We start from the raw sequence: 72,089 nt of genomic DNA, 5'->3' as shown, positions 1-72,089 counted from the left end.
TCCTCCTTTAAAAACAGCATTAAAGGATCCATCTAGCTAGGCCCTACCCTGACGCTGTGAACATGCATCATCCCAGCTTTCACCACCGAGGGTCTGTGTAGATCTTCCACGAGTATAACTCGAGGTAGGCATTGCGCCGAGGAGGTGGCTAACGTGGCAAGAGAATTAGCATGAGTGTTTCCGTTCCTGGATACATGCATTAGGCTAAAAAAGTTAAAACGCGCCTGCAAGCGCTTAGCTTGGACTAGGTACTCTTGCATTCTTTCATCCCTTGCCTCCAATTCCCCATTTACTTGTCCTACAACAAGTCTTGAGTCCGAGAACACGTTTATAGATTTCCCGCTCAGTTTCTCGGCTATAGACATTCCTTCCAATAGGGCCTCATATTTTAACTCGTTATTCGTGGCCGAGAAACCCAGTCTTAGCGATTTTTCGATGGTAATCCTTTTGGGGGAAATCAGGACGAGCCCCACCCCGGAGCCCCTTTGATTGGCCGCGCCGTCAATGTATGCTTTCCAACAAGTGGGCTCTTGTTGAGAGACTGTACCGACCAGTTTTCCGTCTGTGCTCAGTGCCCCTTTCCTTTCTTCTGGTGAGGGTTTGGCAAACTCAGCTATCAGATTCGCGAGGACTTGGCCCTTCACAGCGATGCGGGGCATGTACCTAATTTCATAACCTGCTTTGATAGCCCCTACTTTCTTTAATTTCATCACCTCCTCCCTCACCGCATCCGCATGCTCTTTTGACGGTCTCCAAGGAGGTTGTTTCTTAGGTGTCACGGCCGAACTAACGTTAAGATGGTGGCAGATGAAATTCGGATCGACCCCCGAAGCCTCGTAGGCATTCCATGCAAACACGTCCACATTTTTTCTGAGAAAATCAATCAGCTTTTTCTTTTCTTGGGGCGGCAGTTCCGAGCCGACCTGAAAAAATCTTTCTAGATTGGAGCCCACAAGAACTTTTTCCAATTCTCACAACTCGCATCCTCGGCGGGTCCCCCCTACCCGAGGCCAGGGTCGGGGTTGTTAATTGCTATAAACCATTCTCTGCAGAGGTAGAGGGCTCAATACGCAGTCGTCGCGAGATGGCGGACATCATGCATTGCTGGGCCATGGCTTGGTCCCCTATCACTTCTTTGACCTGACCTTCCGACGGGTACTTCACTTTTTGGTGTAGGGTTGATGATTCAGTTCCTAGGGCATGAAGCCACGGTTTGGCTATAATGGCAATGTAGGGCGAATATGCGTCCACCACTATGAAGTCCACTTCCACTATGTCCGAGCCTGTTTGTATAGACAGCCTAATCTGGCCTTTCGGAGTAACAGTTTTCCCTTCGAAACTCACCAAAGGGGAGTCATATGCCGTCAGGTCTTCTAGTCGCAGCTTCAGCCCCTTATACAAGTCGGGGTACATTACCTCCACAGCACTGCCCTAGTCGACTAGCACCCTCTTCACGTCATATCCCCCAATCCTGAGTGTGACGATTAGAGCATCGTCGTAGGGTTGGATCGTTCCAACTTTGTCCTCATCCGAGAATCCGAGTATGGGCGAGGCCATCCCTTTGGCCCTCTTAGACTCCCGGTCGTCAGCTTCCATAGGGAGTCGGGCCACCGATATCACTCTGAAAGGATGGGAGTTGGTTTTTCTTGGACCGGCAAGAATGACATTTATCGTGCCAATGGGCGGTCTCAATGTGCTTTGCCTTGCCTCGATGCTTGTTTGCTCTTGCCGTCCAATAGAATGATGCAAGAGGTGTCTCAGCTTTCCCTCTCGGACCAGCCGGTCTAAGTGGTTTTTCAGATTTCTACAGTCATTGGTGGTGTGGCCCGGTTCTTGGTGATATTCGCAATATAGGTTCTGGTTGCGCTTTGCAGGGTCGCCTGCCATCCTACTTGGCCATTGAAAGAATGATTCGTCCTTGACCTTCTCTAAGATCTTATGTAATGGTTCTCGAAACACAGCATGGACTGCCTGTGCCTCGGTAGATCCAAATTGTTCCGAGTAATTCCTTCTCAGCCGATTACTGTTGTTAAATCGGTCCGACTTGAAGTCCCTCATCTCTTGAGGGACAACCTTCGCCTTGCCCTTTCCCGTCTGTTGGTCCTCTTCGACCCTCTTGTACTTGTTGATTCGGTCCATGAGTTGGCGCACGCTGGTGACTAGTTTCCCTGTCAAGGACTTTCTTAAACCGTGCTCTATCGACATGCCTCTCTTGAATGTGCTGATGGCAACGTCATCGTAATTTCCCTCTATCTCGTTATACATCTCCCAATACCTGTCCAAGTAAGCCTTCAGGGTCTCTCCTTCTCGCATGGACAAGGACATGAGGGAATCTAAAGGCTGAGGAACCTTGCTACTCGTTATGAAGTGAGCACCGAAATACTGTGTTAGTTGCTTAAAAGAATTGATGGAGTTTAGCTTGAGGCTGTCAAACCATCTCATCGCCATGGGTCCCAAATTGGACGGAAACACTTTGCACATCAATGCCTTGTCCTTTGAAATGGACAGCCATCCTCTGGTTAAATTGGCTTACGTGCTCTACGGGGTTTGTCTTACCATTATATATGGCAAAAGTGGGTTGGTGAAACCATCGAGGAAGCTCAGCCCCCTCTATCCTTCGCGTGAAGGGTGACTGAAAGATGCGATCTAGGGCCTTACTCATGGCGTCGTTTGCTAGGCCCTTGTAAGACGGGCTTTTGTGGCCACGTTTATGAGGTTGCTCTTCCTCATAAGAGAAGGTTTCACTTGGCGGGGTTCTCGATCTTCACCTGTACTCATTGTCCTCCTCATCGCTGGTGTCCGGACTAGGGGAAGGACACCTTCGCTACGCTCGGCGCAACTTCTTCTTCAAGTCGTCGATTTCTTATTGTAGAGCCCTATTATCATCTCGCTTTTGGGATGCATGACCTTTCCTTTTCTAGCGACTTCTGCTCGTGTGGGAGGTATTTACGCTACCTTCTCGTCGCTTGTCTTGATCTCTCTCCCGTTCGAGGTTCAAAAAGTTGTCCTGCTGTTGGGAGTCTGTGTGTCCCGTTTGACGCGGACCTAATCCTTTCATCTCTAACGGTCTCACTTGCTAAGGCACAAGTTCTCCCCATAGACGGCGCCAATTGTAGGGTCACAATTCAGGGCCCAAGCCCAACAGGTATGGGGTTCTGGCCCAAGGAACCCAAAACAATAAATTTATAGAGGGTGAGTTACAGAACTAGGCCTTAATGAAGTGTATACAAGCTAAAAGTGGGCCATACTTCAATTAAAAGTAAGACAATCCCCTTCATGTCCATTAGATATTTAGTCCGAGGAGATGTGGATGATGTATTTCGATCACTGCTCAAAGGCTACGGTTTTAACATTGTTCTTCTCTTCTAAGTTCCTTTTTTCTCTGTCACCCTCTTCATGGAACTCCATTCTCTTATATAGCCCTCTTGAAGTCATCAGGACCTTACATTTGTTGATCATCTGAACCTTCACTTAAGTGCCTGTCCCATCAGACATCCCCCCATCTTTCTGTGAGTTGTGGTAGCCAAGGCAACACTGTTCACAAGTCCTCTCCACATTAATGCGGCCAAAAAAGTAGCTGTCATGCATTTAATGTGGTAGTTGCAGCCTCACCCTTGGCATCCTACGCTTTCTTCCTTCTTATGGGCTTGTGAGACTCATCCTTGTTACTAATGCTTGTTGGGGTGGATCCTTCTAGTAGACAGAGTGCATGTTTGAGCCATATTTGGTACGTCCGAAGAGACATTTCTCCTCAGACCGCCCTTTAAACATCTTCAGGCCCACAAGAATTGGGCTGGGAGCCCTTTTGGCACCCATGCCTTCTCCTTGGACGTGGTCGAATTTTCCATATGAGACCCAAGGCCCATTGTATGATCTTGGGCCTCTGTCCCTACAGTAGCCAACTGACACCTTCTGGTGTTTTTAATGGATACGTCTAAGGTTCAAATTCCCAAAAGGTAAAAAGGAAATAGTACCAGTTAATTAAACACGTGAGATAAAAGTTAATGGAAGGAATAACAATGAACTCTTTATGGTTTAGAATTAAAAAAAGAGCCTAATTAACGTATACCCTTAGGACACACCTTAATCATTCAATGGTGATGGTTCATGCATAATGAAATTATGAATTTCTTTCCTTGAATAACATGTGATAAATTTCATAGGTTTGCAAAATATTTGAGCCCATCTCCACCAGAATGTGCAAGTGCTCAGCAATGCTTCCATCCAAAAATGCATCATCGGCTGCCAAAATTAGGCTGGAATAGATGAACTTGTTTATGTGTGCCTTTAGGTTTGGATTTCTGGTTAGTATAGTGTATTAAAATTGATATTCAGCACTAATACAACAACAACAACAGATACAAAAATTAGTTGCTTACATATTTATTAGCTGTGTTAGTGAGAAACAACTACAACATTGAGATACATAATATTAATTGCACACCAGCACAACAAATAGTTGCAACCACAGGAAGTTTGGGAAATAATTGAAAGATTTTGACCCAAACAAAAATGGGAATAAGATGGAAGAAATAGAAGAAACGTAAAGATATAATTACAGATTTGCATAGGATCACCACAATTTCAGCTCACAAAGACAAAATTCCAATTCAATTAGTTGGGTTCAGACACAGTTCAACAGCCTAGGTGAAAAGACTTGGTTATTTTTTTTTTTTGTTCAACAAGACTCCATAGTTCAATAACATGTATAAATGGTAATCATGTCAGAAGCACTTCAAGGGTACATCAATAGTAGTTTCTTACTGTATTAGCCTAAAACTCTGTGTCAAAACAAGCTACCATGACCTTTGAAACCATGGACCTCGCAAAGGGAATGTAGCTCAAGCTATACCTGTCAATCACATGACAGAATGGAAAAATAAATAAATAACATGGTGCAACAATGACAAAGATGAAAAGAGAAGTAGCACATCTCTGAAGGAGTACGAATGAACATAATAGCTTTCCATTTCTTTATGAGATCTGGCATATATAACCATGAAATAAGTAGGGAGTCAGCTGATTTAAGCTATTTTCTTATCTCAATTGAGCATTCAAAATTAAAGCCAACTCCCTTTTGACAACTTGAAACTTATTGGTTTAGGCCAATATGGGAATTCATTTGTTTGTTGGACACAAATAGTGAAATTGATGGAGTGGGCAAGGCGAACAGTATACAACTCCAGTATACAGAAAACCTTTGCACACATTCTACAGAGAAATCAACTATAATAGACTATCAATATCAACATGCTGCCAAGCACAAGATTCAGGTGATGGTGCAATCAAATGGTGTGAGCATGGCAAAAACCATACAAGCTCCAGAATACTAAAAAATTCAGCACACATTCTATAAAGAAAAATCAGCTATAGCAGAGCAAAAGATTCAGTTGTGATATCATTACACTGTAAACACTGAGTTCAAAACTTTTGTCACTTGTTAGACCCTCTAAAGGTTTTTTTCTTTTTTTTTTTTATAATAAACGACAACCTTACCCTGCACCCACACTTGTGAAGAAGGATATGCCACAATATCAATTTTGCAAGTCACCCAAATTGGTAATTTGCTTTTTGTAGCATGCCTACTAAGTTTATTTTCACTCAACAATCTATAGAGAAGATGCATTTCAAAACCTAAGAAATTGACCTCATTCTTGTATGAATTTTTATCATCATTTTGTTTTGCTAGTGATTCAATTTTGTTAATTAAATTTGTCCACCATACAATATGCCACATGAAATTTATGTTGATCTCAACTCCATACATAAGAATGAGATTGGATAGACGAGAGGCAAAATGAGAAAGAATGCAGCATCTTGACATACCAAATTAGCGCACCAAACTCTAAAATAATTGCCAAAAGGGTCAATAACTTGTTATGAACCTGTTTCAATACCCAAGAAAATAAAAAAACACCTTTAGAATGACTCTAAAAAGAGGGGAAGGGGCCGCGGGGGGGGGGGGGGGGGGGGGGAGGGGATTAGAAACAACAAAACTAACAAAATGGCCACTCTGCAACTTACATAGAGAGCACAAAACAAGGCAATTATCATACTTGCAAGGAATAAGGCTGTGGCATATATACGAACAGGGTCAAGCATCATTGTCACTTGTCTCTTAGGGCCAATGAGAAATGCTGTGCTGCCAAACAAACGAGTCCAGCTTAGCATCCAAAGAACACAAAATAGCCATAGAGAGTAAGTATGAAAAGAAAAGAAAAGAAATAGCTACATGCCTAATTTATTTCAGAAGGCTGAATTAAAAAAATTGACACAAGTAACAATACAATTATCTGAATATATAACAGGATGCCAGCACTACGTAGCAAATTCGGGAACAAAAGAAGAACAAGAAGAAGAGGAAGAAGAAGAAATTCATCTCTTAAAAAAGACTGCCTACATTCAGTGGAAAAATAACTAAAGCTCTCATATCAATTTGGACAAAGAAAAATGCTCTGGAACCGTGAGATTACATTTAAACCAGGAATGAAATCACAACATTTCAAATCTGAAACACAGGTGAATAGAAAAACCTAAATTTAAGACCATGCATGAAATGACCAATAGCCTTTCTCTACTCCTTTATTTTCTATACCATTTATTTAAAGACAAGCATTTGAAGTTGTATAAGCTCAAAAGATTCATCTGATACTTTAATGGAATTGGAAGATATCAGGTTTGGACCATCCGTAGAGCCAAAATAAATGAAAAAACCAAAACAATTCACATGATCTCATCCACATTAAGTACAAATACCATATTCAATCCCACCACCCTCAGGCAGAAATAATAAAATAAAATAAAGAAAGAAAGAAACATGCATGGCCACCAAATTATTTAATTTGAAAATAGCAAAATGGGGCATACAACTTACAAATCTAGAAACACACCTTCCAAGTGAAAGAAGATTGCCCATTGTGAATGTCATTCCAAACTTGATTGGGTTGAAGAATACAAGCATTGACTGTTGCATGGAAAGGGGGAAAAAACTGTTAAGGCTCCAGTACAATACATTACTGCAGTATTCTTTGCACAGTGAATACTGGTACAGAGTTGGTTATAGTTGGTTAAGACATGTATTAGAAGCTTGTACTTGGTTAGTTGAGTGAATAAGCTGTAATTTGTTGTACTCTTGCTAGTCTGTAGAGTATAAGACTAAACTGATTGTATTGTGTAATTCATTGAAGAATAATACAGTGATTTGTTCTCTTTGAGATACTATTGGAGGTTGATTCCCTCAAAGAATATGTGCATTAAACTCGGTCCTATCCTCATGAAAGTATTAAGATTTTTCTTATTTCTAACTCATGCAAAAGTAGCTCTTGCTCAGTGACTAAACCTCAAGTTCTAGCAAAACTGTGAAACAACATACCTTTTCCAATTGTGAGTAATCCATTATAAAATTTTTCAGAGCTACCCCACTAAAAAGCATACATGAAGTGAGACATGGTGTATTAGATATGATTCAAGGACTACCATGTTACTTATGCCAACTAAATTTTCTAATCTGATCAAGTGAATGCAGCTATGAATCTATTTGAAAGAGTAATACCTTTTTCTTTCTTTGCTAAGTGAAAAAGTAATAAGTTAAAGTTGCACATGATGTCTGTAAGTTATACACCCAATGGGTTTTGAACCTAAGTCCCCACCCTCCACCCATTCTTAAGAGAGGAGAAAGTGTGATGCAGACATGGAAGATTAACTAATTACTGCTCTGCAAATTTGTCTATTCAAGATTTATTTTATTTGGTCCACATGTGAAGTCCAATTGAAGTATACATCGAGTGGTTCTAAAGCCCTAGTTACAAAAATTTAAGTTCTGTATTCAGGGTCAAAACAGTAATTTCAGTAACTCCAGAAATATAAGGGTATTTTGGTAATTTAGTTGGGTATAGAAATTTCTAGGAGATCCTAAGTATCTTAGATGCATTTTCTTTGAGTCCAAGCTATTCATTTATTACCTAATTAGGTTTTAGTTTACTAGTCTAATTAGGATTTGCTTTAGTTTTATTAGATAGTTAATCCATATAAGTAATAAGTTTTATTAGAAATAAGGAAACACTATACAGGATGTATACTAGATGTACATCACAACCAAGCGCTAAGTGTACAATGATCAAGAAACTCTAATAAGCTGGAGAAAGAAAGACTGCCTGATGCCAACAACTAAACAAAGTTATCAGAAAATGCAATTTCAGATCTAGACTTGTCCGCTCATACCCTTCAAAGTTTTCTCAGAAAAAAGTTAAGATCTAGAGTCTATATAAGTGTGTTATTGTACTAAAATAAGAGGAAGTTGTTTTATAAAAAATATATTTAGTTTTTTGAGTATTGAGGCATGTAGGCTTCTATTTCCTCTTTTCTCCCTCACTTTTCTTCTTTGTCTCAGGGTGTCATTTATAGATACTATTCATACAGCCCCTAACAACATAAATTTCTCTTTTTTCTTTCTCCCTTACAGCCCCAAATCAAGACCTTCCTCTTACCTATCAAAATCAAATAGGCCCACATAGTTTCTCTACTAAATAGTCATCAAATAACTCATCAAAACCATTCTTTAATTATGAACACAAGTGCTGTCCATAATTTTCTAGCAAATTGTTTTCTTCAATAAAGAGTATTCTTGTCCTTTTTACCCATCTTATCAAAATCAAGTCAACTTTGAGCCCTAACCCATTCTTCTACTTCTCTAAACTCTAGATCCAAAAATTCTCCTAACCCTCAACCCACAACATGCACACATGGATAAATTTCCCCAATGTACTATGTCAAAGTGCCATTTGAGTTAGAGATCATTAGCACACTTGAAATTTTGACTCGTAGTCATATGTATCTCAGCGCCAAGTGGAAAGGTTTATGATCATTCTGGTTCATTGAAGCATAGGAAGGTTAAAGTAATGATTAGTATCCTAATGTATTTATCATACATTTTTTACTTCTGTGACAATCTCTGAATTGAAAATTGGTAGCTCTGCTAAGCCAATTTATATTAAAAGGTAAGAGATATCTAACAAAGGGCTGGCCCTAGAAAGCAAGCCCAACAGTAAAATTTAAGCTTGCAAACAAGAAATGGTACAATGACCACACATGTCGGCAGAAAATGAGTGCTTTTGGTACAGTAAAAATTACCCAACCACTTTCAAAAGAGGCTGCTCAAGATAAAGGCAATAACCAATAAACGACATTTATACTTACTACAATTGAGATGTGTAAAAATCTAAGAAAATGAGACATGGAGGAATCCTTACTTATCAATAGAAAAATAAATAAAAATACAAGCAACAGCAGAATCTTCAATGAAATCCTTGACAGAGAGAACCAGTTAGCAAACAAAGCATGGTTGAGCATGCTTTTTAAGATAAATTAGTCATGACTATGAGCTCATTCTAATTGAGAGATCCATTTTCCTTTCATGCAATTTATAATGATTTTTTTTTTTAAGTCTCTTGATGCATAAAGTTTCTAAAGTATAGACTCTAGTTATGTGAAGGCATGAAACTAAGTTTATTTATTAAACAATGAGCTCTTGAGATGCTACAGCCCTACTTTTCTTGACTTTCTCCCGAGAAAATCCTAATTAAGATTTCAACCCATTGCCAAGATGCTTCAGCCTATATAAAGGCAAACCAAAGGAAGAAATAAATAAATAAAATAAATTTTTGGAGCACTAAATTTAGTTTTTACGAACAAAAGTGTCACATATTTGGGGAATTGGAGCAACTGGGATAGATGGAAAGGAAATTACCCTTTTCTGCAAAATCTGGTTCATCCAAATGTATCTAACTAGAAAAACTTCATAGATTCAATAGTCTGCCAATAATTGCCTTTTTTTTTTTTTTTTATAGGTTATAATTCCTTCATTCAATATACATTTACCAGTTGTCAAGGTTCTAAGGAGAGATACACATCTTAACAAACACCTAATAAACCACCTTTCTATTTATCCAAATGAAGTCACCTCCATTAACTTTCCACTCAAAGCACATATATAATTCAAAATAATCAGTAGTAACTAACCAGAAAGAAATCTAAACTGAAATAACTAAATGTTCAAAACTTACCAAGAGTGTACAAGTCAAACCAGCAACAAAGCATATGGCAAAACCATAAAGCCTCTGTTTAATCCAAGAGAAGAGTGAGTGAGATCAATAAATTCAAAAGAATCTTATCAACGAATAGAAAATGTTCAAAGGTCAATCAGCAAAACATGGAATACTCTAAAAATAAAAGCTTGTCGATACTAAACTGAAACTATATAGCTGAAAACAAAACATACAAACATACCCATGAAAAATTCCCAAAATAAAGGATACAAAAAACACAGATCTAACCAATCATAACTTGTATTGAACACCCACTTCACATGGAAAATCAACCATAGAAATGCCCCATGAGTGAAGGAACCAGCTATTTTCCTGCAAGGGGAGGACACCCCCCCCCCCCCCCCCCCCCCCAAATTGTGCAATTCTTTTGAATTTCAAATAGTCTTTAAGATCATCTACTTTCGATATAACCTAACCCTATTCCAGTCAGTCCTGGACCTCCAGGTATGTAATGAACTTAAATCATCAAATCGACTCGATTGTCATACAACTTTTGGTAATTCACGCTTCATTATCAATACAAGACACCAATTGGTTGTTGGTGTCTATAAGGTTTGAATCCCAAATCTCTTACTTAACCAAAAGAGACTTTACCAACCAAAAGAGACTTTACCAGTTAAGCTAGCTAGATCTCACAAGTAAGCATGCATGTTCCTCTCAAATCAAAAGGCAAATCCTGAATCCTCTAATTATTCTCATACATTGTTCCTTCCCTTAGCAAACAATATAAGGGTTAATTTTTTAACAGAAGAAGTTTCTGCCACACTAGGTCGTACTAGTCTAAAATGCAAATTAAATTTCAGATTCATCTCATAACCAAAATAAATAAAATTACTTGCAATTTGACACAATGTTTTTAGCTTGAATTTTTTCTCTTCACAATTCACATAATTTGGTTTAGTCTTTATAATTGTTTAGAGCTTTAGACTTCAAAAAAAAAAAAAAAAAAAAAAAAAAAAAGGGATGGAACCTGTTTGGTGGACAAGGTGCAGTTGCGATTGAAGTCATCCATGAAAGCGAAGGAGCTGCTACTCTCTTCTTCTTGCTGTTCTTCGTCCACTTCCATTCCCACTATCATCTTCATCTTCTCCAACGCCTGGTTCATTTTCTCCATTTCTTTTTTTCTTCACTTTGATTTTGTTTTTGTTTTCTCACTCTTTCTTTCTCGAGAAAAAATAAGAATGTAGTTGTTGGATCTGTGATTATGAGAATCCAACGGAAAGGAGTGAGAAACGTTTGCTTCAATTCTCAGGAAAAAACAAAATGTTCTGAAAGAGACAATAGCGTTGGCTTGATTAATTTGATAATATAACAACTGTTTTTGGGCCCTCTGGACTAAAAGATATTTTGTTGGGTCAGGATTAAGGAGTCAATGCCTTTGCTTAATACTCGAGAGGGGACAAAGTAATAGTTTATGACTCAAAAGTAAGAGTCTTGAAACAATAATTTCTTAAAATAATTATTGATGGGTGTAATACTTTGCTATTTGTGTCAAATAATTGTTTTATATGCTAGAAATCTAGTGAATTCCACAAATTTCTTAATATTGTGAGTAGTAAACGAAGTTATTTTTTCAAAAATAAATCCAAATGCTTAAGCAGATAAAAGTTTCAACTAAACAAAAATTATCTCATAACATGTGAATAATATTAAAAATATACCATTGATACTATATAAATATGCAGTTTTAATTTAATTTTTATATAAAACTTATAGATATTTCAATTATTCAATATATATATATATATATATTTAAAAATTAAATTAAATTAAGAATTTCTCTATAATTGTAGTTGTAGTTTAGTATCTATAATAAAATATAAAAAATTTCACTCACATTTTCAAACCAAAAAAAAAAATTGTATAGATAACTTAAGTTTTATAGAATTTCATTTTGGTCTTAGAGGCCAACCCCCTAAAAATATGTTTTGGCACCTACCTATTCTATTATGTTAGGAACCCACTTGGTTTCTAATGGGGAGGACTAGGAATTATAGGGGAATTGACTTAATTCGAGGTAGTTATCCTCCATAGAAAAAGAAAGAAATTAAGAGAGAGAAAGAGAGATAACGTACTAATAATTGGTTTATTCTTCAATGATGGAAATGTGATTACAAATAGGTATTTATAAAACCATAAAACTATTCTATTGGCCCACATGGCCTTATCCTAATGGTCTTATTATTCCCCATGTTTATTAATAATTCCAACATGTGTTAAATGTGTTTAACATGTTTGGAATTGTAACTAACTAACCAACTAACTAACTAAATACAATATTACAACAATTATTATTTATATACCTATAGGAGTTCCTAACATTTCCCTCCCCTTCAAAACACTTTGCCCCAAGGTGTTGTTGTGCATCTTAATGAAAGTTTGGTCTCTTACCACGACCCGCATGGTTGCTAGAGCTATTTTATGCCACTCTTGGACACCTTGTTGTTACTTTGCAAAGTCCCATTGTTGTCCACTTGTAGTCTTCAATTAAAGCCACTTTAGAATCACTTTGGGCCTTACTTGGCAATGCCATGCAAATAAAGAGATGACCTATTAAACAGTAACAACAACAACACTAAGAAATGGCATGCAAATGTGATCCTATTAAAAAATCAGCTTTCTTGGACCACGAATAAACTTGCAAGAGTTTGATTCCAAGTCAACTCCCTTAAGTCAGTGCCAATAATCTCCGTGTAATTTCTTTCCTTTCCACGTTCCCCATAATAACCTTTAGAGACTGACTGAAAAGATATTTATTAGAGGACACATGATTTTCATGTAATTTCCTTTCTTTCCGCGCTCCTCATAATAACCTTTACACTGTGTTTGGTTGGATGGATTTTAGGAGGGGTGGAAAATATAGGAAGGAAAATGGGGTAGAAAAATAGGTTTTCTTCTGTTTGGCAATGGGAGGAAAACAGGAGAGGTGGAAAAACCGAGAGAAAAATTTTTCTCCCGGGCCCACAAATTTTTTCCTCCCAAATCGGGAGGAAAAGCAAGGGGAGAAAACTGCCTCAGTGCAGTTTTACCGTAATACCCCGTTCTGGAATCAAGAAAAAAAAAAGAACAGAGAGAGAGCGCTGGAGTAAAAAAAAAAAAGGAAAGAATGAGAGCAGAGTCAAGTTAAAAAGAGAGAGAGAGAGAGTACTGAAGAAAAAAAAAAAGAGAGAGAATGAGAGCACTAGAGCCAAGTAAAAAAAAAAAAAAGAACTGAGAGAGAGCACTGGAGAAAAAAGAGAGAATGAGAGCTTACTACTTCATCTAAATGAGGAAGAAAGATAAAAAAGAAAGGGGACAGGGATAAGATAAAAGAAGGGGGATAGGGATAAGGAAGGACAACGTGTGGAGGAGAAAAAGAAAAAAGAAAAGAAAAAAAGAAAAAAAAAAGAAGAAAAACGTATGGATGATATGAAGGTTGGAAAAAGGGGAAATAATATAATGAATAAAGAATTCTAATTGAGAAATATTACCACAATATTTTCACAATAAATTTTAAATAACGGATTGTTATTAGTTAATATTGGTGAGTAAAAAAATAATTTCAGTGCTGGGTTCAAATTAAAACTAGTAACAACTTTTCACATAAATTTTGTTGTGAAAATGTTGCGAAAAATGTTATGGATGTAACACTTCTCATTGAAAAATATAATTGTTGGTAAATTTTATATTATTTAATAAGTCCAAATAAATCTATTTCTTACCTATTATATAACAAGGGTATAATAGTCAATTTATATAAACTACATTTTCTATCCTCTCACTTTTCTTTTCAACCAAACAAAAGAGTTTTCCACCCTCCCACTTTTCCACCCCTCCAACCAAATACACACACGAGGGAAAACTAAATATTTTCTATCCTCCCACTTTTCCATTCTCTCACTAATTTTCCATCCTCTTACTTTTCCACTCCTCTAACCAAACAGACCCTTAGCGACTGACCAAAAGGGAACTAAAGAACATGCCACTGTTGCAAATTGGTTAGCTAAAGAACATGCCGCTGTAAGAGCATCTCCAATAAATACTTTATATCTATTTTTTGGAGCAAAAACACTATTGTTCACTCTCCAACATATTCTCCATCTCCATTTTTTAGATTAGATTTGCTACAGTGCTTCTCTACAAATAGAGAACACTGTAACTTTTACTATTCATACTTCAAATGTTTTTTTCTATTATAATAATCAGGTATTGAATAAAAAAATGTTGAAAGAAGTGTAGTTGTTAAAAAAAGAATAAAGAATGAACGAAGAAATAATATTTAAATGAGATTGAGAAAAGGATAGAGAATCTATTGGAAAATGTATTTGAAAAAGTAGGTAGGTAAAAACTAAATGTCATTGTTCATTGTCCAAATAGTTCAAAAATTTGGCTAATTTGTTGGAGATGCTCTAAGCTCTACTTTCTTGGCTTGTGGAATATAAGAGCTATCTATAGGGAAGATCTTTGTGGGTGCAAAATCCATATGCTTTGACCCAATGGAGCCAATTCCAAAATTAAAACTACCAACAGAAAGTCCTCTTGACAAATTATCCATTTCTTTCTCCGCAAACTCTATTCTTGCATTAGCATATTTGCAATGTTCATTTGTTGGTTCTTGAAAGATCATCATCACCTTCTTTGTTGGTTCTTTGGACTGAACTTCAAGAGCAATGTGTACATGTATATCATCATCCACTTTGACACAAAAATCAACATCCTAGCTTGCAACAACAGCAGTAGATTCTTGGAAGTTGATTTGTTCTTCGAGTTCCATTGAATTAAGAGATTGTAACTCCTCTTTTGTTATGTTCTTGAGACTCTCTTGCAACCTTGAGAGCTCTTCATTCATGGCCTTGTTAGATTCAGCCAAAGCCTTGACCTTCTCTAAAACAGCATTGTGAGATTCATACAAAACCTTGACATCCTCTAAAACTTTGTTCACCATTTGTCGTAGTTCTTTCCAAAGTTCTATTCGGTTACATTCATCCGTCTCAAGATTGACGGCTCTGATACCACTTATTAGGAACCTAGTGGTTCCTAATAGGGACAAGTAGGAATTGTAGGGGAATTGACTTAATTCGAGGTAGTCACCCTCCATAGAGAGAGAGAGAGAGAGAGAGATGTACACACTAAGTAATTGGTTTATTCTTCAATGATGGAAATGTGATTACAAGTAGGTATTTATAAAACCATAAAACTATTCTATTGGCCCATATGACCTTATCCTAATGGTCCTGTTATTCCCCATGTGTATTAATAATTCCAATATGTGTTAAATGTGATTAACATACTTGGACTTGTAACTAACTAACCAACTAACTAACTAAATGCAACATTACAACAGTTATTATCTATATACCTATGGGAGTTCCTAACATATTATCAAAGTTGATTATCACATAGACACAAGATCAATTAAAACAAATTAGAATTCCCAAGTGTAAATCAATCACATTTATCACCACAAGTATATTTTTAAGAATTCATTAACCAAGTGAAAAGCTTTTGAAAATTTTTTGAAAAATTTCTTCATAGCCACTTAAAAGGGTAACCTACCTCAATGTACTATAATAAAAAGTTGTTATAAAGTCTACTTACAAAACATTTGTGTCTAGACTCTATGTAACCAATAAAATTACTTGTACTATACTGGGGTTAGGAATTAAAAAGAAAGAATAGCGGGGAATTTGTAGGTAAAGCTATAAAAGTTAAAGTTTTTTAATTTGGGTGAAACCACTTAAGCAACTAAAGATTTCCTTTCACACACACACACACACAAAAGATTTACTAGGCTATGCAATTATTAACCCAAGCCATGTCAAAATTCATTTTTTGGGGAAGAGCCCAACAAATTCTCATAGCCCATATTATAAAAAATTGAGAAATTATGCCCCCCAACCAACATTGTGCATCTACCCCTGAAGTTAGCGTATACCCATGATACATGGTGATAATATTTATGGTTTCAAACTATCAATTGAATTTAGGTTCTTAAATATGATTTATTGATATAGGATCAAGGACAACAATTTTTTTTTTTGGTCGCATAAGAGCAATAGCATTAGGGGGGAGGGGGGTAAAACCTCCCATATGGCTATTTTACACTCTATGTGGCCCAAAACATGTAACACCCGGGGTTGTATATCTTAAAAATTATACAACCTAGTTACAGTAAGTTGCTAGATTTACAACCTACTATTCACCCAGTTGTAAACTTAAAATCAATTATTTTATTTACTCATCTCTCTCTCTCTCTCTCTTCCCTTCCGTGTTTCTTCTTCTTCTCTCTCTCTCTCTCTCCAAATCACCACTACCCTCATTGTCACCCTCTCTCTCTAGTAGATAGCAGCGTGTTTGCCGTTATGGGTTGCTTTAGTTCAGATTTGTTGTGTTTTGGGTTTGAAGTTGTGGCTTTCAATAGATGTTAAATTGGTGATTGTGGGTTTGAATTACTGGTGGTCTAGCTTGATTTTGGTGGTGCTAGGTTATTTTTTGTGGTTGGGGCTTGCTTGAATTGGTGGAAAGTTGGTTTGAATCGGTGTGGTTTGGCTTGATTTCAGTGGTGATGGGTTAGTTTCGGTGGTTGGGGCTTATTTGAATCGGTTTGGGTTGGGTTGTTTCGGTGGTGCTATGTTGTTTTGGAGGTTGGGCTTCTTTGAATCAATGTGGGTTGGTTGTTTCGGTGGTATTGGGGTGTTTTGGTGTCTAAAGCTTGTTTGAATCGGTGTGGGTTGGGTTGTTTCAGTGGCTGGGGCTTGCGTTTGAATCAATGGTGCTGAATAAAGAAAAGGGACAGAGAGGTAGAGAGAGGAGAGATTTATAATATTTTATGGTGTAGTAATATTATTTTATTATGTTGTATGGAAAAAAATAAACTGGGATGTTGGGTGTATTATAAAGTGAGATAGTATAATAGATAAAGTAACTTTTTAGATTGTAAAATAGCAACTTTTAAACAACCCCGGATGCGAATGCTCTAAGGGAAAGCACTTGGATCTACTTTGTATCATGTTGAAAATCATGCCTCCAAGGGCATTTAAATGTAGAGTAAAATAAACTTCTTTTTTTGGCCCTAAATCCACCTTTATAGAATGTCATTTCAATTAGATTTTGCACAACTCTATTTGATTTAAGCCATTTTTCTCATGATCTCGGAACCAAAACTTCATCTATTAGAAATTTCTAGATTTGAGAAAGGAAAGTCTAGAAATTTACATCCTCCACCTAGCCAACCCATTCTCTAACTACTCTTCGAGCAAGTGGTTGATGAGTGATGACATGAATACATACCGGTGCGATTTCGATCTAGTGTTTGTGCCAACCCACTAACCCCAGGGGATTGGGCTTTCACCCATTGTCCTTTAAGTCCCCCTTACTCATCCAAATTGGGATAGATGAGGTTGCTTGACGTCAAAGATAAGTTGGCGGGGTTACCTCAATGTTAAGATTTGTCTTAACCTTCCTTGGCTTAGTGTTGTAGCTCAAGAGTCTTCAAGACTTGTGATTGAAATGAACATTGAGACCCACGGTCTCAAAGATGGAGTAGAAGGGCTAACTTGAGAGATAGGCAAGTCAAGAACGAGTGGAAACTTACAATTCGAAGACTAAATCATAGACTATTATGGGAGTCATAGACTATTGGACATGCTATAAAGTGATTCTCAACAAGAATGTTGAGACTTTTCAAAAAAAAAAAAAAAAAAAATTGGCTTAATCCACCTTGTATGGGAAGAGAGGGGGGGGGGGGGGGTGTGCAAAGTGGAGGCTCTAGAGGTATGGTGGTTTGTGCTGTGCCGTCATTTCGGATTCATGACTGACACTGGAATAGATTTCTGATGCAATTTCCATAAAGTGAATGGACAGCTGCTCTTTCCCATTCTCACAATGTTCCCAAACTTCCTTTGCTCGTCATTGATCGAATGAACTAAAGGTCAATCATTGTCCCACCCAATCTTGTTTGTTTATAAGTATAAAATATGGATTCTTTCATCCCCAGTCCTATCGTCCTGGAAGGAACAAGCAAGAGACAATGCTAACTAGATGAACTCCTCATATCTAAGGCAACTTACCACAAGTACCCCCTACAACTAGTTGGGGGACTGTTCATACATTCTCCACTTTCTGACCTCAAAAAGAGAGAACATGCTTTCCTCTAAGTTTCTCTCTCATTCGCTTTGTGAAGAAATCGGGCTTTGCCCCGGCTACCACTATCCTTGGGAAAGCAACAAAGCTACCACCATCGCCCATATGCTAGAGATTATGTTGAGTTCGTCCCCTCACTACGACCTTGCTTTGGGGCCTTTCCTTCTTTTAATAACACGACCATGGCTCTCTCTCATGGACAATACTCTCTTTGTTGTTGTGTTCTATTTTTTTGACCTTGATGGATCAATGATGACAATGTTCTATGTAAATATAGCATATTTACTTTTTTTTTCTTATAATTTTGCTCTATTTATACCCAAAAAATAGAGATATATTTAACTTTCACACAAGTTCCAAGTGGTGGGAGATGAAAATTCTTGGTTTTTAAGTGAGATATTAAAATTTCATGAGTCATGGGATTCACACCCATTTTAGACCGTTGATTCTCATCAAATCTAACGGTTAGCAAAAGATTACCTCTCACATCATTAATATGTAATTATTTTTTATCATGCCTAACTCATTTAAATTAAATTCCCCACATTCACCACCTCACTATTAATCATCATTTTCCTATTCATCAAGTAAATCACCTAGGTTGAGGATTGGCAGGCTGTATTTATATCAAATGCAGCCAACGGTTTCAACTTTCAAGAGGTTCATTGAACAAGTAAATTTAGGCAAAACACCTCAATAATGATCTTAAAATTATGTACATTCAGGCAATATAATCTGATTCTATTGACCACCAATAGTCCAATATAATGTGAATTTCAGCAATATATTCACTACCAATAGTCCAATATTAAATTTACACCAAAGAAGGAGGAAGTAAAAAGAACTATTGACGAGATGTTTACAAACATCTTCTATTAATTTCAAGGTCGTATATTATTTTCTATTTGAATAGAATTAGAAGTGGGAGGGGAGAATAAGTTTTTTTTTTTTTTTTTTCCAATAAATGGAAGATAATTATTAAGGAGAGAGAGGTGGTGGATGTGGGGAATTTAATTAAAATGAGTTGACTTGTCAAATAATAATTATATATTAATGATGTGAGAACTAGTCTTTTGCTGGCTGCTAGATTTAATGAAAATGAATGGTCTAAAATGGGTGTAACTATAGTCAAGTTATATCAGGTATAACTTGAACTCATCTTATTTATATATATATATATATATATATATATATATATAAACCTCAATAATCCACTCAATTCCAAAAAAAGGAATGACAAAATCTTTAAATTTATATTCATTTATTTTTCTACACAAAAATCGACAGGTACAAAATTCCAGTAAACTAAAACACTGGCTGCCAAGGACGAGCAATTGTTTCAATCTACAGGAACACAAAGCACACTTAGGTAAGGGCCATTATCACACATTTATCTATTAACAGAACTTTCCACTCATACAGCCTAAAGAAAAAGAAAAATGCTTGTCCGTTCGGTATATCGTTGCTTTTTTGTAGTTTATTTGTCAAATTATATGAGGCAAAAACCATAAAAATTAACTTATGTTTTAAAAAAGAAGAAGCTAGTTTTGGAGTTTTTTTTTTTAAAAAAAAATTTGAAAACTATTTTGCCAAACAAACTAAAGTCTTGATGGAAAACTTTAGTATCAATTAATTTTATAGCAATCTTGTCGTACTTCGCCTTGTGAACCTTGTTTAACATTAAGCATACTCATTTTCACCATTGCCCGTTTAAAATCAGAGAAGAACATGACTTTGTTGGATGCATAGCTATCCACGATTCCTTTAGTTTCTGCGGACGCATATAAGGTTTGATCGGAATCGAGCACTCCGGATTTACATTGCAATGCACGATAGTAAAGATTATCGAAAGTATTTCTTGTTTCATCAAAGGGTTGCTCTGCAGTATCACTAGCGCTGCATGTTGTGAATAATGTCTTTGCAAAGTCTGCATTTAAATTTGCATCCAAGCCCCCCACTAATCGGTTTTTAAATGATGAGCACCTTGCCACTCCTAGTGTATGTGCGCCTGCAAGCCAAGATCACAAAAATTAGATTACAAGCAGCTTTCAAATGAGTGTGCACAAAAATTTTGTCTGCAGGAACAAGCAACTTGTAAGTTGTAACATGTTCCTAATAATAATTACACTAATCTTGGCGTGAGGGAGAAGAAATGTGTAACATAATCATAAAAATTAATCATTCATTCAAGTCATGAGTTTTATAACTAAATTGACATATCTTAATATTTCATATGAAGATATCTAGGGTTTAAAGTTACCTTTTGTCAATGTAACTATTGAATTTATCAAATATATATATTCAAAACTTGTAACATATTTACCCGAAAGAGCCACCATTTCTTGGGCACTAAAACCATGCTGCCCAAACAAGTTAATGAGCTGAGAGGCATTGAAGGTTGGTGCAGGAAGGTTGATTGTGTCTTCTATTTTAGACCTCGTACCATCCATTCTTCCCTTAGGTATGTCATAAAGAGGACCCCCAGCCTTTAAAATTAATCAATAACACCATTACAATTTTGATCTCAATCATTACAATGAAGATGACAAAATATATATATATTCACTTTTAAATTAACATTTGGTTATTTGGTTACCTTGCATACTGCATCTCTGGCAGCCATTGCAAGAATATCAGCACATGAGACTATGCCAGGGCATTGTTTTTCAAGTTCCTCTTTTATTTCATCAATAAGTTCAAATCCCCGCAAGCTCAAATTTGCTGGGGAGTCTCTCTCTGCTTTGTTTTGCTTTGTTGAATTAAGGAGAACCGACCCGTCACATCCCTACTTAATTGAACAAATTAAAAATTCGTCGATCAAGAAAGTATAAACAAATTAATCTTTTTATTAATTTAAAAAGAAAATAACCAAGCCTAAAAAGACAATCTTTTGAGAGAGAGAGAGAGAGAGAGCACCTCTATGAAACAATCATGGAAATGCAATCTAACAAGGCTGGCTGCTAGGGTAGGATCAGCTTGCAAAGCTTTGATAACTTTAATTTTCACAATTAGTTCAGCTAATGGGCACCTGAGCAGATAATATTCCATGCTCAAACCATCTACTACTCCAAATCTGAAACCATTTACTACATCAAATCTAAAACCATCTACTACTTCAAATCTAAAACCATGCACAATCATCTCCATTAGTAAAATTAAACCAAGAATTTTGCCAATAACCATCTTTACTAAACTTAAAGATCTGATTAGAATACTTTTAAAGCGTAATAATAAGGTAGCTAAAACGAAAGAAGTATGGAAAATGAGGCTGAGAGAAAAAGGAAAATCTTAATATATAGTGGAGTTTGTAGTATATGAAGGGTGGTGAGCAAGAAATTCTATATATAATTAAAAATGATTGGAAGGAGTTTCCCCCAAAAAATTGTATGGAAAAGAAAAGGTTGAAGATAATCTGTGGTTTCTCGTTCATCATGTTCTCCTCCAAATGGTCAATCTAATTATAGCTAGTATTGCATGTGTAGTTCGACACGTAACAAATTAATTCACGATTAGTGATTATATTAATCCTGTATGAGCCAAATCATCCATTAAATTCATGCATGTTTTTGCAACACTAAATATTTGGAAATGTTTACAAGAGGAATATTATTAGGCAATTTTAAAGAAAATAACACTTTTGGCTACGTAAGATTTTAAGGTAAGGGTGTTCTCTCTTATGAGTTATGACCACATTTTATAAAGAATTATATTTGAACGCAAAATATTTCCAACAATAAGGGGGAATTTCAACCATCTCATGAAAAGAGATCAAAAGTAAGATAATAGGGTGCACCTACGAGCATAGAAATTTTCTTGCATTGCCTAAATTTAGGGTTTGACTTATCTCCAGTACTTTTTTAATTGGAATTTCTTTTTATTTTAATGAGAAACTGTCACATCACCCACTAACTAAATAAAAAGTGGTGATTAAAACTCACCACTACTTATCATTGTATATTTAAAACAACAAGAAATGTACAGTTAAAAAATTACTGAAGGTAAGCCAAACCTCTAAATTTATTAGTAACTTAATTAATACTCCTACAAGCCTAAATCTTTCATCTACTTTTTTTTTTAATAGAATTTTTTTTTTTTAATTTAAATTTTTATCTATGGTTAGAACTTAGAACTTTACATAATCTACATTCTACCCCACCCCCTTCCCCCGGGCTACTACTCGAAATCGGGAGCCCCATTATCCCCAAAGCCTAATAGACAAGTGTGTTAGATTTTATTAAGGGGAAATTGCAATTTACCCACCTATGATTTGACTCGTTTTAACAATGCCTACCTGTGGTTTAAAAGTTGTCATTTAACCTACCTAAGGTGGGCTCCGTTAGACCCTCGTTACCCACCTCTGTCATTTTCATTAGAAAATCTCATTTACTATATAAGCCAAAATTAGAACACAATTAGAACCCTAAAAAAGAACCCTCTACCCTTTCCCCCTCTCTACCTTCGAACCTTCAAAAATCCCCAAACCTATAATCCCTTTCTCTCTTTACTTTGATTGCCAAAGCTTAATCCCCGAACACTTGCAAGCAAGGAGGAGGTGTGCTGAAGCTTGGGTTTTCCTCTATATCAGGTATGAAATGAGTTTCTAGGGTTTACCATTGTTGTGTTTATTCTTTTTCAATGTGTAACGATTGATGAAGGTAATTCGGATTAAAATTTTTCTGTCATAAAATTAGTGGTTTACCATTGTTGGGTTTTTTTCTTTTATAGTTGACATTGATGACTATGGTCCCTAGGAATATTTTGGTTAGATGCATCTTTAGGTTGTTTGTGGTCCCATGGACATAAATCGTTTAGTTGGTTGTGTTTCTTGTCTCTGACCCCATGTTACTTGGTGTTTGTTGTGCAACTGAAATTATTTTGCTTTTGTCATTGTTGCTCTCTATGCGTGTGTTGGTTATGTATTTAATTACTGTTGTTTGTGCATGTGTTTTAACTCCTGCAGATGGCTGCTGAAATTTGTTTTGATTTTACCATTCACCATAGTAGGAATTTTGAGTGGAACCCTAGTTTAGAGTATGTAGGTGGTGAGGTATACAATGGCTAATGTTGATCTAGATCTACTAAGTCATTTTGAGATACAAGACATTTGTGCTGAGGCTGGGGGACCCATTAACAGTAAGATTTATTATTTAATACCTGGTGGTGACTTAGAGCAAGGGTTAAGGTTAATTAATTCAGATGATGATGTGACCTACATGTGTGAACTACATGCTGAATGGCCAACAAATGAAATCACACTTTATGTAGAACCTGAAGTTGAACCAATTGCTATTGAAGAACCTATAGTTGAACGAGATCAACCAGTTGCAGTAGACTAGTCATAGGAAATGAATGATGAAGATGATGATACTGATTGTGAGGAGGTGACCAATACTGTTAGATCATCTGTGGTTGACCAAAATGATGTTAGTGCAAAACCTGTTGAGGGTTTAAGGGATGGCAGTTGTGGTGGAGCTGTGCATGTGGATGACCATGCTACCCATGGACAAATTGTTGGTAGTGATCAAGCTATTCATGTGGATGAACCTGATTGGCTAGATGAAGGGTATGAAGGACCAGATTATCCTGATGACATATTTGGTGCTCAGAACAATGAGGTGCCCAATATGAGAGAGCATGAAAAAGATACTGAAAATGTAAACGAGGGAGATGGTGTGAGAGAGCCAGTTATAGATAATGGGGAGAGATCAGAAGCTGCTGCCAGTAATCAAGCTGCTGCAAGTGATCAAGCTGCTGCAAGTGATCAAGCTGGTGATAATATTGATTGGGCTGAAAAAGCTCTTGATGATGATGATACTAGGAGCATAAATAGTTCAGAGGATAAGGATGAAAGTGTGAGATGTCCAGAGTTTAATGAGAAGACTGGCATGAGTAACCCAGAGTTATGCAAGGGTATGAAGTTCCCAAATGGGAAGGTGTTTAGGGTGCCCTAAGGGAATATGCAGTGAGGAAGCCTGTGGGCATTAAGTTCAAGCTTAATGAGAAGACCAAAGTTTCTGTCCACTGCAAGTATGAATGTGGTTAGAGGGTATATGCATCACAGATTGCAGGGGAGTTAACCTTCCAGATAAAGACCATGGTTCCAACTTGTACATGTGGAAGGACATTCAAGCATAGCTCGGTCACTTCTACATATGTGGTTAGGAAATACTTGGATGATTTCAATAAAAACCCTAATTGGGCAGTTTCTGGTGTGAAGCATCGAGTTATACAGGATGTGTATGTGGACTTGAGCATAAATCAAGCATACAGAGCTAAGAGGAAAGCTAGAGAGTTTATACTAGGTGATGAGAGGTTGCAGTATGGGAAGCTTAGGGACTATGTAGAGATGATAAGATGTAGGGAGTAAGGTGATTTTGCAAACTGAGATTACTGAGCCTAACACACAACCCAAGTTCAAGAGGATGTATGTGAGATACAATGCACAAAAAGTTGGATTCTTGAGGGGGTGTAGACCACTTGTAGGATTAGATGGTTGCCACTTGAAGGGCAAGTTTGGTGGATATATATTATCAGCAACTGCAAGGGATGAGAATAACAATATTTTCCCTGTTGCATTAGGTGTAGTTAAGCAAGAAAACAAGGATTCTTGGTGTGTTTTTTACAGACATTTGCAGATGATATTGGGAGGCTAGATGAGCTAAATCTGGTGTTCATTTCAGATAGGCAGAAGGTAATACAATAATTCACTTGTTTTTTGATACTGCTGTTTGTTCTTAATCATTACATTTATGCTTTTTGAAAGTTTTGTTTTTTTTTCTTAGGCAGATGGTGTTCATTTTTGTTCTTTGGATGTTTTTTTTATTGTATTTATGATAATCAGGGGTTGATATCTGCTGTGGAGATGCTGTTTCCAACAGTTGAACATAGATTTTGTGTGAAGCATATTTACAACAACTTTAAGTTAAGCTTCAAGGGTTTAGAATTGAAGGCTGTATTATGGAGGTGTGCTGCAGCAACAACAGTTAGGGAGTTTGAGAAGAGAATACAAGATATGAAAGAATTGGACAAAGAAGCATGGGAGTATCTAGCAGACATCCAACCAACCCAATGAACCAAGTCACATTTCACTCCAAGGGCCATCTCTGATTGTTATGTGAACAATCTTAGTGAGTCATTTAATTCTATGATACTAGAAGCTAGGGATAAGCCTATCATTGCCATGCTAGAGTAGATTAGGGTTAGGTTGATGACTAGAATGTACAGTAAGAGGTTTGGGATTGAAAAATTCACTAGTGACATATGTCCAAACATAGTGCAGAAGCTTGAGCAGTTGAAAGTTGATTCTAAGTTATTTTATGTTATTCCATCAAGATGCTATATATATGAGGTTGATAATGAGTATGAGAGGCATGTGCTTACAAGAAAGTGTTGTACTTGTAGAGTTTGGGATTTGACAAGAATCCCATGTAAGCATGGTGTTACAGCAATCTATAAGAACCTGGAGAGGCCTGAGGATTATGGGCATGCATGCTTTAGAAAGGATGCCTATGTGGCTGCATATAAGGAGATGATTACCCCACTGCCTGGCTAAGATGAATGGGTTGAAACCAACCTTCCTGCCCTTATTGCTCCAATTGTGTACAAGCCTGAAGGCTGGCCACCAATGAAAAGGAAGAAAGATGTAGATGAGCCAAACAACCCATACAAAGTTTCTAGGTCATATAGACCTATAAAATGTGGGTTTTGACATCAGGAGGAGCATAATTCAAGGAGGTGTAAGGCTGGAATAACTAGTGAGACACCATGGCAAAGGAGGTAGAGACTTAAGAGGCAAAAAAAAATTTGTAAGTAAAGCAAGAATTTGTTCACTATGACAATTATATTACAAATCTATTTCTGATGCAAGACAATTCTATTTGTAGGGACAAGGAATAAGCAATCATCCAACCAACTAGCCAGCTAGCCAACTAGCTAGCCAGTCAGCCACCTAGGCAACCACCAAGGAGGTTTGCAAGGCAACCACCCTAATTTGCCAACCAGGCAGGCAGGCAGGCAGCCAACCAGCCAGCCAGCCACCTAGGTAACCACCAATGAGGTTTGTAAAGCAGCCAACCACTCAGGCAGCTAACCAGGCAACCAATGAGCAAGCAAGGCAATCAGCAAAATTAGCAAACAAGAAGGCCAACCAGGCAACCACCATTCAAGCAAGGTAGCCACCTAGATCTACAAACAAGGCAGCTAACCAGCAAGCAAGGCACCCACCTGGACCAGTAAACAAGAAGGTCAAGCAGACAACCAGTCAACCAACAAGTGGGGTAACTAGTCATTCAATAAGAAAGCCAACCACCCATCAAGCAAGTCAACAAGTCAACCAGTCACAAAAGTAGTCACTGAGGCAGCCAACTGAAACATCTGCTTCAGCTTCAAGCAGACTGCCACCATCTGTAGCAGATTCAAGGAGACCACCAGCAAGTAAAGCACCCATAACTCAATGGTTCCAGCCCATCTCTTGTACTCCTAAGGAAACATGGGACACAAGAAAACCTCTATCTCAGGTATATATACAAACATAAACACCACCCTTTATACTTACATAAAACACTAGATTAGATCTTGATATGGAGTTTCTATATATTTTACAGCCTCGAAGGGGGTTGGTACCACCAAGGTAGTTGGGAGTAGTCATCTGTTCTCATATGGGAGAGGAGGTGGAATAAGAGTTGAGACGTCTGGTGCAATGTTCTCAACAGGCAGGGGCAAAGGCAAGGACAAGGTCTTTGGGAAATGAAGATTGGAGAATGTGGAAGCAGAAACTTTACTTTACTTTTTTTTGTTATTGTGCTTGTTTGATAGTGATATGTCACCACTTTTTTTGTTTTTTTGCTATTGTGCAGAACTTTATACTGTAAAGTTATTTTGTTATTGTCTTAGTGGAGATAGAACCACCTATTATGTAGAATTAATTTGGCAGTGTTTAGCTATTAATGTTAGGTGAAGTCCACTTGTTTTTTAACAATGCTTATTATATATAGTATTGAATGGTACTCTTGGTTAGATGAAATTTGTCAGTGTTTAGCCATTAATGTTAGATGAAATTTGGCAGTTTTTGAACAATGCTTATTAATATATATGTATGGAATTGTCTTACTTGAAAACATACTTCTTTATGCTTCTTCAATTAATGTAAACAGAATCTTGTAGGGTGCATGTCCTTGCCTACCTAATTGATGTACAACATACACAATCTTTATAAAGAATAGGTTGCATACCCTATTCAAATTACAATAACACATTACATAAATAACACATTACAGGGCATCATTATAGGGCAACATGCTCTATTCAAATTACAAGAACACATTATAGGGCAGCATGCTCTATTCAAATTACAAGATCACATTACATAAAGAACACATTATAAGGCAGCATTATACATTACATAAACAAGGCAGCATGCTTTATTCAAATTACAAGATCACATTACATAAAGAACACATTACATAAACAAAGTAGCATTACATAAACAAGAACAAATTGCATACTCTATTCAAATAAACAACAACATTACATAGTGCCAAATACATGGAATACACTTGTCAAAAGTGGTAGTACCCAAAACTATACAATAACTACAACAACTTGCCTTCAAGGCAGACACAATGCCTTTGTTTCAAATTCTCCCATCCTACCAGAAAACACATAAAAAATAGCAAAAAATCCCCATAACACAACAAGTGCAAATTTATACTTTTGTAACTTCTCTTTAGCTATCCTCTCTCTCACCCTAGCTTTTTCTTCCCTTAGCTTGACTTTGTTTTCCCTCTCAATAGCTGATGTTTCCCTATCAATAGCCTCCTTCTCCTTTTCCTTTACAACTCTTGCTTGATTCTTGTATATGCTGAATCTTGCAAGGACAATGGGTGTAACTTCGGATCCACGCTTACATGTTTTGCCATCCAACCACCTAAAGTATTTACAAGTAGGTTCATCATCCTACAAAAAAAAATCAAATTAAAGTTATTCATAAAGCCAACAAAACCAGAAAATCAACAAAAACAGAAAATAAAAAATAAAATAAAAACTAAAAAAGGAAAAAAAAATGAAAACCAACTATTACTCACCACATCATGGTAGCTGCATCCATAAAACCTTCTCCTAAAATTGTTCAAGGTCAAAGCAGTTCATAGCCGGCAACTGTTAGCAGAGCATGAATGGTGACTGGAACCCGAGTAATAACTTGAAGAAGACATGTTCGGGGATTAAGCTTAGGCAATCGGAGTACATAGGGAAATGGGTTTGGGGTTTTTTAGGGATCTTGATATAGTGGAAATGGGTTTGGGGATTTTTGAGGGTTCGAAGGTAGAGAGAGGGAGAGAGCTCAGTCCTTTTTTAGGGTTCTTATTGTACTCTAATTTTGGCTTATATAGTAAATGAGATTTTCTAACGGAAAGGGCAGAGGTGGGTAACGAGGTCTAACGGAGCCCACCTCAGTTGGGTTAAGTGACAACTTTTAAACCACAGGTAGGCATTATTAAAACAGGTCAAACCACAGATGGTTAAATTGCAATTTCCCCTTTTATTAATTAATACTTGGGTTTAAAAAAAAAAGTTTATTGATTAATATTTGCAATTTTTTTTTACCAATACTTGGGACTTTCTCCCATTTAGGGTTTGAGGCCATGGCCTAGGTGGTTGAGACAACCCTGGTTTCATGTTCAAATCTTTATTTGCGAGACTTTATGAGTTTCAAGATTTATCTATTTTCTACCAAAAAAATAAGAAATAAAAAAAAAATTGTAGGAAAGTATATATTTTCTATATTATATATTGAAAACCAAATCAAAGTTAGAGGCGGAGGGAGAGGGGGAAGGCCACATCCTTCCTATTTTTTATAAAAATAAATAAAATTTTAAATATAAAATTAACTAATGGGCCCCTAGATTTAAAAAATAAATTGGTTAAATAGCACATACATCATTTTTTTTCCAACTTATTACTCTTATATATCATGATGATGCCAAAAATCGTTAATAAGCCACACGATACCCACACGTTCGTAGCAATGCTTGTAAAACAACAATAGAGAAAACCTTAAGCGAGTACTAGTATGGAACCAGCCAAAGACCATCCGAAGATTAAGTCTAAAAACCTTTCTACAACTCTAGAGTGCCAGAGCTGGGGTGAATTATGCGTACCTTATGTTTTGAGAGTTTTTGGGTTTTTATAGTAGTGTAGAACCGACCTTCCTTTCTTGCGTGGAAAGGCTTTCCTTATGGAGAAGATCATTATTGATGGGTGTATATTGCGGGATTCTTCCCATATTAGGATTCTATTCATATTGGGACTCTATTGACTAAGGTCAATTGTAGAATGAAAGTTATTTCCATCTAGGGCTGCTTGGCGGTTACTTAAACCATGCCACGTGGCCTTGAGATCCATCCACATAGAGATCCGTCCATAATGAGCTCCGTCCATAATGAGATCCGTCTATAATGAGATCCGTCCACCTCTCATCTGTTGATCATGGACTCTTCCACTACTGGACCACTGATCTAACATCGTCAGGTTTATTTAAACGGGCCTGTCGACTACTATTTTACCCTCTTCATATCATATGTAGCTCGTTAAATCAAAGTATGTTCAAGATATGTGTTTCTATAAATTTATAAATAAATATCATTAGTGTAATCCTTCATTATTTTTTAAAATAATTTTTTTATTATTATTTTATATTTGGAGAATTAGAAATATGCATACAATTTTTATTTATTTTTTAAACAAAAGACAACTGCAGATTTTATGGTAAAAGAGTTATAGATCCTTTTTGTATTTGTTATCTATAAAAATAAGGTTTTTATTCAATTTTTATTATTGTTATATTTCCTTATATTGATTTCTATATATTTGTAAAGCAACGTTTATTAGTTAAAATGTGTAAATTTGATTAATTTTTTAATATGTTTTATTAATTTTAAAACTATTAGTATACTCTACATTGATGCCCATTTTTGACAAAGGGTCCAATAGTAAAAGAAGCCCAACAATACAGAAGATGAGAGAAGAAAACGATGGGCAAAACGGTAAAGAGATAAGGTAACAAGCCTAGTGGGCAGACGTGGCAGGATTGATAGCCAGTAGGCCCATGAAAGTAACAAGAGGTAAATGGGCCGAGAAAACCCAAGGAATGAAGTGGTAAGCCCATGAGAATAATGAGAGGTAAAGAAGAAGTAAATAGGCCGGGGAAGCCCAAATGAATAAAGTGGTAAACTCAATGGGCTGACATGGTAGGAATTATGGCCAATAAGCCCATAAGAGTATAAGAGGTAAAGATATAGTAAAAGGGCCGTGGAAGCCCAAGGAATTAAGCAATAAACCCATGAGAGTAAAAATAGGTAAAGAAGAAGTAAATGGGCCGAGGAAGCCCAAAGAATAAAGTGGTAAATTAAATGAGATGACATGACAAGAATGATGGCCAATAAGCCTATAAGAATGATAAGAGGTAAATATGGCAAACACAATGAAGTAGTATTGCAAGATTAATGGCTAAAAAGCCCACGGCCATAAAGGAGAGAGACAAAAGCATGGGCTCAGCAGGCTATGGAGATAAAGGGTTTCGCTTGGACAATACCTGACCCAGGATGGGATAAAAGAAAGAAAACATCAGCCTAAAAGCCCATGCATCCTTCACGCCACAAAGGACAAACACAAACTAGCATGCACAACAGAACCAAACAATGCAAGAGCAATAGAAATGGTGTGAAGGCCAGAAAGAAACAAACACAGATGAAAGTGGAGTGTGCATAAAGGACCAAGGCACCACCTACTTGTACCCAGCCAATACATGGGAGATGGGCCATGGATCAAGGTATTCAGAGGGTGTGGTTTGGTGTTGAGGAGAAAGGGGGGTCTATTCTAAGGTTCTCGCCTAAGCTTCTTTGGGGGAATGTCTTGCTAGAATGACATTTCACCTAAAAGAGGTAAGTGTGGGCTGGAACGACTTGATGCATACCATAAAGGTAGGTTGTGAGATAGTTCAATCCTTATCCCTTAAGATGAAACAAAAACACAGAGAGATAAGAAACAAGACAAGTAAGTTTGTCTAGAAATGAAGAGTAGTGTAACCAACACACTCTGGGCAAAGGTAATGGCTGGACAACCAGTAGATTAGTGGGCAATCCTAAAGAGATGCCCACAACAAGCCAAAAATGGTTGAGGGGCAAAAGGGGTAAATCCTACAATGGCAAACAGTATTAAAGAGGGTAGCCATGAATAGTAAAAATGAGAGAACAAAAAAGGGAGGTAGAAAAGAAAGAGAACGAAAGGGTGGTAGAAAAGAAAGAAAATAGAAAAGAGAAAACATGGAGAGACAAAAGAAAAGAAAGAGAGATTAAAAGAAAACCAGAGAGAAAGTAAAGCAGTAGGAATAAAGGCATGCATCAATAGACCACATTTTCTCTCCCTCTTGATAGACCCACTCTCTAAAGATTGTAAATCGAAGCTCAAACCACTTAGGCCCTTTCCCTAAAGCGAGTAACTTCTATGGTAGGAGCCTTTTGTTGAGGTTACCTGCTTTGGAGAATGGCTCCCTTCTTAGGTTCGCTTTTGCTAAAAAGCTCAGCACATAATCCAGCAAATAAGCTGTTTCATTGGTTATGTCCATTGGATGATTTACCCATTGTTTGGCTAGCAATTACTAAGTTATTTACCTTTTTCTACTGTAGTATTATTCCACTCGCTGTGTTATTTTGCCATAACTCTGTTAACTTTATTCACGATGTTAGCTTTACTTAATACGTTTTATTATCATAGTTATTTTGCTGTAGTGTATTCTTACTGTAATACTTGTAACAGTTATTCCTGCTGTGACCACACCTTATGTTTAGCCCACAACACTCATGTCAAGATGTGTCTACATTGGGTGAGCTTGACTTGTGCACAAGTTGGCCTGAAGCACAATCCCAGCAAGGCCAATCCCAACTCTCTTACCTCAAACTAACAGGCCATAGTACAGCAGAAGGAGTCAAGGCCCAACAGTACGAAAAGGCACCCACAGTCTATTATTGGTATAATCATCTCTAAATTATTTAACATCTTGATCTAAAATTTTATAGAATATTTAATTATGATCGATATGATTTAAAAAATCACAATTTACAACTTGATTGGAAGGAAAAAAAATAGTTTTGTAACGACTTACCTTGTGTAAAAATATTGCGTTATACATGAGAAAATAACACATGTTAATGAAGTTAAGACTTATCAACAAGTAATGTTATTTATAAAATAATTTCAAAAGTTATGGCTAATAAATTGAAGCTAATTTTGCCCTAGTTGATTTTTCCTACCCAAAGTGCTTTTGTTCCAGGTCGCCTTATCACTGACAATGTACTTGTGGCTTATGAGACCTTTCATGCTATGCATTGCAAAAAGAAAGGTAAAAATGGTGTTTTGGCATTGAAGTTGGATGTTAGCAAAACTTATGATTGGGTAGAGTGGACCTTTCTTAGAGGCATGATGAACAACTTAGGTTTTCCTAAAGTGTGGACTGATCATATTATGAGTTGTGTCACCACTGTCTCTTCTCTGTCTGTATTAATGGGAAAGCATATCGTAATATTCTGCCATCTAGAGGGCTCTATCATGCATGGTTTTAAAAACCGAACCAGTTAAAAAATCGAAAAAGGTAGCGGTTCTCGGTTTTATGGTTGGACTGTGGTTGGACCAATGGTCGAATCGGTAAGGTCATAATTAATTAATTAATAATTTTAAATTATAATGTATAAATAATAAAATATGTAATAAGTCTAAAACTAAGAATATTTAGTTTTAAATACATATATTTTTTATTTAAAAAAATGTGAGTTTAATTATCACATCTTATATTTAGAAAATTAAAATAACAAATCCACAACTTATATAGTATTAAAAATATTTAGTATGAAATTAACATTTCATAATAAATTAGTAATTCTTTAAAAAAAGAAAAAGAAAAATTGTACTATTATTTATTATTAAATTTATATGGATTATTATTATGCATTTTTTATATATATTATGCTTTGGCTACATTTATTATATATTATTATTATTTATTTATATGATCAAAATTGGCAATTGGCAAGTAACATGTTACTTAGCTCTTTTCCTCCATTGAAATAGGCTAATAGCCCAAAGGTTGCCAAAAGCCCAAAAGCAAGAAACACACCCTCCAAAAGAACGACACTACATACACTACAAGACAACATTGAAAAAAGAAAAAAAGAAAAAACTCTAATAATTAACCATTTAATATCCCTACCCCACTTTCCAACCTACCCCACTTGTTTCTCTCGTTATTTTCGCTAGATACCTTTGGGTCATCCCCACTTCTTTTATTAAAGTTTATTTCTCCATTCTCTCTCAACTTAGATCTGCCTCTTCTCTTTTCTTTTAGACTTGTTTAAGTTGTCTTGGTTGACATTCTTGTGTGTGCTCAGATAGTCAAATGGTGCCTCCATTGAAGAATCCCTCCTCTCCTCAACTACTTCTTCTTTTCTTTTTTTTTTTCAATGGCAAAGGATGGTCATGGTTGATTGCTTTGTTTTTCAGATCTTTACTATCTAGTCAAAATTGTTGCATTTTGGTTTTTTAAGCAAACCGGCCAATAACTAGTTCAACCATACTAGTTTTCAGTTTTTACAATTGAACCAGCAGGTTTCCAGTTATTTTTGGTTTTTGGATGATTTTTGGTTTTTAGTCATAACTGGATCGGATTGGAGGCTGGTTCCCGATTGAACCGGTTGAACCGGCCGGTCCGGTTTTTAAAACTATGCTATCAAGGATACCCTCTATCCCTTTATCTGTTTTTGTAGCACCTAGCATATCAAATATACTATATGTAGATAAATCACTCTTGTTTTGCCAAGCAAAGCAAGATGAAGTACATGCCATCATTGACATCCTCTAATTGTATGCCACGGTTTCTGGGCAACGTATCAATCTGAAGAAATCCTCTATTTTCTTTAGTGGCAATACTATAGGTGCACAATGGGATTGGATAAAAAATTCTTTGGGAGTCCAAGAAGTGGACAAATTTCAATCTTACTTGGGTTTGCCCATGCTGATTGGCAAGTCCAAATATCAAGCCTTTTCTTTTCTTAAGGAAAGGGTTTGGAAAAAAAATACAGGGGTGGAAAGGGAGATTGCTATCTAGAGCTGGGAATGAGGTATTGATAAAGGTAGTGGCTCAATCAATTCCCACATACACAATGGGAGTATTCCAATTGTCAATGAAGCTTTGTAATGAGCTTAATGCTATGTGAACGTTCAAATAGTATGTAAAACACCTTAAACATTTAGACCCCCAAATTACAAATTACCAATTCAATCTTATTATCAAATAATGTATGTGCGAAATATGAAAATAAGCTAAACCAGAATTGATAAAACAATCTAAACCAAATAAAATCACAACCACAACAGAAATTAAATGGCAAAGATTAAAGGAAGAGAGATGCAAACACAAAGACAATATAGCGATGTGTTATTGAAGAGGAAACCGAAGTCCTTGGCGTATAACCTTTCTGTCGCCCTCCAAGCGACCAATAATCCACTAGAGAATGAAGTTAGGATACATGAACAGCAAAAGACACTCCAAGCATAATCTACCCAGTGTACCTAAGCCCTCCAAGCTTCTTGCTCCAACGAGGTTACGCCGAACCTTTGTCTTCTCTAGCTTACCGGATCCTGCTATAGACCATAGCATCAACCAATATCAATTGGTCCCTTCCTAACTGCTTCCCAAGTACCAAATAGCCTCCTTATAGATATAGGTATGGGAGAAAAGGTTTTTGGCTAATGTACCTTTCAAGGATGTAACAATGGAAAGGGTGAAAGTAGACGAATTTGGAGAATCAAAGAATGAAGATTGTGGATGAGTCAATCTTGTTTTTCTCTAGGGTTTCTCTCTCAAAATTCTCTTTAGATGCTATATACAATACGTGGGTATAAGGGTTATTTATATTGATGTGTGTTTGGAATGCTAAAGGTCAGTTTTTCCTAAATAGAATGGTCTGACGACTTGACTGTTGGGAAATTTAGACCCCGGTTGATAGAATTAACAAGTTTTAAACCTAAGTAGTTAATCAAATTTATTATGAATAAAACTTGTTAAAACAAACAAACATCAATATCATGTCAAAATCATACAGAGGAAAAATAAATAAGATAAGATATGATAACCCAGGAAAACCAATGAAACAAACTAGTTTCATAGTAAAAAACCTGGGGGGAAACCTTCCCGAAAAGCAATCCACTATAGAAAAGAGAAGTTTCAGATATAGTATAAAACTTTTGTCCCTAGATTCTACAATCCTCGTAGATGAACTTATAGTAGAAATCTTCTACCGCTTCAGAACTTTTGAACTCTTCAATATATGAACACCACCCTTTGATGCACGAATCCCAGTACGTGACTAACTTCTTTGCACGAATCCCAATACGTGACTCACTCACCAACTTGAGGAAGAAGAATGTTGGCTGCAAAGTTCTTCACTTCATCAACAATGAAGATCAAGAAGCACTTGGTTACAAAACTCTAAGGTGCAAAGACGCAGTAGTTTCTTTAAGAGAGAATAAGGTCTCGGTCACCTTTTGCATATGTTCTCCTTATATTCTCTTATGTGACGGTCTCTAAAATAAGCCTTATATAGGTCTAGGGTTGTGAGAAAAGAAATCCTAAACAAATATATAAACATGGGCTGAAAATCAGATCAGAAAAACTAAATTTCGTAAAGCGCGACAGATAAGGTGTCAAGTAGGTGTCGAGGATCATCTCAATCGATCCACTAGGTGTCGAGAAGCTATCGAGGAGACAGAAGATTTCTTGATTGATCGACCAGCTATTGAGAAGGTGTCGAGATTGCGATAAGAAACACCTTAAGAGGCTCGATAGATAGCCTAGTTGTTGAGAGGTATCGAGAAGCTATCGAACTTTAAAAACTCAGCACTTCTTCACTTGTTTCTTGGACAGACTTGATGACTTCAACACTTGATATTGAAACCTTGTTTCTTGAAGTATTAAATCTCATCCTAGATCTACCCAAATACAAGTAAAATGCATTTTGTCAAAGGATTAGCCAATAACATAAAATCATGACATATGTTCTTAACATGTGAACCACATATGTCCTAACAATCTCCCCCTTTGGCAATCCGTGACAAAACTATAACAAACAAATGAACATATGAGAAAAGTCATAAATCACTCAACTCATATTCACTTGTTGAATACAATAAAATCTATCCTAACACAAACTCTTGAAAAACTTTGCAAGAAGAGAGTTTATGGTACAACCTGTATTTCTGAAACACTTTAAATAAAACTCATCAAGGCATCTTTGTGTGAAACAGAAATAATAGATTGCATACAAGTAATATGAAGCATATGTCTAAAGGGAGAAAAGAAACAACACATGAAAGGGTAAGTGAAAAAAGAACATACATCAACATAAATAAGGAGATAAGTACAATGTATGTCTATAAATGGTCACAAGACCGGTGTACAAGAAGAAGGAAGTAAGCACTCCCCCTTAACAAGATGAAATACATCTCCCCCTTACAGAGGCATGCATTTTTCCCCCTAACATGTAAAATCTTAAAAAGAAACCACATATTCTTCACAAATTCTCCCCCTTTTTGTCATGATTGACAAAGGGCACAAGAAACTAGAAGGCTTCACCCGAGAGACATAAAGATGATTAAGGATGATCAAAGGGGCTCAAGAAATCCATATAAATGTGTGAATGTAATGAAACAAGATGCTACGGATGACAAGATAATAGAAAGATGCAAAATATGTGAAAAATAAATCTCTTAACCAGAAAAAAGTTATGCACATAGATCTCAAACACACACACACACTAAATAAGTCTAACCAATTTTATCTTTCAAAAACAAGTTAAGACAGTTTAGTGAGCATACATTAACACATGTAAAACCTTGTGATGGCCAAATCACATTGTACCTGTATATGTATCAAGAATAGCAAAGAATATTGCGTGTTGTGTGTGAAAAATATCGCAAGATTGCATAAGTGTATACATGTTATGACGATTTGAGATATGAGAAAATCACTTTAACTCACACACAGTCATAACTGCTTGATAGGGATTATCACCTTTGAGGTACATCCTATAACTCCTACATCTCCCACATCTCTTAAAATACACACTTGTAATAATTTTTAAAGCAGTTTTTATCTTTTTGCTTTTGATTTTTCTTTGCATATTTTTCTTTTAAGCATATCATACATGGGCATATAAGAGAGAGAAAAGAAATACCTAATGATATTTGGCATTCCAATTTTACTATGCCGAAGCACACAAATGTCATTGACACTGTACTTTTACTATGTCGAAACATACAGGTGTCATATTATGATTGGCATGTAACAGTGGTGAGATGGTTATTTATGCCTTTCTCTTAGGATTTTCTAGTCCTTCTCGTTAAAAAGAGTGATATGAGTGTTAAGTACAAGAGAAAACTTAATCTTACTCATTACAAATAAGAGCCACAAAGCTCACTTGCTTAGTTGTGCATAGAGATGCTCATCTAAACTACAAGAGATACAAAGTTTAGAAAACTTTATTTTAATGGCCATCTAAGGTACACACGTACCAATGTACACAAAATACACACTATTTTTGTATTTTTCTAATTTTTCCTTTTTCTTTTTTATTTTGAAAACAAAACAAAATAAAAATTAAACAACCAAACAAAAACAGACAAACAACATGAAAGCATGAAAGAAAGATGCATATGCATGAAGGCATGATAGAAAAGTGTAGATGCATGAAAGCATGATTCCAAAAGCAGATAAAAAATCAAGCAAAGAGAGTCCTACTTTAGATAGAAGGAATTAAAGCAGAGGACAAACAAAAAAGACAATTAAGTCTTAGGCTCCTTTCTCACCCACACAGCACGAGTCTTTGGCCATGAAGATGTAAAGGCACGTGTCCTAGTATGTCTACTAAAAGACATAGAAGAATTAGAATTCTTCTGAAATTGAGTTAAAAAGCTTAAAGTTTTTAATTACTCTCCAAACAAAGGTGTAGGTCCTTGAGAGGAAACCTGTGACCGTTTGGTCAATTGCTTATAAGGATACAACTTAAAGCAATTAGGACGAATGCGTCCAGAAACACCACAATGGTGACAAACATGAGGTCTAACAAAGGATTTAGAATTAGACAAATCAGTTTTGAATTTCATACCTTTATCACCTTTCTTAGATTGGGGCACAAAGACAATCCTTAATCAAGAAGCCGTGGAAGAGGAGGGGCTGGAGGAAATAGAATATCCTAAGCCAGTCTTATCAGAATTAGGCTTTTGAGTACTCAAGACCTCATCAAGCTTTGCACTAGGCATCCTCTCTATTTGAGTTCTAGTTTGACTAAGCTCAACTTTAAGATTCTTGACCTTCTCTTCTAATGAGGTGTTCTCCACAACAAGAGTCTCAACTAACCTTGTAGTCTCATCTAGTTTAACTAACAAATCAGCTTTTTCAGTCTTTACCTCATTAAGCTCTTTTCTACAAAGATGAGAAGTCTTTTCAGATTTTATGAATTCAGTGCATAGCTTATCATAGGCTTCCTGAAGGGGCATTTTCTTGGATACTTCATTATCAGAAGAATCCTCACTGTCACTAGCATTCTCCACAATCACCTTATCGGTTGAGGTAGCAAAGGCTATAACGTGACGACATTCATCCACATACTCATCAAAAGAGTCATTCTCAGTATCACTCCAAGTCGCAACCAACCCTTTATCTTTTGACTCCTTGATCTTTTCCTTCATGAGGTAGTTTGGACACTCTATCCTCATATGACCAAAACCTTTGCACTCATGGCATTGGATGAGGGGTTTCTCATTCTTGCTCTTCCTAAAGGATTTAGATTTCCTAGGATGTTTGCCCTTATCCTTTTTCCTAAACTGAAGAAGCTTGATAATCTCATCAGTTATGAAAGTTAGATCCTCATCCTCATCCTCATCTTCATCTTCATCTTCATCTTCATCTTCACTTTCATCTTCATCTTCAAAGTCCTCAATCTCTTCCTCTATATCCTTAAGAGCCAAGTTTTTACTCTTTTCACCTTTTCCCATTGAGCCTAATCCCATCTCATAGGTTTGAAGGTTCCCTACAAGCTCAGTCAAAGGAATTTGATCAATGTCCTTTGCTTCGTCAATGACAGTGATCTTGGCATGGAATTTTTCAGGTAAGGACCTAAGGATTTTCCTAACAATTTTGGATTCTGCAATACATTCTCCAAGGTTGAAGGCAGAATTCACAATATCCTTAAGTTTAGCATAGAACTCATCAAAGGTCTCATCCTCCTCCATCCTTATTTCTTCAAAATTACTAGTGAGTCTTTGAAGCTTCACAGTCTTTACTGCCTTGGTACCTTCATAAGTGGTCTCAAGAATGGTCCATGCTTCCTTGGCAACTTCTGTGGATGATATTTTCTTGAATTCTTCATTGGTCACCCCACAAAATAAAGCATTCAAGGCTCTACTGATGAAATTTACCGCTATGATTGTTGCATCATCCCAATCCACCAGCGTTTCCTTTGGCTTAATCCAGCCAACTTCAACAGCTTTCCATACCTGTTCACCTAGAGCCTGCAAAAAGACTTTCATACGAACTTTTTAGTACGTATAATTAGTGCCATCAAAATAAAGGAGGAATCAAAAGAGATTGTCCATGATCCATGACAACAGGGGTCAAGGATCACACTCAGGAAATTAATCCAATCAGAGTGTACCTGCTCTGATACAACTTATTGGGAAATTTAGACCCCGGTTGATAGAATTAACAAGTTTTAAACTCAAGTTGCTATTTAGATTTATTATGAATAAAACTTGTTAAAACAAACAAACATCAATATCATGTCAAAATCATGCAGCGGAAAAATAAATAAGACAAGATATGATAACCTAGGAAAACCAATGAAACAAACTAGTTTCACAGTAAAAAACCTAGGGGGAAACCTTCCCGAAAAGCAATTCACTATAGAAAAGAGAAGTTTCAGATTTAGTACAAAACCTTTGTCCCTAGACTCTACAATCCCTGTAGGTAAACTTACAACAAAAACCTTCTACCGCTTCAGAACCTCTGAACTTTTCAATATATGAACACCACCCTTTGATGCACGAATCCCAGTAAGTGACTAACTCCTTTACACAAATCCCAGTACGTGACTCACTCAATAACTTGAGGAAGAAGAATATTGGCTACAAAGTTCTTCACTTCATCAACAATGAAAATCAAGAAGCACTTGGTTACAAAACCCTAAGGCGTAAAGATGCAGTAACTTTTTTCAGAGAGAATAAGGTCTTGGTCACCTTTTGCATATGTTCTCTTATGTTCTCTTATATTCTCTTATGTGACGGCCTTTAAAATAAGCCTTATATAGGTCTAGGGTTGTGAGAAAAGAAATCCTAAACAAATACATAAGCATGAGCCGAAAATCAGATCTGAAAAACTAAATTCGTAAAGCTCGACAGATAAGGTGTCGAGCAGGTGTCGAGGAACATCTCGATCGATCCACCAAGTGTCGAGAAGCTATCGAGGAGACAGAAGATTTCTCGATCAATCGACCAGCTATTGAGAAGGTGTCGAGATTGCGATAAGAAACACCTTAAGATGCTCGATAGATAGCCTAGCTGTCGATAGGTGTCGAGAAGCTATCGAGCTTTAAAAACTCAACACTTCTTCACTTGTTTCTTGGATAGACTTGATGACTTCAACATTTGATCTTGAAACCTTTTTTCTTGTAGTATTAAACCTCATCCTAGATCTACCCAAATACAATTAAAGTCCATTTTGTCAAAGGATTAGCCAATAACATAAAATCATGACATATGTTCTGAACATGTGAACCACATATGTCCTAACATTGACCTCGCGACTTGACTGAGTCGCAAGTTTGAGTCGTGAGCTAACTGCCTTGTTAGACTAGAAGTTTTGTCCTGTAGTGCTCCAGCTGGCGTGACTCTTCAGCTCTTCTGCATGCTTCACACGTGTGCCAGCTTTGGCGACTTGCCAGCCGTGAGCCAGTCATGAGATCTAGTCGCAAGGCCCTGCTGAGTGCACACTCTTGAGCTTTTTCTTCACACTCTCTCACACACTACCCTTATATGATTCCCACCTAAATACAGGGTTTCTAAATGCTGAATTACAAGCAAATTTGGTACGGAATAAAGCCAACAAGGTGGTTGATTAAATTCAACCTTACACTATGTGTGCCAGGTTTTGGTGGGATGTGGAGACAAAAAGAAGATTCATTGGAAGAGTGGGATTCTTTGATTTTGCCCAAGAAGGAAGGAGGGATGGGTTTTAGGGATATAAGGAGTTTCGTTCTGGCTATGTTGGCTAAACAAGGATGGAGATTATTGCAGGACCAAGGATCACTTCTCTACAAGTGCTTTAAAGCAAAGTACTTCCCAAGATGTAGCATTCTGGAAGCATTTGACAACCCAAACAGCTCGTATGTCTAGAAAAGCTTAATTCCAGGTCAACAAATTCTAAAGAAGGGATGTTGCTGGAGAGTAGGAAATGGTTCTTCCATACGGGTGATACACGATAAGTGGATTCCAAACCATCCTTCAAATAAGGTGCTTATACCACTAAATGAAGTGGAGTGGGAATGAAGAGTCTCGGACTTAATTGATTGGAGTAATTACCAGTGGGATAAGGAGTTGGTAGCCACGGTTTTCCACAGGTTTGATGTAGATGCCATTTTGAGAATTCCACAAAGTCACAGGTATGTTTCAGATGTGTTGCTGTGGCTGCATAATAAGAACGGAAGGTACTCTGTTAAGTCGGGTTACCATATTACAAGATTACTATTGAAGGAAGCGGGCTGTAAGGGTGAGAGCTCAACTTCAGTGTCAAATAGCCACGTCTGGGATAAGATATGGAAGCTATAGGTGCAAAAAAAAAATAAAGGTCTTCGGATGGCGAGCTTGTCAGAATATATTGCCAACTCGTGCAAATCTGGCTCGGCGTAGAATTATCGAGGATGATAGCTGTCCTATACGTCTGAGGCATTCGGAGTCTGTGATTCATGCACTGTGGGAGTGTGGAATGGCTCAAGATGTGTTGGGCTGGGTGTTCAATCCAATTACAAAAAAGCTTGAGTGGCCAACATGACATTATGCAGCTATTTGCGGACTTGATGCACAAGCTCTTCGTGGATGATCTTGAATTTTTCTAGGTCCAATGTTGGCTGATATGGAATCAACGAAATTCCTCTTGCATGGTAGTAATTTAAAGGAACCTTCTCGGCTTAATGCAAGAGCTAGGGACTACATTGAAGAAGTTAATGCAGCACAATCCCACTTGGCAGTCCCAGAGCCAATGACGATTGGGTTGATGAATTCATGGTAGGCCTCTAATGGTTTGATTTACAAGCTCAACTCTGATGGCGCAGTCTTTGCAGACATGGCAGCCTTCAGATTTAGGTTGGTGAATCGGAATGATAAAGGTCAGGTCATGGTAGCGCTTTTGTCTAAGGGTCCTACAATAACAGACAGCGAGGAGGCGGAGGTATTGGCGAGCAGGAAAGCTTTAGAGTTTGCAATTGAAGCTGGTTTCTCTGACTTGGTGATTGCAGGTGATAGCACAACAGTAATGAAGGCCATCCACTCGCCACAATGTAATATGTCTCGCCTAGGTAATGTTTATAAGGATATTCAGTGGTTGTTAAGGGGACTGGGGCATGGGGAGATAAGCTATGTTCGCCGGAATGCGAATTTAGTTGCACACTCTTTGGCCCGTTATGCTAGGCAGGTAGATGAGGATATTGTATGGTTGTAAGAGTCATCTCCTCCAGCATTGGAGGCACTGTATTTGAATTCTCTTTCTATTCATGAATGAATGAAGTTTGAGTTTGTTTTTTTTTTTAAAAAAAGTATTCTTTGGCTTTAAAATGTTTGGATATATTTAGCTTGGTTCTTCTAAGAAACTACTTTTGCTTTGCTATTCACCAAGACATTGATTATTAGATAAAATCATGGGATTGAAATAAATCAAGAAATTGATTGTTAGATGAAATTATGGTATTGAAGTAATCAATTCAACATTACGATTAATATGTGTATGTAATTTTGAATGCTCGAAAATGTGTGAAAACACAAGAGCTATTTAGACCCCCAAATTAAAGTTACGGCTCAATTGATTTTACTCTAACTTAATACTAAGTGCGGAATAGAGTAAATGTGAGCGGATAAACAAACAAGCTACTCTAACCCATAAACATTATAACACAGTAGTAAAATGAAAGGTAAAAGAGTAGGGAAGAATAATGCAAACACAAGATAACACGTCGATGTGTTATCGAAGAGGAAATCGAAGAACTCGGCGAAAAACCTCTATGTCGCTCTCCAAGCAGTAATCGATTCATTAGACAATCAGTTGGGATATATGGGTTAGTAAGAGACCCTCCAAGCCTAATCTACTCGATGTACTCTCTCCAAGCTCCTACTCTAACAAGACTTCTCGAAACCGTGTCTTGTCTAACTTTCCGGATCTCACAACAAGCACCATGTTGCATCTGCCGTCCTTGGCTTTTTCCAATACTTCCTAGCAGCACCAAAACCCCACTTGATACTCTGAAAGGGTGTGGTAAGTTTTTGGGCTATCAACCTCTCAATGATATGGAAATGGAGAGGTAGGAGTTGAGGAAAATCCACAAGCAATTGTGTAGAGGATTGTGGGTATAACAATCTTTAACTCTCAAGGTTTGTGGTTAGGGTTTTCTCTCTGAAGTACTCAACTTTTGTGGGTAAGATGGGTAAATATAGTGTGGGTATAGAAAGTGTGTATTAGATAGCACAGTCTGGCAAAACAGAATGTTTCGTGAATGTCTCGCGGGAAGGCCTTACTCGCGAGCTACTCGCGAAATACAACTGTCTCCATCTGTCCTGACTCTTCGCATTCCAGTCATGTGCAGGGCACATGCATTATTTAGCGGGATGCTTAGTTGCGAGCTACTCATGAAAACTTTTTTGTCTTCAATTGCTTGTGTCTTCACACTCTCTCTCTTTATCACACGACCCTTATAATTAAATCCCACAATAAATACAGGGTATAAAAGATTGAATAAAATTACAATCAAATTTGGTACGGAATAAAAGCCAACAAAACACATAGTTGTAAATTACAACTTTACAAATTTCATTTATAAAAATGGTGGTGGTATCATTTATATGTCTGTGGAGGAAGATCATACTTCCAACTCCACAAGTGCCAGTGGTAGCGGATAGTGGTACATACCAAGTTTCGTCTTTCATCTTTGCTTTAGTTTTGTTGGGGGTACGGGTCAAAATTCCAGTAAACTATAACAGTAAAACATGAGGTGCCAAGGATGAGCAATTAATTGATAGTTAATTACAATCTAAAGAAACACAAATTAAACTAAGTTAAGGACCTTTATCACGCATTTATCTGTTAAGAAACAGAAATTTCCAGTCTTACAACACCTTACTTAACTTAGATTTTTTTTTTTAATGGGACTAACTAATTAGTTGATAGAAAGCTTTAACATCAATTAATTTTATGGCAATTTCGTCTTACTTCGCCTTTTGAACCTTCTTTAACATCAAGCTTACTCAATTTTCACCATTGCCTGTTGGAAATCAAAGAAGAACCCGGCTTGGTTGAATGCATAGCCATTCACATATCTTTTAGTTTCTGCAGATGCATACAGTGTTTGATCTGTAGAAAGCACCCCGGCTTTCCTTTGCAATGCATTATAGTAAAGATTATCGAAAGTATTTCTTGTTGGGTCAAAGGGTTGCTCTGCAGTATCACCACCACTGCATGTTTTGAACAATGTCTTTGCAAAGCCTGAATCTAAATCTGGATCAGTGCCATGCATCAATCGTTTCTTATATGATGCGCACCTTGCCATTCCCAGCGTATGTGCCCCTGCATACCAAGATCACAAAATTTTGATAGCACGCACATTTCAAATGAGTTTGCACAATATATATATATATATATATATAGAGAGAGAGAGAGAGAGCGATGGGTTTAAGTTACACTTGGTGGATATATATATATATATATTTTTTTTTTTTTTCTAGAGGAACAAGAAACTTGTAAGTTGTAACATGTTCCTAATATTAATTACACTAATCTTGGTGCGAGTGACACGAAATTTGTAACATAATCATATAGAATCAATCATTTTGAAAACTTGTAACATATTTACCCGAAAGAGCCACCATTTCTTGGGCACTAAAACCAAGCTGCCCAAACATGTTAATGAGCTGAGAGGCGTTGAAGAAGGGTGCAGGAAGGTTGATTATGTTTTCTATTTTAGACCTCTTACCATCCATTCTTCCATTAGGTATGTCATAAAGAGGACCCCCGGCCTTTAAAATCAATAAGACCATTACAAATTGATCTCAATCATTATAATGAAAATGACACCAAAAAAAAAAAAAAAGGTGAAAAATAATTCACTTTAAATTAATATTTGGTTACCCAAAATACTGCTCTGGTAGCCATTGCAAGAATATCAGCACATGAGACTACGCCTGGGCATACATTTTCAAGCTGCTCTTTTGCTTTATCAATAACTTCAAATCCCCGCAAACTCAAATTTCCGAGGGAGTCTTTCTCTGCTATATTTTGCTTTGTTGAATCAATGGGAACCGACCTGTCACATCCCTACTTAACCAACAAAACAGGAAATTCTAAGACCAAGAAAGTATAACCAAATCTTTTCATCAACAAAGAAAATAACCAAGCCTTTAAAGACAGTCATACGAGAGAAAGAGAGAGAGAGTACCTATATGAAACAATCATGGAAATGCATTCTAACAAGGCTGGCTGCTAGCTTAGGATCAGCTTCCAAAGCTTGGATAACTGCCGTCTTCACAATTAGTTCAGCTGATGGGCACCTGAGCAGATAATATTCCATGCTCAAACCATCTACTCCAAAACTAAAACCATTCACAATCGTCTTCGTTAGAAAAATTACACCAAGAAATTTGCCAATAACCACCTCATCTAAACTCAGAGATCTCATTAGAATGTGTTTGAAGCCTAAATTAATTAGGTAGCTAATATGAGGTCAAGAAAAGGAAAATGTAAATATATTGAGGAGTGTTGGACATCGCACCCACACCCGATGCGCATTGACGTGGAGTGCGGTGGTCGATGCCACTGACCACGTGTTCGTGTTGCGTTGGTTTTTTTTTTTTTCATTTGCAGATTCGCGCTATCTCGCTTTGATTCGGCGCCGAATCGAATCGAATCAGCCAAAACGGGCCGAATTAGGCCAAAATTGACTTTGACTCAGGCCAAAATTCTAGTAAAAATAATAAAAAAAAATTATACAAAAGCAAAACTCACTGTTTTGAACTTTGAAGCAACTTTAAACAAACAAAAACCCTAATCCCTTTCAATTCCTCTCTGCCTCCCTCGTTTTCTCACTCTCCGTCTCCCCTCTCTCACTCCTTAACCCATGACCACTCACTCAGAATCTCTCCTTTGCCTCACTACCCAAGCTCTCTCAATCTCAATCTCTCCTTCTCTCAGTCTCAATTTCTCCATCTCTCGATCTCCATCTTAGTCTTAAGCTCATCTCCATCTTAGTCTTAAGCTCACTGACACTGACCCAAGTCCCCAGCTCACTCAGGTATTTTTCTTTCATTCTCACCCTCTAATATCGATTATACTCTCACATGCTCTATTGCTCATTCTTGCTTTGTTTGTTTCACTGGAAAACCTTCTATAAAGATAGTTTTCCACATTTTCCAGTGTTTGGTAGTGTAAAAAAATATTGGTCAATGGAAAACTATCTTTAGTCAATAGAAAACTCTTATAAAAATGAGGCTTATTTTCTATAGGTTGTTTTCCAAAAAAAAAATTTGGAAAACAATCTCTTTCTCTCTCACACAATGCATAACTCCTATAAATATTATCTTCTTCTGACCTAGGAAAAAATATTTTCTTTTGCTTGTTCAACATTTCTCATAATAAACACTCTTACTTCTTCTCCTCCTTTTATTTTTTCTCTCTTCTCACACTCTCACTATCACCCCCTTTGGCCTCTTCTCTTCTCATATATTTCTCTCTCTATTTCTCTCTCTTCTCTTTTTCTCCCCCTTTCTTCTCCCCTCTATAACACCGTTCTTTAATAAGGTTTTTATTTTTTTTCTTCTCCTCACAGATCAGTCAACCATTCTATAACAATTTTTTGTATATTTATCAAACTATTTGTACTGGATTAGTTTGCCAGTAAAACTATTTGGTGTATGTGGCATTTTGAACTATTTAAAATGGAACTTAAGGTTATATTAGTTATTTTGAATTATGAGAAGTATGGTTTAAATTTATTATGTACGTTACTGTTCATATACATGAGCAAGATGAGTATTTGAGATCATTAAAATTGGATAGCTAAATTTAATTGTATCCGTTGTCAAAATTTTAGTTTGAAAACCAAATTCATTCTTGGTTTATTTATTTATTTATTTATTATTTATATTGATTACATTATGTGGGTTTACACAATACTCATGTTATACATGTTTTAAATTATACAAGAAATGTTATAAAAATTGTAGATACCAAATAACAGAAAACATTCTCAAGCTCATTTTCAAGGTTATTACCAAACACCGGAAAATGAGATAGTTTTCCAGAAAATGCCCTCTGAAAAATGAATAATTTTCCAGAAAATGTTAAGGCCGAAACAAACAGAGCGAGCCATATTTGTCCCTCAATTTGTATCTATTATTTGATTTTTTTAATTTTTTTTTAATTTTTTATATAAGCTGTAATATTAAGACTTGACTTGATCACTTAATTTCTTATATAGTTATTATATATTTGTCAATTTATTTGTAGGTTAAAAAACTTAAATGGAAATTATTAAATTTTCAATGGATGAAGCTACTAGCATAAAACCTTCATCAAATGGTCCTCTTTGATAGTATGTAACTAAATTGGAAAAATCTCCTGGTTCTACTTCTAAATTAGGTGGAAACACACATTTTAAGCGCTACTATTGTGATGGAATTTTTGTGGGATCCTATTCTAGGGTTAATGCTCATTTATCACAAATTAGTGGTAAAGGTTTTAAAGCATGTAAGACTGTGACACCGAGCCATAGATTGGAAATGCAGAGAGTGCATGATTAGGTTAAAAATGATAAGTTAAAGCGAGAACGCAGAAGCTGAATTCCCTTACCCCCACCTTTCCATGGGCTGATTCCTTCATTCCGGAGACAGGAAGGGAGTGGTAGTACAGATTCAGTGGTTGATGGTTATAGGAGGAAGGTGATTGCGAATTCTCCCTTGGAGAGAGCATTCTAGAATAGTGCTAGAACTGAATTGGATAGTAGAATTACTATGATGTTTTATACCAGTGGGCTTCTGTTTCACTTTGCAAGGAACCCAAATTATTGTAATTCTATGCATATGCTGCTACCCATAACATTCCGGGTTATGTTCCTTATGGATACAATACCTTGAGAGCAACACTTCTGCAAAAAGAAAGAGCTAATGTTGAAAGACCTTTGAAACCAATTAAGGACTCTTGGCTTGCAAATGGTGTAAGTATAGTTTTTGAGTTTTTGATGGAGGGTCAGATCCACAAAGGAGGCCTCTTATTAATATTATGGCTGCATCAGATGGAGGTCTAGTGTTTATAAAGGAAATTGATGGGTTAGGTGAGTTCAAAGACAAACATATTATTGCTGAGGTGTTGAAGGATGCTATAAAAAAGATTGGACATGAAAAAGTTGTCCAAATCATCACTGATAATGCTAATGTGATAAAGGTTGCTAAAGCTCTTATTGAAGGTGATTTTCCCAAAATATTTTGGACACCATGTGTTGTCCACACTCTCAATCTAGCTTTGAAGAATATTTGTGCAGTAAAAAACTCTGAAAAGAATGAAGTTACATATGAGGAATGTAGTTGGATTACACATATTGCTGATGATCCATCCTTCATACACGTTTTTTTCATAAACCATTCAATGAGGTTAGCAATGTTTAATGAATTTTTTCCATTAAAACAACTCCAAGTTGCTGATACTAGATTTGATTTGGTTATTGTTATGCTGAAAAGGTTGAAGTTGATAAAAAGATGCATTCAAGCCATGGCTATTAGTGACCAATGGGCTTCTTATAGGGAGGATGATGTTGGAAAAGCACAAGAAGTGAAAGATTTGATTCTAAGTGATCATTGGTGGGATGTTGTTGATTATATCATTGAATTCACAGCACATATTTATGATATCCTATGAGAAGCTGACACATATAAACCTTGTCTTCATCTTGTGTATGAAATGTGGGATTCAATGATAGAGAAGGTGAAGGAAGTAATATATCAGCATGAAGGTTTGGAAGCAAATGAGTATAGCTTATATTTTAATGTGGTGTATGATATATTCATTGATCAATGGACTAAAAATTGTACACCACTACATTGCTTGGCTCATTCCTTAGATCCTAAGCAAGTATTTTCATTTTCTATTTTCCTTAGTTCCCCTTTCTAGTAAAACACACATTTCATCACACACACACACACATATATATATATATATATATATATATATTTTAACTAGGTATTACTCCATTAATGGCTTTCGGAGAATCCAAAATGCATCCCTCCACATCAGGATCATGAAATTTCTATAGAAAGGATCAAAAGTTTGGAGCGATACTTTGAAGATGAAATGAATTAAGGATGGTGAAAGTTGAGTTTGCTATATTTTCAGGAGGGAGGTTTCCTTCACCAGATGCCTTGACAGATAGGTGGGTCTTACAACCTTTGGTTTGGTGGCAATACTATGACTCTTCATTACCAACACTAGGGCCTTTAAACTTCTTGGATAACCGTGTTCATCCTCATGTGCTAAGAGGAATTGGAGCACATACAAATTAATTCATTCCTTAAAAAGAAACAAAATGACTCCTACAAGTGCTGAGGATTTGGTATATGTGCATTCTAATTTTTGACTCTTGTCAATGTGCCATGAGGAGTATGTAAATGCAACAACAAAGATGTGGGATATTGTAGGAGACTCTTGGAATGAGAGTGACATACATGGAGGAGTTGGAATTCTTGAGAATCCTACCCTTACACTTGATGAGCCAAAGTTGGAGGGCATGGTTATTGGGAATGCTAGCACTAGTGTTACTACTAGTGAAAGTGAAGTTCAAAGTGAAGCTATTGATCTTGACAATGAGGATGATGGTTGTATTTGATTGTCTTGAACACTTATCTTTTATTTTGTTTTAGTTTCAAACTTGTGGACTGTATTCTAATTTCCGAATATCATGGAATGTTTTAGTTTCAAATTTGTGGGTTATATTCTAATTTATGAGCATCATGTTTTAATTATTATCTACTATTGCTCTTAAATTGGTATATGTTTCCAATTATATGAAAAAGTATACTTAGCAATATATAGAAAATATAAATAATAATTTTTTTTTTAAATGTATTCCACCGCATCCGTATCCTACTTTTTCAAAAATTGCCAAGTCGCCGCACTGCACCCGCACCCAACCCGCACCCAAATCCGCACCAGTGCTTCATAGGTGTTGGAGTTTGTAGTATATGAAGGGTCGATAGCAAGCAATGTGTATATATAAATGTAAAGAATTGGAAGGAGTTGCCCCCAAAACGTGTATGGAAAAGGAAAAGGTTAAAGATAGTACTGCTTTCTCTTCATGTTCTTCTCCAAATGGTCAATCTAATTATGTTATTGCATGTAGGTCAACACGTTACAACTTTTTTTTTTTTTTTTTTTGAGAAGGACGCATAACAAATTAATATAGTGATTATTAAACCTATGTGAGCCAAATCATTTAAATTCATGAATGCAAGTGTGCAACATTAGGAGTTTGTTTATTGAAAAATAAGACTAACAGAGTCTAAGAATATCATTGGGAGAATATTAAGAGTGTTCACCGTCATGATTACATTTTATATCTCAAGCAAAAAGTTTGCCAACAATAAGGGATTATAATAATTAGTAAAAGAGTGGAACCTAAAAATTAGGAAAAAAAATTTGTATTCATATACTTTGGAGTATGAAGCCGTTCAAAGCCCCTGGTCCCGATGGGCTACATGCTGGCTTTTTCCAAAGGTACTGGAGTATTGTGGGTGAAACTGTATTCAGAGAAGTTAAGGAAATTTTTGCTAATTGTGCTATGCCCCCTCACCTCAATGAAACACTTATCACCCTCATTCCTAAATGTTCAGGAGCTGATTCTGTTGGGTTGTTTAGGCCTATTAGCCTTTGTAACACCATCTACAAGGTGGTCACCAAAATGATTGTTAAGAGGCTTAGACCGCTGCTGCCTAGTCTTATTTCCCCTCTTTAAACTGCCTTTGTTCTTGGCAGACTGGGGGTGGATAATATGATTATTGCTCAGGAAATCATACATACCATGAGTCTTAAGAGGGGTAAAGAAGGTTACATGGCGATTAAGATAGACTTGGAAAAAGCCTATGATAGACTTGAATGGCATTTCATCCGGGATATCCTCCTCCTGTACAAGTTTCCTTGTCAGCTTGTTAAACTTATCATGAGTTGTGTCTCCTCATCTTCCATCTCTGTGCTTTTTAATGGTGGGAAATTAGACCCTTTCTTGCCCTCCCGTGGAATTAGGCAAGGAGACCCTATGTCTCCTTACCTATTTATTTTGTGTATGGAGATGTTGGGTTATCTTATTTCGGAAAAATGTGAGGCAAAGCTTTGGGATCCTGTGAAAGCCTCAAGGAATGGCCCTGCTTTCTCTCATCTATTCTTCGCAGATGATTTGGTTTTATTTGCCAAAGCTGACTTGAAGAACTGTTGCCATGTTAGAGAAGCACTTGACACCTTTTGTGATCTGTCTGGACAGAAAGTTAGCCTTCATAAGTCTAAGGTCTACTTCTTCCCCAATGTTAGCCAAAGTACTAGGGCAGATTTGAGTGAAGTCTTGGGTTTTAGCTCAACTCCTAATTTGGGTAAGTACTTGGGTTTCCCCTTAAAACACTCGGGTTCAACTTCTCGAGATTTTAATTTCATTATTGAAAGAGTCCAGGCGAAGCTTCAAGGTTGGAAAGCAAATATGCTGTCAATGGCAGGAAGGGTTATTTTGTCTCAATCGGTTATTTCGGCTGTCCCTTCATATGTAATGCAAGGTTGTGTCCTGCCTGCCAGGGTACTCAACCACCTTGATAGAACTAATAGAGACTTCTTATGGGGGAGCTAGTGAATCGGGGAAGAAAATGCATATGGTGAGCTGGTCTAAGATTGCTAAGCCTAAGGCTAGAGGTGGTTTGGGCATTCAGGAGACCAAGGGAAGAAACCTTACTCTTGCAGCAAAACTCTACTGGAGAATGACTAGGAGTAGAGGTGCGGGTTGGGCTGAGGTTCTTCATAAGAAATATCAGTGCCAAAGGCAACGTAAGAAAGGAAGGCAATCCCGTGTGTGGGCTGCTGTGGAAAAGGGGAAGGTTATCTGTGATAGAGGAGCAAAATGGACAATTGGAAGCAGTAGTAATCTCAACCTCTAGCATGATAAGTGGCTCAGTGCAGGTACATTGAGATCTTTAGTTGAAGGGCCTCTGGGAAGAGGAGAGGACAAATTGATGGTTAAGGATGCTATCACTAATGATAGCTGGGATTTGCAGATGTTATCCGTTCCGCTAAGTCCAGATATACAAAATGCTATTAAGGCGACCACGCTTAGAAGAGTGTCGGTGAGGGAGGACTAGTTGAGTTGGATTTCGAGCATTAATGGTGAATTTGATTCAAGAAATGCTTACCTGTTGGCTGTTGGAGAAGACCTGAGTGCCAATGATTTTCATGGTAAGTGGGTATGGAAGATCAAGACTCTGCCTAAAATCCAAGTCTTTCTTTGGAAATGCCTTCATAATAGCCTTCGTTCTTCGCCGTCTATGGAATACATCGGTCAGATTTCGCCAAATTTGGCGAGTTTTGGCCAGATCTCCTCATTCCTGACTCGATAGAGACCGATCACCATCCGTCGAAGACTTGACCAATCCAACCAGACTCCTTCACTGATCGGTGGCAGGTTTGGAAAATGTCCACCCAACTTGGTCTAGTTGGTTCAGGGTTGGGCACAAATCCAACCCAGACAAACCCGTGGACACCCTTAGCCATCACATGTTATGTTCTTTGTCTTTTGCAATTAATAATAGAGTAGTGATTTTTAAAATTTTTATGTATCTTGTCTTCAATTACTTCAACCAGCTTTGAGACAAAAATGGTAGAACTTAAATATAGTTTTATTTATTTATTTATTTTTACCGAAACTTATGTATAGTTCTTATGAGTTATTCTCTAATATGTATGTATATAACTAAATATAAGTAGAAAGTTTGTGCGCAAGATTATGCTGTTATACCATATGACGACTTTTTTTAGATTTCTTTCATTTAGCCTTCTACGTCATATTTTAATAATGTCATGTATCACATTTTTTTTTAAGAATTCTTTTATTTAGCATTCCACTCATCTTTCAATAGTGCCATGTGGCACTTTTCTTTTCAAGAGAAACAGGTATTATTCATTTAACCTTCCACTAAATACAAGACTATTAATCATTTGTTGAATTATTTTTAGTATTCTTCTCTACTCAGTAAAAAAATAATAAGATTTCTTTAATGGCATAATATTAATTTATTGTAAGGTGGTTAATGAGGTGTACATCATTTCTAAGTATTAATTTTTAATAGGTACCCACAATAAACAAGACCTATAGTGACGAAACTTTTCATCACAAAATTTCCTTATTTCGTTGCTTAAAACATATGGTGATGAAAAACATATTTCTTCACTAATTTGAATATCTTTAGAGATGAAATATTGATTTTGTCACTATATTTTAAATTTTTATAGTATTCGGTGACAAATTTTGTTTTTCCTCGTTGAATGTTATTATTTAGAAATGAAATTGTTTTTTCTCGTAAGATTTCATTACTATAGTCCAAAGTTTGTTGTAATGGTTGGTGCACTAATTATTAATATAATAAAGGAATTTACATAGTTCTTTTTCTGTTTTTTCTTTTTTGCTTACAATAAGTTAGGAGGGATGATTTAAATTTGTCTTTTCCTAGGCAATATCACTTAGACAGAAGGATCTTGGTAATTTATATAAATATTTTTCTAATATTTCTATTTTTTTAACAAAATTTTTGATTTGTAATATGTAATAATACTTCCAATATTAAAAAATATATGAAAAATAATTATACAGTTGAGTTAGTTAAAATAAGTAAATATTTGTAATTTCATTCAAACAATAAGTTCTTATATGTTAATAATTAATTCTCAAATATATACCATACTTATACATGAACTATAAAAATAATGTTTTACAAAATATATCAATATGAAATTATAATGTACTTGTGCAACATTTTATGGGTGTCCATTTATTTCTTTTTCATTTATTATTTTTTGGTAATTAATTTAGACGTGTTTCAAGAATTTTATTGTTGTTCCTTAATTTTAAAACCTAAAATAAATATATTATATATGTCCAAAATATTTATAATATACCTAAAAATATTAATTAATTGTCATAACCTAAACATGTCATACCCTAGTTTTCCAAGAAGAATCGTAACCCATACTCGTATTTAAATCATATCCGTACCCATGTCAGTATCCATGGGACTAAGAAGATCATACTTCATTCCAACCCCACAAGTGCCATTGATAGTGGTACCGAGTTTCATTGTCTTTCATCTTTGCTTAGTAAATTCCAGTAAACTAAAACATGAGCTGCGAAGGATAAGCAATTGTTACAATCTAAAAGGAACACAAAGCTTTCATCCAACAATAAAAAAAGGGAACGCAAAGCACACTAAGGTACGGACCATTTTATTAATTTGCTAACATAATTTTGCAATTACACCCTAAAGACAAAGGCTTAATTTACTTAATAGAAACTTTATTATCAATTAATTTTATGACAATTTTGTCGTACTTCGCCTTTTGAACGTTCTTTAACATCAAGCAAACTCATTTTCAGCATTGCCCGTTGGAAATCAAAGAAGAACATGGCTTGGTTGAATGCATAACCGTTCACAATTCTGTTAGTTTGTGGGGATGCATACAATGTTTGATCTGAAGTAAGCACTCCGTTTTTTCCTTGCAATGCATTAAAGTAAAGGTTATCGAAATTATTTCTTGTGGCATCAAAGGGTTGCTCTGCATTATCACCAGCACTGCATGTTTTGGACAATGTCTTTGCAAAATCTGAATCTAAATTTGGATCCACGCTACTCAATCGGCTCTTAAATGATGAGCACCTTGCCACTCCTAGTGTATGTGCCCCTGCAAACCAAGACTACAAATAAAATTAGATAACAAGCAGCTTTCACGTGAGTGTGCACACTAATTTTGTATATAGGAACAAGAAACTTGTAAGTTGTAACATGTTCCTAATAATAATTACACTAATCTTGGCGTGAGAGACAAGAAACATGTAACATAATCACATAGAATTAATCATTTTCAAAAGTATGTAGTTAGTAACACGTTTACCCGAAAGGGCCACCATTTCTTGGGCACTAAAACCATGCTGCCCAAACATGTTAATCAGCTGAGAGGCGTTGAAGAAGGGTGCAGGAAGGTTGATTGTGTCTTCTATTTTAGACCTCTTACCATCCTTTCTTCCCTTAGGTATGTCATAAACTGGACCCCCGGCCTTTAAAATCAATAACACCATAACAATTAGATCTCAATCATTAAATGAAGATGAAAAAATTAAAATGATAAAAAAGTGACAAAAAAAAATATTCATCATTTTAGCAGAACTTTAATGAAGTCAACTATGAGTAGTGGAAAAAAAAAAGTTGGTTCATGTGAAAGTGTTCTTCCTCAACTTAACATATTGTTTACCCCCAAAAAACATAGGCTTAAGTTACTGATTCCAATCCGATAAAGCTTATCTTCTTTTTTGGTTCACCATTCACGGTTAACCACTTCAACAAATCGTGGCAAAATCTGTTGCAAAGTGTGTGGTGCAAAAGTTGTAGCAAAAGTGTGTAGTCATACACAGAAGAACTGTTAATATTTGGTTACCCAGAATACTGCATCTCTAGCAGCCATTGCTAGTATATCAGCACATGAGACTACTCCCGGGCACTGTTTTTCAAGCTCCTCTTTTGCTTTATCAATAACTTCATATCCTCGCAAGCTCAAATTTGCAGGGGAGTCTTTTTCTGCTGTGTTTTGCTTTGTTGAATCAATGAGAACCGACCCATCACATCCCTACTTAATCGAACAAAATAAGAAATTCTAAGATCAAGAAGCCATAACCTAATCTTTCAATCCGAGTTGAAAATAACCATGCCTAGGAAAACAATCATGTGAGAGAGAGAGAGAGAGAGAGAGAGTACCTCTATGAAACAATCATGGAAATGCATTCTAACAAGGCCGGCAGCTAGTGTAGGATCGGCTTGCAAGGCTCTGGTAACTGTATTCCTCACAATTTGTTCAGCAAATGGGCAACTAATCAAATAATATTGCATGCTCAAACCATCTGCTACTCTAAAAACATTCACTATCAACTCTATTACTAAAATTACACCAAAGAATTTGCGAATAACCATCTTAACAAAACTTAGAGATCTTTTTAGAATATGTTTAAAACGTAAATAAGGTAGCTAAAACAAAAGAACTGAGGAATATGAGGCTAAGAAAAGGAAAAATCTTGATATAGTGGGGAGGAATGGAGTTTGTAGTATATGAAGGGTGGAGAGCAAGCAATCTATATATAAATGCAAATGATTGGAATGAGTTGCCTAAAAAAAACATTATGGAAATGAAAAAGTTGAAGTTAGTGGCTTCTTGTGTGTATCATGTTCTCTGCCAATTTTTGTTGTTTTGTTTTTTTTATACAAGATAAAAATTCTGCTTTAACATAATTTAAGTGTATATGTGTGTAAAGCTTCTTCCTAGAGATTTGAACCCCAACCTTTATTCCTCATATTCTATAAGTACTTATACTTATAAAGTGACCATTATGCTAAAGGTGCGAGGTGGTAATGATCAATCCAATTAACCTTATTGCATGCACCTTGCAAATAGCTTAGGTCAGCACGTAACAAATTAATTCATAATTAGTGATTATCAAATCTGTATGAGCCGAATCATTCATTCAAATTCATGCACGTTGCAGTACTAAGTATTTTTCAAAAGTTTACATGAGGAAAATTAAGAAATTTTAATGAAAAGAACACTTTTGACTAGTGGACATATCAGAACTTGTCACGAGACTTAAGAGTGTTCACTGTTATGACCACATTGTATAAAGAATTATATCTCAAGCAAAGTTTCCCGACATTAGTTGAAAAAGTAAAAAATAAAAGATGTGCTCCATTAGCTTGATGAGAAAATGATGACGCAAAGGATTCCACTCGGCTTTTCTGGTAAGTGGCTTAATAAATGAACGCTACTAGTGGAGTTTTGTTCTTGAAATCTTTACTCTCGAGGATTTATAGGATTCAAGATTTCTCCACTATTTTCAATCAAATTATAAAATATTTCTCTACTATTTACCTAAAAATAATGGCAAAAAATCTAAAAGCAAGACAAAATTTGACTATAAATTTGGGTGTAGCTTAAACTTACAACTCTACTTAATATATTTTTATTGGATATGAATTTTGACAAATCCACAAATGGATTATATATATATAATATTTTTCATACTTACAAAATTTCTAGAATATAAAAAATTAATAGTTATATCATCAATCAAATGTTTAAATTTCAAGTTTTGCAATATAAGATTATTCATAAAAAATAAGTTAATGGATCAAATAATAAATAACATTTGATTTTCATGAAGTTTAACAAGTGTAATAAGAACATAAAATGCATACAATTTAACGATTAAATTTTCAAAATATGTAGTCATGCTTTTTTTTTTTTTTTTTTCTTCTATCATGTGGCTTACCCTGCTAATATTAGAAGGATGTGTAAATGATTTAATTTATCTTTTTATAACAGCATAGTTTTTGGGATCATTAAGTGGTTATAAGTTTAAACATTATCTATGTTTGACCTCTTTTTTAAAAAGTTAAAAATCTCATTAGTTAGATTTCAATTATTAAAAGAAATTTGAGCCATATGAGAAGAAAAAGAAAAAGAAAATATTAATGTTTAAATAATTAAATTTTTCTTCTTCTCCTTCTTTTCTAACATATATTCAACTTTTGAGATTTGTCTAGAGTGTTGTTGGTGCATTGGCACCTCCACAAGTAGAAAGCAACTTTTAAGAACAAAACAACAAATACATATTAATGTGGGTTTGCCATTTCGTTGTTGCAACCGTTCCAATGATCACAACGTATGTGAGTTAATTTGGCCAGATTAAGTTAGGGATGATCGGTGGAATTTTTTTCTCCTTCTTTTCTGGAGGTTCATGGTACTGTGGGTTGGTTTGTAGACATGGAATAACTTAGGTGCTCTTCTTAAATGGTTCCGAGTACGGAGACATGGTATTTATTTCTCTCACATTTATAGTATGAGCCACTTATAAAATTCATGGTGTAATCTATCATAAATATGAGAATGAGCACCACATGAGATATTTGGAGAGTACTTAATAATTTTCCTTGATGATGCACGACAATCATCAGTAAGTTAATGGCTCCTGATCACACTGATGTGTACCTGAAGAATAAGAAAACAAGAACCAAACAAAAGGCATTGGTGGGATACTGGCCAAAGACCCTCTGAAAGTTAAGTCAGTGAATGAGAAATCTTTAAAAACTCTATAGTGAGAGAGTTAGAGATTTTCTGTGTACCTAGGAAAGGAGGAGGATTGGTGCTTATATAGCGGTGGAGAGGAGACCTAGATCTTGAGAATACAGGGATTTTCCTTATAGGGAGAAGGCAGAGTTAATGCTATCAAGATCTTGGGGATACTCTCCATTTTAGGAAGGTGAAAATCGCGTAGTAGGGTCTTTGTGCATGGTGCGCAAGATGTTTCCATATATGAATATATGTGTAGACCATGTAATGCCATGTAGGACCTGTCGGTATGCTTCTCCGTCAGTAGGGGTCATCTGTTGGTCTAGTAGGGGGACGTACCTGTCAGCTTCATTTGGACCCATCTATGTAATTGTCAGCATTCTTGTTGGTGTAGGGTGTGGGGTACTAGACGATTCCTAATGAAACCGACATCTTCTTTAGGGCCGACAGTTCTTTGAGGCCATCGGCTTTATTGTTGACATGATACCCTTTTTTTTATGGAATCTATTGTTTAAGGATCCCAATTTTATTACAAAAATACCCTTATCAGCTGCTTTCTACTCCATGGTCCTTGCCGGCTATGCCCGAAGGGTCTTGGAATAATAAGGGTTTTTATGGGTATTGATTGCTCTATTGAAAAGTGTGTCATTAATGGAGTAGGTAGTCTTTGCAATGAATGCTAAATGACACATGACACTTGTCAATTGGCCTTGTTTCTAATCAGAAGCATCACTTCGTATACTGCACTCTTTCGTCCTATAAATAGTTCATCTTCCTTAATTTTCTCCTTTTATTTTATTTTCATCTTTGGAGCACTGGAATTCTAAGCCCTTCTATCATTGCTTCCATGTCCATCTTCATCTGTTGTTTTAACCATCAAGCAACCGTTGACCCCTTACATAAGTTTTCTTTTCTCTTCCTTAGTTGTTGTTTTTCTGGTTGGTCGTCGCTTTTTAGAGACCCATCACACAAATAGGTTCATAGAATACATCCGTCACTTGTCGGTGAATAGATGTCAGGTGATAGAGAAGCAACAAGTGAATAGTCGTTGTCAGTCCATGAGGGTGCGGGCTACGATGAAATCTATCCATCGAGGCATGAGCTCACAGAGGATTTGACTTGGTCCCCAAAAAGGGAGCTGTCTTCCCATTCTCCTACTGATGAGGAAGAGGAGGAGTACGAAGGGGATGAGGAGGAAGGAGAAAAGGAGGATGAGGATGAGGAAGAGCAAAAGGGTGTGGGTGAAGAAGAAGGCGATAGTGACAAGGGAGGAGATCATGGGGAAGGTGACAGGGTCGTCGGCTAGGTAGACGGTGGTGGTCACAAACCCATCATCCTTTCCTTAATATGGATAGTGAATGATTTCTATTTGACCATGTCCTCGAAGTTTTTCAACACTCTTCGTAACCATTACCAGATTCCTGAACACATCTACCTACGATTGCCAAGGAAGTTTGAGAAGTGTTATTCTGGTAGGACAGCAGACGTTGGTATGTATGATCCTATGTTTACTGTTGGATTGAGGTTGCCATTGACGGAGCTACACGGTCAGCTTGCTAACTATTTAGGCCCATCTGTCAGCCAACTTGCTCTAAATACGTGGATGATCTTTATTGGGGCCAAGGTGATATGGGGCCAGTTGAGTGGTGGCAACTGTCGCCTTACTCTCGACGAGTTCTTCTATTGCTACAAGTCTCAGCAGATATACTTGTCGAACGACATCTATCACTTCTTGGCAAGGAAGCCGTTGTTTAGGTTGGTGTCAAACTTGCCTGACTCCAATAGCAATTGGAAGAATAAGTATTTCTTTGTCCAGGGGACGGACTGCGTATGTAAATCTAAGGAGTGGGGTAGCATGCTTGACGGGTTTAATAACACTTGGGGAGTTTTAAGGGAGTCTGGTGAGTCATCGGCATTTGTTATCCTTTTATCCCGTTAGTTTTGATTATGTAACTGACCTACTACTTTTTTATTTTCAGCTTAAGCTTGTCCGGAAATAAGCGAAAAGTAGGAGAGTTTCCTCAGGCGAGTTTAAGCAATTTCGCTTGAGCAGAGAAAGTGGAAGGATCTAGTCACACTTTCTGTGGTGGTCCAGAGCCGACTGTCGAAGCTCAACGATTAGAAGCTTTCTCTCGTCAATGTCATTTTTTTTTTTTTTTTGTCCGTCCACTTATCTTTTTAACTGTCCATTCTAGTTCATCCATTTTCCTTATTTGTTTTGTTATTGTTTTTTAGAGATGGATGCTGGCAGGCAAAGGGCCATGGTGAGGAAGTCTACTACTACTCGCCTTAAGCAGCAAGGGGAGGCATTGGCGTCTGCCTCTAAAGCAACGCTCCCTTTTAAAGTGGCTCCTAAGAGCAAGGGCTTGGGAAAGGATGACCGTCCTACCAAGAAGGTGATGGGTCAATTTGATGGAGCAGTCCAAGAGGAGCAACCGCAGAAATCTCTTCCACCTTTCTATCATAGGGCTGGCAAGGGCCTCATGTCGGCCCATGGTCCCGTCGTTTCTAGCCCCTTCTAGAGGCTGGTGAGCCATAAGGAGTACGTCATTGAAATGGTCAACTAGATCATCAAGGGCAAAGACTTGGACAAATGCGGTGAGCACGCCATTGAGGACTTGAAAGCTTCTGGCCTCTTCAACCTAGCGAGGGTAAGTATCAGTCCAGTTTACTTTCCTTTTTTTTCTTTTTCTTTTTTTCCTTTTTTTCCCATTATAATCGTCATCTTTTTGTAGGCAATTGTGAGGAAGAAGGCCCCTTAGGATAGGTGTGAGGCCAAGGAGGAGGTGGTTTGTTGGTAGTGGAAATGTTTAGAACACGAAGCGAAGCAGCTAAAGCAATATAAGGAAGCTTCTCGTATTCTCAAAGTGGAACTATCAGGGAAGATTGCTTTGCTGGAGCAAGAGACCCGTTGTCGTGAGGAGTTGGCCAAGGCAAACACCAACTTGACAATGGAGTTGGCTGCCCTCTACAAGCAAATGGAGTGAGCCAAGACCCCGGAACTCTAGTCGTACTATGATGAGTGCAATGGCTTCTATGGTAACAACTTCGATGATTTCCTCTAGCAGGTGGCTACTGTCTACCCTGACTTAGACCTATCTCAGGTGGTCATCAATGATACTATCCTGCTAGCTCTTAGGGGTGCTGACACTGTCATGGATGAAGCTAGCAGCTTCGTCCACACGATCGAGGAGGAGGTGAAGGAGCCTAATGCTGAGGTCATTGACTAGCATGCTCCTGAGGGCCAAACCATTCCTAACAGCCTGACCAGTCCTTAGGGTTCATCTGCCCTTAAAGGCCTGTCTGCTACTAAAGACCAGCCTCCTTTCGACGTTCCTCAGACCTAGTTTTATCTTTTTTATTGCTACCTTGATGTTTTTTGTAAAACTAATCTTGAGACAATGATGGGCCCTATTTTGGGCTTTATGTACAAACGCTTATCCTCGTTGAGTTTATATTTATTGCTCTTTTATCCGTTACTTTCACTTATTGCTTATTGCTTTCGCTTTGTATGTCTATTGTAATTGTGGATATGCCCCCTATCCATTGTAAAGACTTGACTATGCCTGTGTGTTTGCTTACTCATTGGTATTATATATTTATTACATCCATCCACTCGGTGGTAGTACCGTGCGTTCCTTAGGACATAGAATAATTTAGGCCTATAGGTAGGACTTAGTAATTTTTTTGGACCTAAGCACCGTTGGTGTCCTTAGGGACCCCTTCACCCCAAGGTAGGTTTTGATAAATTTCAAAAATTAGGGTATCTATCAGTGTCTTTGATGACCCATCCATTCTGTTAGAAGGACTTAGTGATTTTTGTGGCCAGGTGCCCATCAATACCCTGGGTCAACTGTCCATCTCGTAGGTAGGACTTTGTAATTTTGTGACCAGGTACCCATTGGTATCCTTGGTCATCTGCCCATTCCGTAGGTAAGACTTAGTAACTTTGTGATCAAGTACCCATTGGCATCCTTGTTCATCCATCCATTCTATAGGTGGGATTTAGTAATTTTGTGACTAAGTGCTCGTCGGTATCCTTGGTCATCCGTCCATTCTGTAGGTAAGATTTAGTAATTTTATGAATATGTACCCGTCAGTATCATTGGTCATCCGTCCATCTCGTAGGTAGGACTCCGTAATTTTTTGTAACTGGGTGCCTGTCGGTATCCTTGGTCATCCAGCCATCCAGTAGGTAGGACTTAGTAATTTTTGTGACTAGGTGAGTGTTAGTATCCTTAGTCATCCGTCCATCTCATAGGACTTAGTATATTTTGTGGAAAATCTCTTAAAGGGTAGATCTTTAAAAAATACGAATGATGTAGAAAAACGTAAATAATGTGTCTGATAATTCTCAAGAGTTTTATTTCAATAATCAAAAAACTTAATATCCTACTTTAACAACATAAAGAAAAGAACAACAATAACATAGTTTGTAGTCGTCTACTACTGGTAGTATCTTCATAGGTGCTCGGCGTTCCATGGGTGGTGGAGTCTTTTTCTGTCGAGGGTCTCCAAGTGGTAGGTCCCATTTCTATGGCAATCAACAATCCCATAAGGTCCTTCCCAGTTAGGGCCTAAATTGCCTTGCTCGGGGTCTTTGGTAGCTATTGTCACCTTCCTCAAGATTAGGTCCCTGATCTGAAAGTGCTGAGGTTTGACCTTGGTATTGTAGTGCTTTGCCATTAGGTCTTGATAACGTATGATCCGTTGCTTCGCCATCGCCCCAACTTCATCTAAAAGGTCCAACTGTAGGCACATTCCTTCTTCATTCCTTTTTTTTTTTGTCATGGTGGGCCACCCTGTAGCTGGTTAATCCAACTTATGTTGAGATGACGACTTCTTTCCCAAATGCAAGGCAGAAGGGTGTTTCACATGTAGGCGTGCGAGCTGTTGTCTGATATGCCCATAACACACTTGGCAGTTCGTTAGGCCATACCCCTTTTACCCCCTCGAGCCAAGTCTTGATCATCTTGAGCAAGGATTGGTTTGTAACCTTAACTTGACCATTGGCTTGTGGGTGGGCAGGTGATGAATAGTGGTTTTTTATTCCCAATTGTTGGTAGAAGTCCCTGAATGCATTGTTGTCAAATTGTTTTCCTTGTCTGAGACGAAAACTCTGGGGATGCCAAAGCGGCAATGAATGTTCTTCCAGATGAAGTCTCAGACATTCTTCTCTGTGATAGTGGCCAAGGGTTCTGCCTCGATTCCTACGACAAGGAACTTGAGTTGCCAGATTACTATAGGGAAATGTCCAATTATGTCAAGCCCCTACTAAGCGAATGGCCAAGGAGCATTCATTGGGGTAAGCTGCTCTAACGGTTGTCGTATGATGTTGCTAAAGCATTGGCATTTGTTGCACGCCTTTACATAGGATTGGGTGTCCTTTTGCATAATGGACTAATAGTACCCTCCTCATATCAACTTGTGGACCAATGAGCGTGTTCCTGAGTGGTTTCCACATATTCCTATGTGGATTTCCCTCATGACGTAGTCTGCTTCGTAGGGGATTAAGCATCTTAGGTACGGATCAGAGAAGCCCCTTTTGTAAAAGACATCCCCAATTAGTACGAAACGTGACGACTGGACATTCAACCTGTGGGAAGCATTATGGTCTTCCGGGAGTGTCCCGTTCCTGAGGTAGGATACGATTGGTGTTGTCCAATCGGCTCTAATGGGAATCACCTGTACATCTATTTTGTCAATGGAAAGGGAGTATTGGACGAAGGATAGTACCTGACCGGTACAACCATGTGCTTCGCAAATGCAGCCTTGGCTAGACGATCAGCTTGCTCATTCTCTTCCTTCGGGATTTGCACAAATTTGGCCAAGAGCTTCTAGCTCACCCTTCCTTTGACCATGCTTAGATACTTTTTCATCTATTCCCCTTTGGCCTTATAGTCTCCATTGATATGTCCGACAACAACTTGCAAATCATAGTGTATGACTACTGATGAGGCCCCTGCTGCTTTAGCTAGGTTGAGTCCCTTGAGGACTGCTTCATACTCGGCTTCATTGTTGGTCGTTGGAAATTGGAGACAGATGTACACTACTATATCTCCCTCTAGCGACTACAGGACGACCCCAACTCCTCCAACATGTTGATTGGATGAATCATCCGTCCATATCATCCATGGTGCTGGTCCTTCGTCTTCATCCTTCTTTGTTGTGAATTTGGCAACAAAATCAGCCAAGGCCTAGGCCTTTATCATAGCTCTTGGTCGGTACAGTATGTTGAACTCATTAAGCTCTATTGCCCACAAAATCAATCATCCAACTACCTCTGGATTGTTTATCGCCCTTTGTAATGGCTTGTTCGTCTGTACCACTATGGTGTGTGCTTGGAAGTATGGCCTGAGTTTTCGGGTAGTCATGATTAAGGCAAAGGCCAGCTTTTTCATGAGGGGATGCCTTCCTTTCACTCCCTAGAGCACTTAGCTGGTGTAGTAGACGAGTAATTGTATGTGATCTTCTTCTTGAATGAGAGCTGAGCTGACGGCCGTTGGAGGCACAGCTAAGTAGAGGGAGAGCTCTTTATCGGGTTTGGACAAATTAAGTAATGGTGGGGATGCAAGGTATGTCTTCGGTTCCTCAAAAGCCTTCTGGCATTCGTCGGTCCATTCAAAAGCCATATTTAGTGTTTTGAAGAAAGGTAAGAACTTGTCCGTCGCCTTGGAGATGAATGCCCTTTGTTGAAAGCTGCCACCCTACCATTTAAGGTTTGCACCTCCTTGACATTCTTCAGAGGCGTCATCTCTAATATGGCCTGAATTTTGTCGGGGTTGGCCTCCACACCTCGCAGTGACACCATAAAGCCTAGAAATTTTCCTAATGATACCCCGAACACACATTTGTTGGGATTAAGTTTCATGTCATTGAGGCATAGCATTTTGAATGTTTCCCAAAGGTCATTCAAGTGACTACTCTCATTTGTGCTCTTTACAAGCATGTCATCTACGTATACTTCAACGTTTCGCCCAATTTGTTAGATGAACATTTTATTCACAAGCCTTTGGTATGTTGCTCCTGCGTTCTTCAACTTGAAAGACATGACCTTGTAACAAAAGAGCCCTTGGCTCATGACAAATGAGGTCTTCTCCTAGTCAGCTCGTCCAACCTGATTTGGTTGTATCTAGAGAAGGCGTCCATGAAACTCAATAGCTAGCGTCCAGTCGTTGAGTCCATGAGGAGGTCAATACAAGGAAGGAGATCAATGACTAGGAAGCTGACCTCCTTAGTGAGCTGCTGAGGGTACATTCCAATGGTTACTGGTACGGTGATAATCTCAACGGGGAAGACCTTAGTACCGAATAGTGGTGTATCCGAAGGCAGGAGACATTCCTTGTTGATCCTTATCTGCTGGAATGCAGGGTAGAATAAGATGTTTGCTGAACTCCCATTGTCCACTAGCACCTGTTTGGTGTTGAAGTCTGTAATCGACAAGTTGATGACCAGGGTATCGTCATGAGGGTGGTGGAGTCATCGAGTATCCTCTTTTGTGAAGCTGATGGCTGGGTTGTTAACCCTAGTCACCTTTATCTCTCTAAGTGGGGTCCTTGACATTTCTTCAACCCATCGGTTAGGCTCGGGGTCCCTTGGTAGGTTTCCTCTGCCCTTGACAAGCCATTGTAACTTTCCTTACTTCATGAGGGCTTCAATTTGCTGCTTGAGTTCATAACACTCGGAAGTGTCATGCCCACAATCTTGGTGGAAGCAACAATACTTGTTTCTAGGACTTTTGTTTGGATTGCTCTTCAGCTTGTCCAGCTAAGTCAGCGTCGCATCATCCCTTATCTGCATAAGGACTTCGTCCAATGGGGTATTTAGGGGTGTGAAGTTGACAGTCCTACCAGGTGGAGGTCTTGATCTCCTATCGTCCCTTCGATCTCTTGTTCAGGAATACTTTCTTCCTTTGTTGGGACAGGATCGTCCTGTCTTTCTCTTTTCTTTGGCTTGCCCTTTCGGGCAATCGTGGCATCTCCAGCATTCATGTACTCCGTGGCTTTGTACAATATATCGGCCATCATCTTCGAGTAGTTCTTGTAAATGGAGAAGAGGAACTTTCCAAATTTTAGCCTGTTGGTGAACGTGGTGACCAGAACTTTGTCGTCAGCTTCATCAATCAAAAGGGCCTCCTCGTTGAAGGGGGTCACGTATGACCTTAGGCTCTCATCTTCTCGTTGCTTAATGTTCAATGGACTTGTTGAGGACCTTTTGTACCTCTGCCCTCCAATAAAGTGGGTGATGAAGTGTCCGCTCAATTCTTTGAAGGTGGCGACGGTGTTAGGGGCCAATTTGTTGAACTATACCCTTGCTGGCCCCTTAAGTGTAGTAGGGAACACCCTACATATAATCTCATCTGGAACCCCTTGTAGGTGCATAAGGGTTTTTAACGACTCTAGATAATCGAGCGGGTCTTGTGAACCGTCGTATGTTTCCACCTGTAGCATCTGGGACTTGGCAAGGAGAAGGAAGGAAGTCACCTACACTATGAAAGGTGAGTCCGTTCGCTGAACTAACTCATCCAGGTTGGTGGATCCCTCATGGCGTTCATCATCACGTCCATCTTTTCCTTCATCAACTGTATATCTTAGGCCATGTGCATTGCGCTGATTTCCAATTCTAATGGGCGGTTGGTGTCTTCTAGTCCGTCCCGTCTGCTAGGGACATTGTTTTCTTCTGATCTTCCCTCTCTTGGCAGTCCCCTATCAAGAGATGACTACCGTTCTGCTCATTGTTGTCCCGTTTGTCACACTGGTCTTCGGGACATCACTCATTCCTTTGGTTTAGTTGTTGCTCCGACTCCTAGTTAAGTTGGGTAAGCCGTTTGACTGCTGCTACCAGGGTCTGTACTTGCCTTTCCAAGGCATTGGAGGGATTCCCTGTCTCTTGGTTGATGGTGGCCATTGATCGCGTCTAGACCATGCAACTCTTTGTCTCAAAAGCAGTGATATGGCTAATCACTCATTTCCCACAGACGACGCCAACTGATGATCCATGAAAATTGTTAGTGAGTTAATGGCTCCCAATCACATCAATGTGTACCTAAAGAATAAGAAAACAAGAACCAAACAGAAGGCACTAGTGGGGTACCGGCCTAAGACCCTCTGATGGTTAAGTCAGTGAATAAGAAATCTCTAAGAACTCTATAGTAAGAGAGTTAGGGATTTTCAACATACCTGGGAAAGGAGGAGGATTGACGCTTATATAGCGGTGGGGAGGAGACCTAGATCCCTAAAATACAGGGATTTTCCAAAATACCCTTATCATTCCTGGTATGTATATGTGTGTATTTTCTTTTTTCTTTTTTAATTTGAGCTTTAGATGTTTATGTTGGAAACAATAAGAAGTGTAAGTTGAATGAAAAGATTCATGACAAAAATGATAAACATCAAAATTTTACAAAAGGGTTGGTGATGAGATTGTGGAAAGAATGTTTATTTATTTATCGTCTTCCTCTATAAAATTATTTACGAATGTGAAGACTATGCTAGTGAGATTGTTAAAAATGTTGTGGTTAGAGGCGATGAGCTTTTTTTTTTTTTTTTTTTTTAAGAATAAAAAAAAACTAATAATCATCAAGTTTTAGGAAAGAAAACAAGAAAACAATAGAAAACGATTTTTTTTTTTTTTTAATTTCGCAAAAACACAATCTCTCTCTCTCACTCAAATATCTCTCTAAGATTTATCTCTAGACTAACTAAGAGTATTTATGTGGATTCTAGTTAACTCAATTGGTAAAATTTTTTATGGTTGAATAAAAGAACTGGGGTTCAATTCCCGCGTACACCAAAAACTGATTAGTGTCTTGGTTTGATGATAAAAAACTATAATCAGAAGCAGATGGCATAGATTGAAACTCTAAAAAAATAAAAACTTAGAGTTTTTATTAAGTATTTCAAAAGGAATGCTTTCTTCTTTAAAATAATAGTAATTCTTACTAATTATATCATTATGTGGTCCATCATTTATGTGAGAATTAGAGAACATTACTTTGGAAATATTAAATAAATTTCTTTGAAGAAATTAAATTAGGATATTAAGATTGATATCCTGGCTTTGACATGGAAATTTCTAGGAGTGGCAAGGCAACAAATTATTTAATTAATAATTACTAGAAGTTGAAACTTTAATTTTTATAAATAAATTATTTAAAGAATTTGAACTTTTATTTGTTGAATTTACTAATTTGACTTCCCTTAGTTTGGCTAATAACAAATTAATAATGTGTGAGCAACTGGGTTGATATCTATATGGGTAAAATATCATTTTCGTCCTTAAACTTTCATAAAAATTTGTTTTTTATCCCTAAACTTTCAAAAATTCATTTTTTGTCCCTAAACTTTACAAAATATTCTACTTTTCATCCTTTTGTCTATGTTTATTAATTTATGTCCTATCAAAATGATGTGTAGTATTTTAACTTGGACCAATTGATTTTATTTATAAAACTATGAACATATGACTAAGAGTTATTGCACACATGGATTAAATATTTTGTGACATGGCATCCTTACAAACTGGCTAAGTTGGACCAAATGATTTTATTTATGAGAAATGATATGTCCACAACATTTTCACAACATTTTCACAACATTTTTACAACAAATCCTAAGTGGCAGGTTGTTACCGATTGTTATTGTTGGGGCAAAAAAGTAATCCTAGTGTTAGTTTCAAATTTGAATCAATAACAATTAACCACCTATGATTTGTTGTGAAAATGTTGTGAACGTAACACCTCTCTTAAAATTATGGACATATGGCTAAGAGTTATTGGCACACATAGATTAAATATTTTGTGACATGGCATCCTTACAAACTAACAAGGTATTTTAAAAAAAAAAAAAAATCCATCTCATAATTATGTTAAAAATTTATTAGGATTTAAAATAAAAACTTAAAACACCAAAACATTAAAAGAAAAAAGAAAAAAAAACCCCAATTTAAGTTGTCTATCTCCAATGACGTCCAACCAAAACTTCTCAAATCTTGTATCAAAAAAAAAAAAAAAAAAAAAATAGCAGATCTCCTTGTAGCGTGGACTAGTGTGCAAGTGAGGGCAGATTTTTTATGGACAACAATGAAAGTCTTTGTAATTCGTAAAAGGCCACTATTTATTGGTTGCTAAGAAACCCACTACTTTGTTGTCATTGTCGTCATCCCTGACCCTTCTTCTTTCTCTAGTGCCTGTCATCATTTAAAGAAAAAAAAAAAAAAAAAAAAAAAAAGATGAACGTTTGGATGGATGGAAATGAAACCAATGAGAACATGGGTGGGTGATGGTTACCGAAGAATAGAGCTTGAATCGAAGCTGTCAGTGAAAGATTGGAGGAGATGAATAATCAGCTTATATATTAAGGATTTTGATATTTTTGGTGTTTTGAATTTTTATTTTAGGTCTTGATAAATGCTTACATTAAAATATGACTTTCTTTTTTTTTTTTAAATCCATGTGTCAATAACTCTTTGTCATGTGTCCATAATTTTATAAATAAAATAATATGGTCTAAGTCAGATATCACATCATCATTCTATTAGGCTACATAGGACATAAACTAATGGACATAGACAGAATGATGAAAAGTAAAATGTTTGTAAAGTTTAGGGACGAACAACGAACTTTTGAAAATTTAAAGACGAAAAACAAACTTTTATAAAAGTTTAGGAATGAAAATGATATTTTACCCTATTCATATTGATGATTGAGATTGAAAGTTACTTTTTGTAACAATTTAGGTAAAATACCTTAGATCTCAATCCGATATAAGGAAAGACAACAGTGAAAGGCAAATGAAAGTGCGGGTGATCTCAATCCGATATAAGGAAGGACAACAGTGAAAGGCAAATGAAAGTGGGGGTGGTGGGATTAAAAAGTGCATGCAGCTGGCTTCCATTGAGAAAGGAAGATCTGGGCCATCTTTTCTTGTCCAGTGAAAGTGAAGTGGTGGAAACTTATTTTCCAATCAAAGTTGGAATTGCATGTGAAATTTAACACTTCATTATATAGTGCTCTGCACACGCCTAACTCAAGTGGTGCTGGTATCATTCATATTCCAAATGCATGTCTGTGTACTGTAACTCCACGAGTGTGGTATTGGTAGCATGTTTTATTTTTTTTATTTTTTTTATTTTTTTCGTGTACGGGTCAATGCACTATAGCTAGTCCATTAGCCGACGCTTCCTACAACTTTGCAGTCGAAAGGGTTACATTATGTTTGGCAAAATAGGGGTACGACAGATAAAAAGTAAGAAAAGAAGAGGGAGAGAGAAAAGGGAGAATAGTTTTCCTTCCCTCCCCTTATTTTCTATCATTTCATCTTCCCTCCAACCAAACATAGTCTTTAATGTTCATATATGTGTTAGTGTTTACTGTTCATATATGTTATGTCTCATCCACTTACCAATTCAAAATTTGAAATTTAAATAATTTTTCAATTGCATATTAAGATATTATTTGAAACTAGCCTCACCACACGCAATGGCGGAGTCAAAATTTTGGTTCAGAGGGGGCAAAATTAAAAGATATTATTCAAACTGAAATTGATCTAAAAAATATTAATCGATAATAATAACAAAATAAATAAATAGTTGTAAGAAAATAAATATATTTCATATCATTAAAATAAATTTTAAAAAAAAAACTTATTCATACTACAAAATTTACAAAAAAAGTTTACAAACTGATGTGGTAAAAATGTGATTAGTATTATTTAAATAATATATAATAAATAAATATTTGGAATTATTTTCTGTGATTGGTAATATATCAATTTGTAAGATATAAGTAGTAAATTTGTAGTATTTCTAGCATCACTCAACAATAAAATACTGTAAAAAGTCTCATTAATAGTGAAAATGGTGAAAAATAATAACAAAAAAAAAAAAAAAATTTGTGAAACAAGTGTCAAACTTGGGACAAGATGAAAACCACTTACAAGAATAATAAAATAGTTGAAAAAGTTATATGATTTGATGTCTGAGAAAACTTTTTTTACTTTCTTTTTTTTTGTGTCATAATCACTTTTAAGTTTTAAGTTTCAACCAAGTCCTTTTTTTAGTTTTTTTCTCTATGCTAGTCTTTTTTTAAGATTACATATTCATGACAATTTTAG

The 72,089-nt window shown here is 36.9% G+C and overlaps 4 protein-coding genes and 1 pseudogene across 4 annotated transcripts; all 5 read right to left on the bottom strand.

The window, feature by feature from the left end:
- Positions 1–1,431: 1,431 nt before the first annotated feature.
- On the bottom strand, positions 1,432–2,448 carry LOC126703955 (uncharacterized). The gene has a single exon (XM_050403004.1). The coding sequence runs from the start codon at positions 2,446–2,448 to the stop codon at positions 1,432–1,434; it is 1,017 nt and encodes a 338-aa protein (XP_050258961.1).
- Positions 2,449–4,533: 2,085 nt separating this feature from the next.
- LOC126702276 (uncharacterized) lies at positions 4,534–11,409 on the bottom strand. Its single transcript, XM_050400947.1, has 6 exons — positions 11,074–11,409; positions 10,062–10,115; positions 6,891–6,964; positions 6,025–6,142; positions 5,827–5,885; positions 4,534–4,852 (listed from the first exon to the last, which is right to left on the bottom strand). Exons 1-6 carry the CDS (start codon positions 11,215–11,217, stop codon positions 4,774–4,776), a joined length of 528 nt encoding a protein of 175 aa, XP_050256904.1. The 5' UTR covers positions 11,218–11,409; the 3' UTR covers positions 4,534–4,773.
- Positions 11,410–19,783: 8,374 nt separating this feature from the next.
- Positions 19,784–25,128, bottom strand: LOC126702603 (peroxidase 47-like). The gene is made up of 5 exons (XM_050401352.1): positions 25,101–25,128; positions 21,141–21,412; positions 20,821–21,009; positions 20,548–20,710; positions 19,784–20,232 (listed from the first exon to the last, which is right to left on the bottom strand). The coding sequence occupies exons 1-5, from the start codon at positions 25,126–25,128 to the stop codon at positions 19,850–19,852; spliced, it is 1,035 nt and encodes a 344-aa protein (XP_050257309.1). The 3' UTR covers positions 19,784–19,849.
- Positions 25,129–44,766: 19,638 nt separating this feature from the next.
- Positions 44,767–46,258, bottom strand: LOC126702724 (peroxidase 47-like; annotated as a pseudogene).
- An 8,802-nt stretch (positions 46,259–55,060) lies between these two features.
- On the bottom strand, positions 55,061–56,969 carry LOC126702827 (peroxidase 47-like). The gene is made up of 4 exons (XM_050401685.1): positions 56,616–56,969; positions 56,299–56,487; positions 55,759–55,921; positions 55,061–55,548 (listed from the first exon to the last, which is right to left on the bottom strand). Exons 1-4 carry the CDS (start codon positions 56,826–56,828, stop codon positions 55,169–55,171), a joined length of 945 nt encoding a protein of 314 aa, XP_050257642.1. The 5' UTR covers positions 56,829–56,969; the 3' UTR covers positions 55,061–55,168.
- Positions 56,970–72,089: the final 15,120 nt, after the last annotated feature.

This window comes from Quercus robur, chromosome 10 (assembly GCF_932294415.1).
Source record: "Quercus robur chromosome 10, dhQueRobu3.1, whole genome shotgun sequence".
In the NCBI taxonomy this organism is placed as follows: Eukaryota; Viridiplantae; Streptophyta; class Magnoliopsida; order Fagales; family Fagaceae; genus Quercus; species Quercus robur.
Note: the sequence above shows the minus strand (reverse complement) of the source record. Positions and strands in the feature narration are given on the sequence as shown.

Excerpts from the sequence above, each read along its gene's own strand:
- LOC126703955 (XM_050403004.1), bottom strand. The coding sequence starts at position 2,448 with ATGGCGATGAGATGGTTTGACAGCCTCAAGCTAAACTCCATCAATTCT.
- LOC126702276 (XM_050400947.1), bottom strand. The coding sequence starts at position 11,217 with ATGGAGAAAATGAACCAGGCGTTGGAGAAGATGAAGATGATAGTGGGA. Across the intron at positions 6,143-6,890 it reads AATCTTCTTTCACTTGGAAG|CACAGCATTTCTCATTGGCC; the intron begins GTGTGTTTCTAG and ends TTTGTTTGGCAG. Across the intron at positions 4,853-5,826 it reads GAGTTTGGTGCGCTAATTTG|GTATAGCTTGAGCTACATTC; the intron begins GTATGTCAAGAT and ends TGTGATTGACAG.
- LOC126702603 (XM_050401352.1), bottom strand. The coding sequence starts at position 25,128 with ATGCTTCACACAAAATCTATGTTCAACT. Across the intron at positions 21,413-25,100 it reads CACAAAATCTATGTTCAACT|TAAAGATGGTTATTGGCAAA; the intron begins GTTGGAAACAGC and ends CTTTAAGTTTAG. Across the intron at positions 20,233-20,547 it reads AGAAATGGTGGCTCTTTCGG|GCGCACATACACTAGGAGTG; the intron begins GTAAATATGTTA and ends CTTGGCTTGCAG.
- LOC126702827 (XM_050401685.1), bottom strand. The coding sequence starts at position 56,828 with ATGGTTATTCGCAAATTCTTTGGTGTAATTTTAGTAATAGAGTTGATA. Across the intron at positions 56,488-56,615 it reads TCCATGATTGTTTCATAGAG|GGATGTGATGGGTCGGTTCT; the intron begins GTACTCTCTCTC and ends TCGATTAAGTAG. Across the intron at positions 55,922-56,298 it reads CTAGAGATGCAGTATTCTGG|GCCGGGGGTCCAGTTTATGA; the intron begins GTAACCAAATAT and ends TTGATTTTAAAG.